Raw genomic sequence first — 72,089 nt, forward strand, 5'->3', positions numbered from 1 at the left:
TCAAAGATAGACTGCCAGTTGTTGCACAGGTGAATCACTTTCAATCTGTTCACATGAATCAACAGAAGGCACCAAGTTAAGTGGGTGTCTAGGAAGGGTTTAGGTATCTAGCAAAGCAATTACGTCTAAAACTATTCAGGCTGCTGGGAAACACACAAAGCCAAGCCCAACCACTCTTAACACTTAACACAACCGACAGCAGGCTGCACACCGCCCAAATCTCAACAATGCCCAGGGAAAGCCCGTCCGGAGACTGAAGATTTAGACGCTGGCTGACACTGGTTCATTCATTCAGTTCACTTACTTTCACTGTCATGGGTTTCTTATTGTTAGTCTGCAGTTCATTGAAATATCAGTTATCATTTTCCCATCATCATCACTGTCAGGTGTAGGCGCATTTTTCAACCTATTAAATGTGACACATAGCATTGCAGTACGTTCCAGGGAACTTTATTTTCATTCCATAGTGTGAATGTTTAAGGTCGATATACAGAACGGTGCATGGATTTTACTCTCAAAGGAAGTGGTGGAACCTAAAGCTAGTGCACCAGGTGCACTGATATTGTCAATATTGTATGTTTGACTGTCAAAGAGGATGGCAATGAGAACAAGCAGGTTTTAAATGTTCACTCTTTGGAACTTGGCATTGGTCAGCCTGGTCTTACTCCCAGGGCATCAAATACTAATCATAACGACAGTATGAGACGCACCAGGCTTTTAAATAACTCCAACGTTGAACCATCCGTATGGGGATTAGACGCAAAGAAACAGGCGTAGTATTTAAAGAAGAGAAGTCCACAGAGGGCAGGCGGGAGGCTAGTGGATGGGGGTAAAACAAACACAGGACTTTTGGTCAGGAGACGAATGTTTGTGTCCCAAGTGAAACCAAAAGATTGTTTTTACTGACGCTGATAGTTGCTGACGATGTGACGCTACGCAGTGACCTTGTATCTTTAGCTTACGATAAGCTTTGTCACGAACCCGACTCAATTATTTTCTGTTGTTCCAACTCAGAACTGGTTCTGGTTACCCAACCCTTGTTGATGTGTTTGTCTACAGTATAAACACTGCACGGCAGTGACATTCCTGGGAGGCACCTATTACTATTATTAGGAATGATTTTAGAGGTCCACCCATTGTGGATTTTTAAAGGCCGACGTAAAAACATAATAACTATATAATAATAACAGAAAAAGACGATAGCCAGTTAATTATCCAATACCCTGCTACCATTCAAGCCCCCCATGAAAAAAATCTATTACAGACTGTACAAACTGGATATAAATCTAACTAAACATTAAACTCACACCAATAAACAAGCCTACCTAAATAAATAGCCAATGTAAATCTCAGTTTTAGTAAAACCAATTTTTTTACATTGTTGTAATATGTTTTCACAATGGGTGAAACTAAGTCAATCAATCAGGTGTCAACGATGACTTATTTTACCTTATGTTGTAACCCAAACCACGATATTTTAAAATTGTGGTTTGGGTAAAAACCAGACTATAAAAGATGAAAGTGATATGTAAAATGTTCCCGTCATTTTTTATTTTTTTCTGTAGAGGTTAGCGATATAGTTACTGAAATGATTCTTATCTTCCAAATTCTGTTCACTTTTCACAACATTTTTTATAGTTATATAAAATTATTTTTTGACTGCAAGTTGAATCTTTTGATGTGCTGGAGATGAAATACCCTGAGGCAGGACTGTGTTTGGTCAATCTCAGCACATATTAGGAGGAAACAGCCACCAGCCAGAGTCAAAGCTGGGGAACTTGCTCCGCAGGTTTCACAGCTCTGCTGGTAAGAATCTGTGACTTGACAGCACACTCACCTCCTGCCAGTCAGTGTAATTTAAAACCATAACTTACAAGCTCCTTTCTACGACTGGTTTTGCTGCTTTGGGCCATGGTTTGAGCAGTGGTGGTGTACAGGTGGTAAAACACGTGGTATCTTTCCTTTTGACAATCTAACATAGTTATCAAATGTGTAAGAGAAAGGCGTTCCATCAGTATGCTCTGCCAGTAGCAATTCCTCGTGCCACACAGCTGACTCGAATGTCAGTAAGCCACCTTCACGCACACACCTAGGTTCTATAGTTTAGTGCATTTAGGATTTCTCTTTTCTTTTCTATTTGCAGTGCACACATTTTGTCAATTTTACACTTCATTTCAGCTTTGGTTGAAGTTACTATGAGGCTACTTTAAACTGGTTATGAAACCATCTCAGTTTAATGGCCATAATATAAGATGAAGTGAGAATGTCAGTTAAAATGGTCAGGAACGTTCATTTACACACACATTTGTTTGTATTCTCACAATTTATAGATAAATTGTAGATTTAATTCGCTGGTAGCCAATAGGGAGCCGTATTGATGGGCCAGCTGGAAGGAAGGGAGGCAAGGGAGAACAAGAATCAGGACTGAGTGGGTATCAGACCCTGCTGCAGTAAAATTACAGATTTTCGAAATGGAATCCGGTGCTCAGAAACAAACAATAAACAAAAAAACGTACCTCGTAGTAGCATTAAGTTTGCTTAGTCGTTCTCATTTCTATTTCTTGAAGTCACCAGTGCTGAGGGTGAAGCTGCAGGTTGCTGCTGCGCCCATTGTAAAAAACATGTTTTTTTGCACCACACATCCGGACAAGTTAGCAAGCTATAAACATTTAACTCAAATTAAGAGTAGCATCGAAATGTCTGGTTGTTGCATGTTCTGTTGTCAGAGTCGATACTCCAACAGAGAACTCGAGTTCTACAGACAGGATCTCCCGACTGTTGGAGAGCAACAGGTGTTTCAGTTAGACGAGTGATCGCGTTAAATGGTGACTTTCGGCATCTATGAATGTCTGTCATATCATTTTTGGCGTTCTGTACGTGATCACGGATACATTTTTAGTTGGAAGCATCTGAGCCTTGGGTGGCCAAACTATGGCACGCAGGCCAAACTACGACCCTCTGACCTTTTTGAAATGGCTCACTGTGAAATTTCACAAATAAACTAGAATATGGCTTTTTCTTATAAATTTGGACTGTCTTAGTTTGAACACTAAATATCGCTGCCTTTTTGAACATTTTGACCTACAGTGATTACTAGTTGATGAAAACATTTACCGTAATCGAATAGGTGAACCACAAAGACAGAAGATAACAAGTCAGTGGCAAAGAATTTAGAAACATTAGGAACATTTTTACTTTTTCACAGGGAAAGTGTCTTTGTTGAATTTGATGATTTGTTGGTGAAAGCTGGCCCACAATCAAAAACGTTTAGCCACCTATGGATCTGATGACTTGTTTGCACATAATTTCTCACCAGTGTTACGTTATGAGATCTATGACGTATGGCATATGAATATTATGCAGTGAAAAAGTGAAAGTGAAGTAATTTGTGTTATTTTCTGTACTGTGGTTTTGTTTTCGTAAGCTTTTCAACTCACTACTAGCTAGCTATAGGACCATTGCTCACATTAATAACTAGCTATTACTTTAGCACTTATTTCATCTATATGCAAACAACAACAGGAAAGTGTCCAATGCCTGTACTTTGGTATCAATCAGGTGTCTGAAAAATTAAATTCAATGATTCACACATTAAATTGTCAAATTTACGATCAAAGAAAAGCACATATTAGTAACTCAGTTGAGACAGAAGCTGTGCAAACAGGAACAAATTCCTTGAACGCTGTTTGACCTGTAATATGGCTGCCAGAGGATGTCTTACATCACCTGCATGTCCTCTATTCTACTCCGTCTAACAACATGTCATTTGTGGATTGGTGGAAATCAGAGACATCTTTGCAACTCCAACTTTCGGCTGGTCCTTATTCCCAAACTGCACCCACCTCAGTTGTTGTAACTAAAGCCACACTGACCTTCTGTACCGCCCATTTTATTTAATGAGAAAGTGAAGGCTTTAGAGACAGAAACTGACTCTCAGACACAGGTTGATGCACGTCCGATACCGATGCTTTTTTTCACGGCCCTCGACTTCTGATACCGACGTTTTGCCATGGCCCATGACTTCTGATACTGACCCTTTTTCACATCCCTCGACATGTGATACCGATGCTTTGTCACACCCCTTGACTTCTGATACCGACGCTTTGTCATTGAGACATTCAGGACTTTCCAGTAACTACAATGTAACTTTTTGTTGGAATTCACATTGTCAACAATGTTGACAATGTGTTTTCAACCGTGCGCTGGGCTACACAGTGTGATAGAAAGTGACGACAAGGGGGTTTGATGAAGCATCAGTATGTGACGAGTTGGGAGCATCTGCACGTGACGCCCTAGGATTGAGAACGTGTTGGAAGTTCTAGCAGTACCCATAAGTCTATATTTAGCCTTAAACCCTCATCCTACAAACATGGACTACAGACCCCAAGAATGAACTGCTGTACAGTAAGAAACAACTAGCATTGCAAAAAAGTAATCAGTTATGTCATTTATGTCATCTGAAGAAAAAAAAGAAACAAAACCAGACAGGGAATCTGTGTCTGTCACGGGCCCTCCTCCGTGACAGTTGTTACGTTTTCAGTATGTGTGATCGATGTGTTTTAGAGTCGTCTGTCTGCCCCCCCCCCCCCTCTCTGCACACCTGTAATCGAGCAAAACTCAACAACTGGGAACTCCTGTGACCTCCTGCGAGAAAAAGTGCAATGAAACGGCACTCAAAGTCAGAGCTCAGGTTAAATCCATAAACCTTGTCTGTGCGCTTTCATTGTTGTGTGTCTGATGTCAAACAACAATGGTAGAGCATGTTGTACATGTTGAACTGTCAACTAAAAGGCAATGTCAAGTACATTTGCCTGTATGTAATTAAAATAATACATACTATCATTTAATAAAACCTGTTCTGCATGTAAATTGATGTCAAAGTGTGTTGCCATGTTATTAGCTGTTTACTGTAAACAGTCTCTGACAGTTACCTTCTCTGCACAAGGACAATTGTGTGTACACTTGCCAAGGAAACATTAGTTTGTCACGGTCAGTTGTGTTTTTTGTTAACTTTTGGCAAATGTAACGCTAATCTCCAGCCAGCCACCAACTCACAATCCCTGCCTGCTTCTCTCGATCAAAGACTTGTTTTCATCTTACCTGCTGATCTTACCCGTTGTTTGTGTTTTTTTATATGTGTATGTGTAATAAAAAGAGTGAGTCACTGGGTGTGTAAAGGAATGGGAAACATTTGATATGATGTGGTATACAAAAGTTATTCTTAGACTATAGGAATGAGCAAGAGAAGGAAAACATGTAGTGTGATGTCATGAGAGGGAGTGTCATCGATGGGAGAGCCATCCCCTCCCAGTGGTTGCAGCAGGGACTACAACCCATCATGGCATGCGGTTAAGTCAGCAGGGCAGCTGGGGCCAAGGGTGCTGCCCAGCTGAAAGAAGGGTGGCTGATTACCCTGGAGGTGCTGGTGTGGAGAACAAAGGAAAAACGTTTGGGAGGAGAAAGGGGAACGGCAGCAGACGAAAAAGAGAGAGTTTTGTTATTTTTGAAAATACAGCATTTTGAGTTAGAAACTATCGCTTGTTGTCCTAATTTGTTTAATTGGTTGACTAAACCAAACAGTACATCGTTATTTCAAGCCCAACCATAGACCCCCTTGTTAAAATGCCCAACTTTATAACTGAAATAAACACGTTAAAGCCTGGTACAGAAAAAAAAGTTTGGTCTCTGTAGCTACTTACCCCGTTCATCTCAAAGTTATGCATAATTGAGGGAGTTGTCACTTTGAGTGACAGGTCGGTCAGGTCACCCCTGCTTCATCACCCGGCCCGCCTTAGCTCCACCTCTTTGGCCATTTTTAAAGTTAGGCTGTGTCGTCACTGCCAAGATTCTTCAAGTTCTTCAGAAACCTACGGGCGACATCATGGAGACTATGTCCATATGTCATACAGTCTATGAAGACAGACATGCAAGCTTGTGTTTACTTGATGGAAAGGTGAAGTGTGAGGACTGAGGCCTACACATACGTACACTGTTTAACTAGATTATGATGCTACAGTGTAGTACATTAGTGCAAAGCAGGTGGATATTACTGTGGTCGTAAATGAATAGCTTCAATATAGTTCAACTTCTTTTGCCATCTTGCTGTAGCTTAGCTTGCTAAATTTCTCAGGGGGGTAACTTCAGTGTGGTGACGCTTTATTTAATATAGAGTAACTGGTAGCTTAGCTTGCTTGTAGCTTAGCTTAGCTGGTTCAGGTTTGTATCACATACAACAATCTGAATGAGTGACAACCACACACACACAGTTATGACAAAATGCTTTGAGCTTTAATTGGTTGAATTTAAGAGGTTACATAGTAGTAAACATACTGATTACACACATTAATGAAATCATCCACTCGAGCCACATGTGCGTTTCACACCTCACCTTCATGCTGTCAGACTTCCTTAGAAGATAAGGAGAAAAAAAAAGCTCACACCCTGCAGTTTGAGTCTCCACAGCGTCGTGGAGAGCAAGCTCACACATTCTCATCCCCAACATCACCATCATCACTGTCAACATCCCACAATCCACAGCAACACAACCTTCATTCTCCTTCGCTCTGTCTGGAATACTTGAAATAGTCAGTCCGGGGTTAAGACCCCCTGCGACAGGCCAACCGGTGAGAGTTCACAACTAGCACCACGGGAGCTTCAATAGTAACTGGCTTGGTGAAAACAGAGTCCATCATTTGCTGCTCTCATGGCGCCTGCAAAATCCTCTCCAAACAGCGATGAGTTTTTTTGGTGGTGCTTTTCAGTTTTATTATTATTTTAAGAACTTGGAACTTCGAAGGAACTGAAAGAGCACATTATTTCTACCTCATTTCAATCAAGTAACACAAGTAGACTTCAAGTATGGAGTAATGCATAACTTACATCCTGGCCAGGTCATCATCATCAAGCCAAGCGAGGGGAGGAGGGGAAATACATCTGAATGCCAGCGAAAACACCAGATACAATGAAGTCAAAATGATAACAAAGAGGTGCTACAATAACGTAATCATACTAAATGTAGAAAACATGACAAAATTAAAATGTTAGTCAACGGCATTTCAGAATAAAAGACTGTGAAAATGAAGGAAAAATATAGTCAGCCTCTCCTCTAGAAAATAGAATTAGTGCATCATTGTTAGATTTTAATATCCACTACATAGAGCATGTAGCAACATATCACCGCATGAAAAAAAAGCACTGAAACACTCAGCCATACATGAAGCTCCGAAATGTATCAAGAACACTTTATCAACACTTGCTACACTTGTTGAGGCAAAGGGGGCTAGCTAGCAGAGATCTGGATGTGCGTACTGGTAGAAGTATTTATTCTATACTGTCCTTGAGTCCAACAGCGACAGAGCTTCCAAAGCGACGTATCTAAACCGTTTTTAGATATATGGCTTTGGTTCCAGAGAAGCAAAGGCAGTGGCGGTAAACGCTGCTCCCTTCCTGTTCAGTTCATTGATAGTTTTGGACCCTTTTGTCCAAAAACATAAAGTTCAAAGGCAAAGCCATAAATCATAATATTAGGTGAATATTACTAGACTAATGTAGCATTCGATTACTTTGATGTTTAATCCAGTATTTTTTTTTAAAATATGGCTTTGATTCCAGAGCAGCAGGTCAGCCCTCTAATCTGACACTGCCCCCTGCTGGTCTGGTAGGTTACCAGCTAAAATGACCCACAGATGATTTTGCTCCAGGTACAGGCAACTAGACGAGGTGAAAAATAAAATAAAATGAGGGGCTGAGAAAAGGGACCAGCTCCTCCAAATCATACCTGGGCAAAATATCTGTGAATGTGGTTTACAAGATTCCTAAACCCTTAAAAACCCGAAGAATAATACCAGTGTCATTTAGAGTTATAGCTTATTTACCATTGTCTGTGTGTAGTTTCCTTCATTGCAGTCATTTAGCAATAACCACCATGTTAAATTAAATTCATTTTTTGTTTTGTGTACACACAAGACAACTGAAGAGGAGGATAAAGAGGAGTAAAGTACCAGTAAAGATTTGGGGAACTAGATCACCACCTCATCTACAACACCTAGCTCAAATTATGTGACAATGTGAAACGTCAGACTCCATCACATCTGAGTCATCCCTCCCACAGAGACACTCCTTGTTTTACTCCTGTGCCGATTCTCATTTCGTCTTTCCTTGCACTATAACAGGTCAGGGAGGTGGCTGTAGACCGAGTCCAGCAGTGTCTGGCTGGCCTCCTGACTCTTGACCCCCGCAATCTCAAACAGCTGGTCCAGCCGGTCTTCGGCGGCCGGGATCTCCTCGATGACGTGCAGCTCCTCCAGGTTCAGGATGTGCAGCATGTCGTCAAAGATGGGCTGCAGGTCGCACGGGTCCAGACGCACCTGCCGAAGCACGGTGTCTTTCTTCTCTGGAGGGGAAACGGAGAGGGTGAACGGTTATTGGGATTAAAGCTATTCTAATCAATATATTCATATTAACAATGAATCATAACACTAGAAAGGGGTTCACTTGTGGTGATAAACCCACGCTCAATTCTGTTGTCTACCTCAGCTCTACAAAGCATTTTAGCATCTTAGAGCTCATTGTTTTGGTTTTACTGTTTTGGTTCAGTCTCACAGCTCTCATTATCTCCGCAAGGAGATTATGTTTTCGGCTGTGTGTGCATGCATGTGTGGGTCTGTCTGTCCTCGCGTAATAGCCTAAAACCCATCAGCCTAACATCATTTGTGCTCATTTATGACTGTATGCTCAAGGACGTTTCGTGATAGCAGTGATTTATACTTTTGAAAGCGGACTGACTTGCATTCATTCATTCAATCAGACTTTACAGCAGTGGTCGTTGCAGACACACAGATCTGTGCTCTACCGCTCTTTTCTAGTTTGTCACTGTTTTCAGATGCAACAGGCAGTTGTTTTCATCAAAAAAGCTCAAATAAACCCACTGTGCACTACCTTCCAAGCACCAAGCAGCAGACAATCATCAACTTACTAGTTGCTGAGCATTGTGGAGAATTTAGCTGCAAAAGAGCCAGATATTAATCTGAAGAGTTAGTTAAAAACTAAAACAGAGGAGAGTGAATTTTTCCTTCAAGTGGGCCAAAATGCAACTTAATGATATGTAACAAATGTGAGCTTTGAAGGCCTGTGTACAAAGTTCATCATGAATGTTAGCAGTTGGCAAGGACTAATAGAAGTCAATAACAAACAATTATAATATTAGTAATACAAACATCGTCCCCGATAAATCCCAGTCACACATCTATCAAATCTATAGGGATCTTTAAAGTAAAACACCCTGGCATATTGAAATTTGTATAAACATCCCATAAATTGTGGCTACAGATTACAGTTTTCTTTTATCACATAATTAAAATACAGCCTTATTGCTAATACAATATGAGACATGAGGAAATGCAAAAAATGGTTTTCATTTAGCAACAACACCCGGAGTGACCACATGAGGGCAGTCAGCATCTGCACGTCCATGTTTGAACCGCTGTCACATTGTTTTCTATGAGTGCAAGACGCCTGAACGAGTGTGAAGATGTAAAGATTCTCACACAGCCCACTGCTAACAAACCACAGTCTCTCCTCTGAGAACAATCATATGTCTCTGCTACCAAAAATGCCTTAAAGAAATGTGGGACATGTGGGAGCGAGCCTCCAAAAACACTACAGGTCACTTGATATGCTAACAGTGTCTGACACCTGAAGCATTTAAAAACACTCTTGTTGCCTGCCAAAATGTCTGCCACAGTTAAGAAATGGAAATGCTAAGCTCCATTAAGCAAGAGGTTGATGTGAAAATAGAAGCAACACTATCAGTCTTCACTCAGAGAAGATGTAACAGAGACACAATGAAACTGTTCCTGTATCATCTTCTCCGTCAGACATGAAACACAGACTTGCCTCAGCATGAAACATTTGAAATCTTAAAATCATTTCTATTGTACTGTGTAGACTGTGGCATAACAAACAAAGCAAGCTGCTCCTGAACACCAGGGGCCCTTTCATGAAGAAGGGCCCTGTGTCACAATCTTCACTATTTCAAGTTGTGTGCTTCTATAGTGCCTATTCATAAATTAGTATGTTTTCACCACACAGCAAAACTGGAGTCAGATAGATAGTATTCTATCATAGAAACACTTTCTTAAAGTGGGAAGAATCTGCTAGCAACACAATCCCACTGACAACTCATCGAATATCGACGCTTGGCCTCACGCTTCAATTCATGGCGCTCTAGATACCCTTTAGCATCACTTTTAGACGTGTCATGGTGTCTTTTCAAATTAAACTTCCGTGATCACAGAAAACGTACCGTTTCCACTCGTTGCATGAATACAACGTCTTTTAAAAGATAAACTTCTAACGTAGGTACTTAGTTTTTAGGTTTACTTACATCGTGGTTCGGGTTGAAATAAGTAAGTGCGTTGCGTAACTGGTGTTAGTAAAGTATGGACGTGACGTAACAAAAGTACGGTAAAATAAGTCAACATTACCTTTTTGGTTTTAAATGAGACACAGTTTGTTTGACCCATCCAACCTCGATGCTCGGACATTCACATCCTTTACACTACGTCAGTTGATCTGACTAGTACTAGTCTAATAGTGAGGCGGTAGGGTGTACATTGGAGTCAGTTTAAAGCCTGATGAGTCTCAAACAAGACTCTCCATTCCTCTTCATTGATGGCGATTTTGATGTAAGGTGGAAGGCACTTCACGAATGATACAATCTCAGTTATAATTGCAGTCATGGTTGATAAAGGTGTACTTTTTAAACTATGCTAACAGTACAGTCATACCAAAAGAGTCGCCCTGGTTTCTGGGCACTGCCACGGTTTCACGGATAACTCTCTCACCTTTGGTAATGAAGGAGCCGTTCCTGCTGAGGGCGGAATCCTTGCTGGAGGTGGAGTCACAGCGGAGCAGGGGCTCCGATTCGTCGGGGAAGAAGCCCTTGGTGCGGTCCAGCGGCGACTGCTCCACACCCATGCCGCTGGCCCCGCTGGCCCCGCTGGCCCCGCTGGCCCCGCTGGCCCCGCTGGCCCCGCTGGCCCCGCTGACCCCGCCGACGCTACCGCCACTGTTGCTGCCGCTGCCAACGCTGCTGGGAGACTCGAGCGGCTTGTGGATGGGACTGAGGCTTTGGCTTACATTCACTGAGGTCATCAGCTGGTTGATGTCAAACTGAAAATAGAAACAGAAACATGGGAGGAGTGGAGAGTGAGGATAGGAGGAGAAAAACATGAGCGTGTGATCAAACACACAGATACACAGACTGGTGTTTCCTGCCCACTGGGCATAATTCCACATCCTTGTCCTGTATCTCTTCATTTCTTCATCGCTCTCATTCTCAACTCCCTTTTCCTCTTTCTTTCTCTCCATCCTCATTCTTTTAATTAATGAGGATGTCGTCATCTTTTAAAAAAAAAGATGCCTCTGTTTTTTCTTTCTTCCTCTTCTAAATGTATCGCCTATCTTTTGCAGTCAGAACTCTCACCCCGAGGTTTATACCAGTTATCAAGATAATTATACACACTATCAGCATTTTAAAACACAAAGCAAAGGCTAAATCAATTCAGATGTAGTCAATCTGAACAGTGGATTTGTCTGCCTGGCCAATAGCAAACTGCGTTACAGCGCTGACCTTTGACTGAACTGACGGAGAAGAAGGAGGATGCTACAGTAGCTTGTTAGCTTTGCCTCACCATCCACTTATGTTGAAGCCATGTGGTCCCAAGTCAATGGATGGTACAAATACATCTTTTGAATAGTCTGTGTGAACTTATTGTTACATTGGTGACCTTGCTGACGAAATGCAAAAAATGGTTTTCTTTTAGCAACAACACCCGGTGTGACCACATGAGAGCAGTCAGAATCTACACGTCCATGTTTGAAGTGCTGTAACATTGTTTTCTATGAGTGCAAGATGCCTGAACGAGTGTGAAGATGTAAAGAAACTGCTGATACTCACGTGTGTGCGAGCGACTCTCCAAAAACACTACAGGTCACTTGATATGCTAACAGTGTCTGAAACCTGAAGCATTTAAAAACACGTGTTGCTTGCCAAAATGTCTGCCACAGTTAAGAAATGGAAATGCTATGCTGGGCAAGTCCCCAGTCAAGACAGGCAAGTCCCAAGTTAAGACAGGCAAGTCCAAAGACAAGTCCCAAATCAAGACAAGCTAATCTCAAGTCAAGTCCCAAGTCAAGTCCCAAGTCAAGTCCCAAGTTAAGTCCCAAGTCAAGTCCCAAGTCAAGTCCCAAGTCCCAAATCAAGACAAGCTAATCTCAAGTCAAGTTCCAAGTCAAGTCAAGTCCAAAGACAAGTCCCAAGTCAAGATAGACATCTCCAGAGGCAGGCCCCAAGTCCCTAAACTTTGAGTTTCGAATTCAAAACAAGTCATAATGCACTCTGTACCAAATGTAATGCCATTTTAATGACGGAATAATAATATATTCAATTTACAAACATCATGAATGCTCTTTTGAATTTTGTATTAATTTGTTAAAGTGCAGACTTTCTTTGTAGTCAAACCTTTCTTTACCCCTTCAATTTAATCACTGTTTCTTTCTTTCTTTCTTTCTTTCTTTCTCCTTCATCATTATTCTTCCTCCCTCATCTTTTCGTCCCCCTCTTTCTTCTCTCCCTTTGTCCCATTTTGAGTTTCCCTCCCTATCGCTTCGTCAGCCTCTCTTTTTCTCTCTCCTTCCTCTATTGTTGCAACCCCTCCTCTCCCCCCGCTCTCTCTCTCTCTCTCTCTCTCTCTCTCTCTCTCTCTCTCTCTCTCTCTCTCTCTCTCTCTCTCTCTCTCTCTTTGGTGTGGTAATGAACCTGTGGTCTGAACCAGTAGCGACTTGTTTGCGGATGAGATCATGAGAGCACGTCTCGGTTCCCTCGGTCTGGCCTAAAGGTTGCAGCAGAGAGGTCATTTCATTCGCTGCAAACACTGGAAATGTAAATATTCTTTCCTCATGATGATAAATCCATCTTCATGCTGTGGAGGATTCAATCTGTTATGATGGATCAACATCAGGCCTGATGAATTAGCTCCAGCGGGACGTGACATAGAAACACCAGTTCTCTTTCTCCGGTGTTTTTTCTTTCTTTATTCCATAATGTCTGGGTCACCGGGCTGCAGCGTGACACAATTTACATGATTCTGATGGAACAAACAAGCTGTGTCCAGCTTACAAAGGCGTGCATACATACATACATAGACACGTACCCAGACCGTGACAAAAGACACGCAGACTTTCACACGTCAGCACATGTAACTGGAACATAATAGCAGGCCAAATTATACAACCTGATATTCAACTTTGTGGCACAGATCTAAATTTATTGCTGGTTCTTTGCAGATTTGGCTCTAAAAGTAGTGAAATTTACTTTAATTTTTCTCAAAATGTACCTATTTGGTTACTTTATTTGGTTGATTATGGGAAAAAATAAGTTTAAAAAAAAAAAATTCTGTCTTTTAGTTTCTAGCCACAGATGATTAGAAAAATGGGAAAGGGTAATAATAATCCCAGGAAACGTTGACTGCGTGTGCTTGCAGCTTTCTAGTGACACATTTCACATTCATCCAGTGTAGAATATTCATCTGCCCTGTGTAACTCCAGTTTCTCTTGAATTTCTAGAAACTATAGCCGAGCTGACCATACTATTGCTACTACTGTTGGATCAGGTGCTGTTGTGCACCTAATGCATTCACCCAACAAGACCAGTTTAACCATAGACTGGCATTGTGGACTGCCATTTTGAAGCCTTGAGTTCGCAATCTTGGAATAATGTCGCCATGTTGTTTTTTCCCCATGTTTGGAGTAGAAACACCGTGTATGACTCTGGTAGCGGCAGCAACCTGTCAATCACAGTAAGCCCCGCCCTAAAGCATACCCTGCTTTATGGTCTGTTTGACTCTAAATGGACCATAATTTACTAAATGAACATCATGCTGTATTGAAGAAGACTTGAAACTAGAGATTGAGACCATAAACTCATGTTTACAATGTTTATTGAGGTAATAAATCAAGAGAGAAGTAGAGTCATTTTCTCATAGACTTCTATACAACCAGAGGAGTTGCCCCCTGGTGGACACACCAGCTACTGGCAGTTTACAGAGCCGTTTGCCAGCAGTCTATCCCGGCTGTATGGGTTGTAGCTTATGTGGTAGTCGGTCAATGACAATTGTGGTGATTCACACACAAAATGTCAGGAGGAGATTGTATACTACTTGGTACTGGGTTATACGGAAACCCTAGATAGAAGGTTTTTTTTTGGTTTGTTGTTTTCCTGAAGCTTTACAATAAGATTTGTGTCGCTCACCAATTGGCGTGCAAATAACACAACAATTTGTAAGTCATTTAGCGTGCAATAACTGCGGCATACATGTCACGTAGTCTATACTGACTGCAATGTAAACACATGAGCGGGAAAATGCTACGCTCAGAGCCAAAGTGAAAAAGACAACATATGGTGGATTAGATAAAGCAAACACAGGACTTTCAACCAGGAGAGCGGTCCCAACGTGTTCCTGAGTTATCTTGAAGTTAGTGATGCCACATTGTTTTTTGCTTATCTTACTTTACATGCATACTTTTAGTCCAACCATGATGTTTTTTCCCAAACTGGTGGTTTTGTTGCCAAAACCCAACTGCGGCAGATTCACGGAAACAACGTGGTGTGCAATGACATGCAAGAAGCCTAAAACGCGTCCTTAAAGTCCTGCTACTTGCACGCCTTCCCATATACATGTGCGATGCAGTCATTACCATACAACAGATCACACCACCAGTGACAAACATTATGAAAAGCTCTGACCCGCTCCCCCCTCTGCCCACCCAGGTAGAGCTCTCTGCATACGTCTGCCACTCAGTCTGAGGGCCTCTCACACCGCAAGGAATCTGGTTTCCTCACGCTGGCAGCCTCGAGCGGCTCCGTGCCGAGCTACCGAGAACGGAGCTGGAGCACTGAGGGGTCACTGCGAGGAAGAACGGCACCGCTGTTCCAGAAAGCTCCCAGGCTGCCGTGTGTGTGTGTGTGTGTGTGTGTGTGTGTGTGTGTGAGAGAGAGAGAGAAAAAAAGATCAGGCTGAGTTGCTGACTGCTCATGTCAGCACAACACAATGCCCTGCTGGGGACAGGGACTTAAACGCACACACACACACACACACACACACACACACACACACACACACACACACACACACACACAAACACGGCATACAGCCCAACACTCATATGTACACACACACACACACACACATACATACAGACTGAGCCAGCCAGCCTCACTGTTGGCAGAGTGCTGCAGAGTGAAGGGCACAGGGGACAGACACACACGCGCGCACACACACACACACACACACACACACACACACACACACACACACACACACTAGAGATGTGTTGATTAATGAGATAAAAAAAAAAGTATCTCACTCAGCTGTAATTATTCTAAACAGATGAGCTATTAACTAAGATGTACTGTAGCTAAGTCAGGAACTTGTCCCAACAGGCACACAGCATCAACCCCACTTTTAGAGAATCTATGATGTCACAGTACATGCAGCCTTTACCACTAATTCATCTATGACATTTTATGTACATCTTCAAACGGATAAACTCACAAATACGTGCAGATAATCTCTCTGAATTACTTTTAAAAGAATCAATGCAGTTTCTGGGAATTTTTGTTTGTCCGTTTCTCCAGAAAGTAATGGATGTGGTTTTGTTTCATCCTCTTATGGGGCTGTTTATGGAAGGGACTGAAAGGCATCTAATAGGAACTGAGTCATAAACACCCAATTATGGAAGAAATTGCACTTGATTGTGCATCATTGTGGCAGGAAGGGATAATGACTCCTGAGTGTTGTATTTTCTTGTGAATTCCCTTCTCAGAGAAAGACTTAGAAAGAGGAGAAGGAGGTTCATCACTTCCTGCTTGTTTGTATCCGTGTGTCCTGTGAATAATCCACTCATTGAAAACCAAACTCACTTCCTAACTCCACTGTCTCGTGTCACTTCACTTGGTCATCGCCATCTTGGTTTTTTGCTGTCATCATCTTGGTTTTTGGACGTCGCCATCTTGGTTTTTGTAGCCCCGCCCTAAAGCATACCCTGCTTTATGGTCTGTTTGACTCTAAATGGACCATAATCTACTAAATGAACATCATGCTGTTTTGAAGAAGACTTGAAACTAGAGATTGAGACCATAAACTCATGTTTACAATGTTTACTGAGGTAATAAATCAAGAGAGAAGTAGAGTCATTTTCTCATAGACTTCTATACAATCACACTTCTTTTTCCCAAACAATGGGGGTCGCCCCCTGCTGGACATTATAACGAATGCAGGTTTAAGGCTTCATTTCTTCGCTTCTCAGACCTGGAGGTTGCTGCCAGGTCACTCCCCACTTCCAGCTGTGCTGAACTTGGGGTTTGACGAGAAACACCAAAAAAAATCACGACTATACATTTTATACATTCTCATAATAATCCAATGCCTTGACTGATGTATTGAAATAATGGTAGTGAGAAGGATCATGAAGGCAGCATTGAGCCATTTGCTTCAACAGCAAATATGATATTTTCTATAGCTGGTCTTGTGGTGGTCTATTATTTCTAATTATTTCTATTATTTTTTTTATTTTTTCTGATATTTTGAAAGACTTACACAAACAATTTTGACTTTATGTTATAATAAACCGAAAAGACTGAACAATTACCATGTTTTCCCTTTGATGATTCATTGTTTTTCACTCCTCCCCCCGGACAGCTCGGTCTGCTGCAGTCTCTAACATGATGCATTCATTAGCCACACTCAGAACACTTATCGAAGTGAAACAGCATGGCTGCTCTTTAATCACTTATTTGTACATACTGATCACACTAGAAAAGCAAGCAGGCAGCTTTTAAACATATATTTATCACATGAATAAAGCGTGTATTGTTTTTACTTGACAAGAAGTAGATTATAATCTAAAATGTCAACTTCCTGTCAACTATTCAGAATTAATTTGGTTGCTTTCCAAGTGTAAAATGAGTCTTCTAGTCACATACACTACGCAAGATAGCAGTGCTATACTGGGTAAACATTTTGCACATACTCAAGGTTTTATTTTTGATCTGTCTGCTTTGCAAATTGACTTCCCTAGCAGATGCCTCATAGTTCCCAGTGAGAGGGGAACAGACGTGAGAGTGAATAGAAAGGGAATCACATCTATCGCTCTGTGGTCTGCAGCAGCAGAGATAAAAATAGAAACATCCATCAACCAGCTGACACTCAGTTGTTCCAATGGGAATACCATCGATACAGTGAATGTTTTTTTTTTTTTTCTACTCTGTGAAATGATGCTACCAAGGATGGAATTAGGTACCAGGTCCAGATCGGTCAGAGCAGTTGTAGCAGTCCCTGAGTACTTGCTGCCATTTCCATATTCCTAATAGGGAAATTCTTGTGGACCATTTCAGAAAAAATAATTTTACGCTAGTAAATCACTTTTCAATCCCCTTTGAATTGTGTCATGATGTACACATATGTGGTTTGTCAATTTAAAAGATAAAGTTGCATGTCAAGAATGTATGAGACTGTGAAAAGACGTAATTAGAAAGACTTCACACCCAAAAGTCGTCTTTCTCTAGCTGAAGTTACTGTGTGTTTCATACTTGGATGAACAAACACCAACAACGGGGTCTTGCTTGTTCTCTCCCTTTGTGACGGTTTGTTTCTCTAAGTTAATATGTCTGTGTTTGGGAACTGGTTCACAGACTACTTCCTGATTGGCTGATCTGGGGAATCAGTATCCTCATTCAGTCATGCCAAAAAACCTCCTGCACAGTCGGTACTGCCATCAGTACTTGTCATTTATTAGATATTTTCAGTTTGCCTTCTGTTAAATTAGGCAAATAAAAAAATAAGAACACACACTACATGGTAAGTGGTCACCTGAACATTACGTCCACATGTACTGTAATAGTTCAATGGGTCATTCCAAAACCATGGGCAGTAATTTACGCTATAACAGACCTCGCTCTTCTGGGAAGGCTTTTCAAATCAGATTTTGGAAGCCGATGTTGGGTGATGAGGCCCGGCTCTCAGTCAGTGTTCTAGCTCATTCCAAAGGTGTTGGATGTCGGTTGAGGTTTAAGGTTTTCAACGACAAACTGGGAAAAACATTTTCTTAATGGAGTTGGCTTGGTGCATGTGGGCATTGTGACAAACACAAACCATTAAAAACAGCCCCAAACCGCACAAGACACACCGTCTTGTGTGAGACACACCGTCTTGTGTGAGACACATGGGGTGTCCACATACTATTGGCCATACTGTGTTTCTGTCCATCTTAAATCGAGTTAATTAAGTATGAATATTGTTCCAACAGCGCTGCTCCAACTTCCTGTGGGCCCTTTTCAACACAGTGAATTCTCCGTAATCACCCTCGCCAAACATTTTCATTTTCTGCTATCTTATCCAAAGAGAGAAAAATATCGCCGGAGATGATCTGCTCATTATTAAGCTGCGATGAAAGGACAAATTACAACGGATGACTAAAGAGCTGAGGCACTGAGACGGCTGGAGTTTTTTCAAAACAAGGCTGTGACTGTGCATCGCTGACCGTGGACAGTGCAGTCAAGGGCACCAAGATATGAATCACTGGAAAGTTAATAGAGAGCAAGAAGTAAGTAAATGGTGGTGAAGGATTCGGTGTATCCCCTTTGTTTATGGCTTTTTGTTTGTGTGTGTGTGTGTGTTCTGAGGAGATTACAGTACGAGGCTGATACCAGACGACCCAGGACTGAGGTTGGACATGTAAGTTGTTTAATCAATAGCAGTCATCCTGCTACACGCATGCACCAGGCTGCATCATGTCAACACGTGTGTGCAGGTTTCAGAGGAAGAAAATTTGTGTTTGTGATTTGTGTTTGTGAAACTAGCTCATCCCCTGTAGAGGCAATTAATAGAGGAGCCAAGTCTAGCTTGTTCAGTTTGTTGAACTGGACAAGAATAAACATTTGTGGTTTGTGTGGTCAACCACTATCACCGATCAACCAAAGTAATCAACCTTTACTTTTAGTTTGGATAATAGCAATAGAATGAGACTAGAGCTAAGGCCAGTTTTATGTGTGTCATTGCAAAGAACTGTGACATACTAACTTCCATATTAACTTCTGCATAAACTGACTTATGGAGAGGTCTTATGTGCGCTATCTTCGTTACCTTGTTGCTAGAAAGAAATTGAAGATTGCTGGATTAAATTGCTTCATATTTTTATTTTATTATCAGTTGCGTGTGTCTCTGTGTGTCTGTGAGTGAATGTGTGCAACTATGTGTCTGTCTACGGCTAATCTCGCATTCAAACTGTATAATATTTTGGGTGGCCAGTTATGTCTGCATGCTCTAGGACCTCTCATGGTTGCGGCGACTCACACTTTCTCAAAACACCTTTGTTATTGCCCGTTTGAAACTGACACTGACTGCTTGCTGACTCCTCACTCACTACTCTTAACGGTAGGGGCCGCTAGTGATAACACATGAGAGGGCAGTCGCTGACCCACGTCTGCTGCTCAGTGCCCAGAGTGTTATGGATGGTGTGTTTGGCTAACTAACAGTACACATGTTCACGAGAAATGTAGTATATCTCAATAAACGGACTAATAACAGAAAGAAACTGATTCAAATGTCCCATTGGGCTGTCCCTTCTGTCCTTAAATAAACAGACATAAAGTCACACCACTTCCTCCTTCACTATCTCACTCATCCCAACACGCATTTTCCATTACTCTGTAGTTTTTGCAGAGAGCGGCTGCAACACTTAGTGTAATCACTGCTTCAACATCAAATCATTCTCCCAAAGTGAGCCGTTGCTTTAAAGTGAGGAATGCAGCTAAACCACAGGGACTGGCTCCAGCGGGACACGCAGCTTTCCTCATAGATTAGATTTCAGTTGGAGGGAGATGCAAAGAACAGCGTGTACTACAGCTTGTGCCAGCAATGTTGACGAAGCTGAAGATGGAAAAGATGTGTACACAGGGAGAGGTCAAAGATATTTCCCTGCCACACTTCTGAATACAACCTGGCTCAAAACAGTCTTGCCCACACATCCATCCGGCCTACCTGTGGGTTGTCCTCCATGACACAGCGGATCTTCTCCACCACGTCGATGCGGCGCTGTCTGTGCAGGGCATTGATCAGCTTGGCCAGGTTGGCGTCGCCATCCCGGATGGTCCAGTGCTGCAGCGCGGCGTACGCCCGCTCGTGATCCGACGAGTAGCCGTTTGAGAAGGCGGCCACCTCCCTCTCAGTGGCATTGGCCAGCGACTGATAGATGTCTATCCACTGGGTGCCCACCTGGGCCGCCACCAGCTTCAGGATATCCACCCCTGAGCAGAGAAAGAAAAGTTAGAGAACGCAAGCTTAAAGGTTGACTACATTTGGGTTCTTTTCCAGGCTTTTCAAATGGAAACGCCCACTCAGCCTTTAGCAAAAGAAATTGCTTAGTTTCCTTGCCGGTACATTGATTATAAGGATGGATATACTGTATATGTAGCATGCGTAAACCTACGTCGGGTCACGTGGGGAAAAGTTTTCAGACGGGCTTGGGAAAATTTTATTTGATGCTAAAACAGACCTACTTCAACCAAAATGTTGGGATTTGAATACATAAGGAACACTGGGAAATTACAGAATGATTAAAAAAACCTCACAAAACCCCCCATTAGAATAATAAACCAGCCCTTTAAGGGTGAAAGAAGAAAGGCTTGTGATCATTTGTTGAACCACTATTCAGTATAAAAAAATGAGACTCAGATGATTGCTGGATTTCCTCTTAATTGAAGAATGTAGCTGTAAGCTGTGCTAACTAACAGGATGCAACAGCAAACAATTGCCTCATTTCTAACTAATGGAGCCCTCATGCTATGCGCCACACAATACACCATTGTTCTCTTTCTGTCAATTATACTGAACTTCTATAAGGTGTGTGAATGAGAGTGTGTCTGGAATTACACTTTCTCAGCTTGTGCAACTAGTGTGTCATCTCTTTAGTCCTGTGGTCTTTAGTGTGTGGCGGAATGCGTGTTTTAGTGCTACAGTTTTGCTGGATTTATTTGACTATATGCATTGTCCGCTAATGACGAAGCATCCCGTCATGCGCGTATTCATGTATCTGCACTCTGCAGTTAGTGTAGTTGTAGCCCTCATAGGTGTTGAGCTTCATGTAACATTTTATTTCACTTGATAAATGTTGCATTGTAGGACAGCACTGAAGGCCCAGGTATAAAATATATGGCCCGCCACTGCAATAAAGTATATCTTATCGCACTTGTACTCATCTTTTTAATAAGTCATACTAAACTTTGCTTTCTGACCAAATGCCTGCTCAACTATTGACATCCCATCAGCCTCAGCTGTGCTTTGCTGCCAATTATAAGCATGTTAGCATTGTCAGCGTGAGCATGTTTAGTTCAAAGCACTGCTGTGCTTAAGTACAGCCTCAGAGAGCTGCTAGCATGTCCGTGGACTCTCATGCACCGTACGGAGCGGCTCGACTCGACGTTAGCAAAAATTGTGGTAAGTAGGCTACCTGGTACTGTTTTTGGTATCACCTGAGTAGAGGTTCCAAGCCAGCTGAGGAGATACTAGAAGGTGGAGTGAAAACACTGCACACCACCGAGTGATTGGGACATCCTACACCAACTTGCCATTTTTCAATAGCCAAGCTACAGTCAATAGCAGCTGCAATTTGTTTTATTCACTCGACCCAAACTTTAAAAAATGGCAGCCCACAAAACCATGGCCTGGTCAAGTAGCACAGTAGGCTTCAGGCATCTACAGGCGTTCCTCTGTTTGATTGCCGATAACAGGATCCGGCGTGAGAACACACTGCGTTTGCGTGTTACGTGTGTCACGTCGAAGATGATGTCACTGCAGTTTCAGGTAGCGTCGCTATGATGATCAGCTAAGAATCCCACCTACAATTAAGGGGGGTACTGTCTGCAGGGGAAAACAAAATCGACGAAATGACCTGGTAACAAAAGCAAGTAGAGTCGTATCGATCCAAACCATGCAGTGGAAATTTGGCATGATGGTGGTCTTGTTTAACGAGATACAATGAAGGTAAATGCCTCTTCAAAGAGAAACACAGGTGAATTCTGTCCAGAAGAGCAAGTCAATCCTCTTCAGGGTTTCCAACTAAGTCATGAGACCAGCAGCACTCGAGGAGCTCAAAGAATCCACTCAGTGCAACAGATCCCCCTCTGAACCAACACCTCAGCTTTCCACACACTGATATGCAACAGACAGCACGTCATTAGTCTTTGATCCCCCTGGATCAGCTGAGGCAGTCTCTTACTTTAGTATGTAGACACACACCTGCTGTGTAGTTGGAAGTAGGAAATACACAGAGTCATTAATCTTGGAGACAGACAAGCTGTTAAGCCAATGCCGGTCTGAAGCTTTTGTGATTACAGCAAACACGTCAAGTTGGGTCGATCACAGCGGAGAATCAATCAAATTTGAAACTTATTAGAATTAGTATCATTAGCATGTTTCTTTTTTGTTGTTGTTTGATTTCATATTTGGTTAATTCAAGCACACACCATGGTTTTCTAAGGAAAAGCAGGGCATTTAGACAGAGCTCACATGGACTCACAGGTGTTTTTTGTTGTGTAACCGGGATTGTTCAGTGCAGGAGCAGTCACAAACAAATACTGGACCTGTCGACACTTGCTGTTAATTATCTGGTGCTCATACCAGTTAAGGATACGTGAAGAAATAATAGAACGTGGGCACCAGGGAAGACTGCATTCGGCACTTGAAAAAATCTGGCAATCTGATACTTATCATGATACAGGGGTTATGTTTAGAGATTTTGGTCATAGTACACAACCATCTAAAAATGGGAAAAATGTTTTACTTTTGTTATGACGGATCTGATCACTGTAACATCCAACATCAAAACACTACTTATCAATGTGCAATGTGAGCAAATTAATTACCATTAATCAGTAAAAAAAAGAATATATATATTATATATATATATATATATATATATATATATATATATAATAAATACAAAATGTAAATGTGAAACGTTGGCTTAAATGATTACAATGAGCTTTTTGCTTTTTTCTCCTGTTGTCATTGTGCTAACGTTAGTCTGCTAACAATATTAGCATAGCTAGCTTATGTTCGCGAACCTTAACAAACTCATAAGGTTAGTACAAGTTATTTGCTGCTTAACGTTACATTACACAACTTTGCAAGTTTACAAGTTGCAGTCACATCAAAATATTAAGGTGTTATTGTTTTCCTTAGTGTTATTGATGGGGGTTATGTAATGGATGTGATACATTGCATTAAATGTATGCTCAGTAGTCTACTTTATTAATTATCAATAAGCGTGATGAAACAATACACTGTTCAATACACTACAGTGGCATGTAAACACTATGTATTGATAATTTAACATACATGATAACCCATGTGATATTTTTATACCATAGGTCCTGGTGATGGAGCCTGGAGTTCTGCATTAAGACGCTATTAGGAGATTTTCTCTTTGTTAACTCAACGTTTTAAAAAAAGAGTTGGTCATTTTTTTAGGAATCTGATTACTGGTGCAAGTTGTCATGGAAATACTGTGCAATTTTAGCAAGTTATTGTTGCAGAATGCGTCGGAAAGGACTTTTCTGTTAATCTTACTGTAAGTGTGTCACAGTAAATTCATGCATCTCAAATACCTTCACACTTGCCATCCACCATCTCTCTCGTGACACACACACATCACCACTTGGCGTTTCTCTTGGAGCTGTGAATACACTCTCCCCTCTCAGACGCTCTGCTCCCCGTTTGGGCACTCTCTGCTCCACTTCCTCGCTGACTGTTGCGTGACTCGACAATAACTTGGCTGGCAATATAAATGCTGACTCGTGTGTTTGTCAAGCAAAAAGATAGCGCCTCGGATGTTTTGTGTGACACAGAAAAAGGTTGTGCGTGTATGCATAAGCCATGGTTTGCTGTTTTGGTTCGGGACCGCAGAGCCTCCGTGTTATTGTTTTATATTCCTCATAAAGTACTGTAGCAAACGTTTTTGAATATTCCGCACAACATGACTGGTTGATGCCTTTATTCGCAGTAGGAAAGCTCAGAGAAATGGTCAATTTGTTGAATTTTTTCTGGTTCTGTAAATTCACTGAAGCCTCCTGCTGCCTTCTACGTGGCGGTTACACTTCCAGAGCATCGGCACAGAATTAATGCCACCACTTTTGATAAGTATCAGGTCGATCCCTGATTAATGTCTACTGGGGCAAAATATGCTAAGTGCATAAATCCAGGATGATTCAGAGAGATTAAATGGATGTAAGCCAGTGGTGGTAATTCATGGCTCGACAGAAACATAAACACATTGCCTGTACATGGACACACAGAGAAGCACACACGAGAGAGAAGTTACTATATGAACATCATGCTGTAATGAAGAAGACTTGAAACTAGAGATTGAGACCATAAACTCATGTTTACAATGTTTACTGAGGTAATAAATCAAGAGCGAAGTAGTGTCATTTTCTCATAGACTTCTATACAACCAGAGGAGTCGCCGCCTGCTGGACACTAGAGAGAATGCATGTTTAAGGCCCTGCCATCACTTTTGAGAACAGGTGGTTGCTTCCCTGCCATTATACAGGTCGTATTACATGACAAGTGGCACTGCATAAGAAGTGGAATCACCCCCGTTACTCTGGCCCAATGACGTTGGCAACCATTTAGACAAGACCCCGACATACCACACACACTACAACTCTACCCTTTACACTCATTCTCCTCTTCTCGACCCTTGATCCCTACTTGAACCCTCATCACTACATGGTGAACTTCAACATTTAACCTAAACCTAATCCTTTTTTTAACCCTCAAACCAAGTCATAATCCTAAACTAACCTGACAACTAACCCTTACCCTGAAAGTAAATTACCCAAAACCAGAGCAATGATCTTTAACTGACCCTTTGTAGGAGTTCAAACTGACTTCATTTGACCTCATTTTGCAAAGTGTCCTCACTCAAAATTGCTTAAAAACTCAAAGATGTTGAAGAACACACACACACACACCCACACAATCCCCTCCTCCAGCTCAAGATTAATGAACTCTCACGAATCGTGGAGGGACCCAGAGGACCTCGCGTGCCGGCCTTCTTGGCCGGGAGCCTGTCGACTTCGCTCGCCATAACACACGGCGACAGAGGAGAAATCCCCCCCACCCCACCCGCTCTGCATGCCTCACTGCCACTGCGAGCTGACCACATTTAAATGACCTATATAAGTCTCGTGATGATTCAGTGCGTCAGCCTGCGGATGTGTTTATGTGTTTGCACAGGGAATTATCCGTGTGTATTCGTGTGCACTCCTCAGCAGAAAAAAAACTGTCAAACAGCTGCTTGTTGCTGGTATTTATGCAAACTGACGTGTTTTATCATAATGTCATATGAAGCAGGGTACCGCTGCCTGGAGGGGACAAACTGCGAGCTACCCTGAAGGTGCGCTACACGATGTGAGTGTCATTTTTGCACACAGCACAGAATGAGACACTGTTTTTCGTTAACATTTGTTGTGTTGGAAAGTAACACCAAAGTCTTGTGTCCTATCCTGATTAGTTGAAAATGACTCATCTTGTTTGGCAGTGCAGGTGATAATGACTTCTGCTGTGACACCACTTGATTTGCGTTTTCCATCTGTCCATTAAAACTAAAGAGTAAAGCGGGTTTTTTTGCAGCACCAAACATAGGCAAGCAGTACTTTTCTTTACTTCTGTGGAAATCTTGAGTAATCTCAAGTTTCTGGTACTAGACATTCAGTCAGCAGATAATAAGAAAGGGAGGTCAGCACTCAAAAAGGTTCTCAGTGGACACTGTATGTATCTTTGTAGATAAGAGGCACAGAATAACAGTTATTCATTTTCTTAAAAGGTAGGGTTGGTAACCTGCTTCGAAAACATTTTGGTCACATTTGTTGAAATTTTCCTTTCATCCTGACAGCAATGAATGAATCGGATAAAAAAGAATAACATCTAGGGGCTCGCTTCTGAAATCGCTTCATTTGATGCAAAAAGGAACACCAAGTTCCATCCAGATGTCCGAGCTCCTCACCCTATCTCTAAGGGTCTCTGTGGCCTAGCCACTCTGCCAAAGAAACACCTTTCAGCTGCTTGTATCCACAACGGCATTATTTGCCTCATTACCATAAGCGCATGACCACAGGTGAAGGTTTGGAATGTACCATAGATTGACTGAGCTTCGCCTTCGCCGCAACAGTTCGTCAAAGCTGTCAGTATTATTGTTGTCTGTCTGTCTGTCAGTCTCTTGTTCCATGTTACCCTCACTCCAAGACCCCAAGAACTCCTTTAGTATAGTGGCTCACTCTGATAATGCCATGGGAAATGAAGTTTCAAACTATTCAGTTGAGCCTTACTGTAAGATAAGAAAGTGTACTTACTGCTTTGACTTATTATAGCCTATTCATTCATTATTTGCTTCCAAGCATGAGAAAAACAAAGAATGTAACCTTTCAGTCAGAAAGGTTTTGGGCAAACTGAGCGGTTTGAAACAATGCAGTTCTAGATTTTGGATCAGTTTGGCAACTTTGCACGCCGGAGCCCCGGCGTCGGCCATCAGACCTCTGGAGCTTGTCCAGAAAGCCGCAGCTCGCCTGGTGTTCAATCGCCCCAAGTTCTCCCACACAACTTCCTTTCTCCGTTCTCTACACTGGCTACCTGTAAGAGCTCGCATCCAGTTTAAGACTCTGGTGCTGGCCTACAGGGCAGTGAAAGGAACAGCTCCTTCCTATCTCCAGGCCATGGTCAAGCCTTACACCCCCGCCCGACCACTTCGCTCTGCTGCCTCGGAGCGATTGGTTGCCCCGTCGCTCAGAGGTCCTGGCGGCCGATCGACCCGGTCACGGCTGTTTTCTGTCCTGGCCCCACAGTGGTGGAATGAACTTCCCACTGACGTCAGGACAGCGGAGTCGCTGCCCATCTTTCGGCGCAGGCTGAAAACCCAGCTCTTCAGGAAGTGCTACCCTGAGCCTTCCACTTAGCACTTATTGTATTCATACTAGCTTGTTGCACTTATTGTATTCGTATTACTTATAGCACTAACTGTTTTTCTTGTTTCTGCACTGTACTTTGGCTCTGAGTTATGCTCTGCTTCATGCTCTTAGATGCTTGTTTGGAAAAGGAAATGTATTTATGACTTCTGGTGACCAGTAGTTCTTTTGATTACCAATGTTGAATGCACTTATTGTAAGTCGCTTTGGATAAAAGCGTCTGCTAAATGACTGTAACGTAAAATGTAATGTAATGCACACCTGAGGCCTCATTACAGAAACTTCCAATGTCTGAAATCCTTCTCTCGGTTTAGGATGTCTGTTGTTACAAAAATATGTTTTCTAACTGCATTTAGGGGGAAAAACGTATCTTAGGATAAGAATTTATTTTTTACATAACCGTACCAACTTACGCATTTCCTAAATTAGGAATCCTGAATGGCATACATCCTGTCCGAAATTCAAAAGAACTGTAAGGTCTGTATGGATATAAATATATATCATAAACACTGAAATATAATGATTGAAAGGCTACTCAAACAGTATAATGACGCTTTAAATTTCCCGGGTCATGTATCGACGCACTACGTCCGGTTTTGGAGAGGCCAACAAGAAGGCATGGGGCTCTGCCGGTGGTCATACAGATCACAAACACACTTGCTTTTGGCTGACCTCCAGACTGAGGTTGCAGATACAGGCAGTCTCGTGTAGGCCTACATTCTAAACATAGATACAGGCATGACAGGTGCCGAGTGAAGAATGGAATCTACAGATGTAGTTAGGATTCCATTAGTTAAGATAAGATCGGACGTCTGAGATAGGATGACAATGACACAGCATTCTGAACACATACAATGTTCTTCCGTTTCTTTATAGCAGCAGCGGTGACTTATGGGTGCTGCAGCATAAGTGTCCAACACATCATATAAATTAAACACGCGAGTGAAAAACTAACGTGAAAAAAAAGTGGTCTCACTCCAGCACCTTCTTATTGCGTGTAACATGATGTAAAGCAGGGTGCCGTGTGCGTCAACATTTCCACAAATACCATTCTGTTTATCACATCACATAGTCCTCTCATGTTTCTTCCACTTTCGGAACACACAACGTTAAAATGGTGAAATGTGTGTGTGTGTGTGTGTGTGTGTGTGTGTGTGTGTTTTGTGGGATCACAACAAGTGTGGTATACCTCCAACCGGGCAACAACCCGCCCCAAACTGTGCTCTTCACAATCAAACCCAGGCTGAACCGAGAGCAGGCTACCTCGGCCCACCCTGGTACTGCACAGCGCAGTATATTCTAACATGTGGCTCCCCGCTAGGCTTGGATGTGGAACTTGGCATTATTAACGGTGTGGATGTTTAACGAGGGAGGATGGTGGGCAGGTAGAATGTTGTTTTCCTTCATGTTTTCCTCCACAGTCTGAATCTGACTTTGGCAATATACAGTATGTTGTTAATAGTACGCCTTGTGAACACACCAAGCGCAACCTGCCTCTATCTGAGGTTCTCTCAAAGGACCAATATGGCTTTTCCATTCACTAAACATTACATTAATTCTCCAAAGAAGACCATAAAGTCTTGGATTGTTGTGCTACCTTCAAGACTGCCACTGGTTTCAATTCAATTTACTGAGGTGTAAAAATCTATTTTTAAAACTTTAAATAAAAGATATTATTTCAAGTAATTGTTGTATCTTTACCTTGTTTAATGAAATTTCGAGGTTAATCTGAAGCAAAAAAGAACCAAATTCCAGTTATGTACACCTTTACTTACTTATTTTTCCAAACAATCTAATGCCTTTTTAGCAGCCGATTCTCAAGTTTCTGATTCCTCCACCAGCAACAACAATGGCTATCGAAACAGTTCCTGCTTGCAATTGAATTACCAAGTTACCAAAAGTAACTCTGACCAAACAAAAGGGCCGATAAAATGTTTATTGTATTGGATTCCAATCTCATACCGAAAGATGTAAAACCACCAGTATGGTCCATTAAAGGTTCATTTTGCTTCGGGCCAATCTGTTTATATATCTGTTCTGTACAGCCACGCTCGAAGGCGCTGCGAAACGCTTGCGGCCATAGCCTCCTCTTGGCTGCGTCTTATTGCCTCTTTGCTCTCACTCCAAATAATGTGATTTGATAATTGGGGATAGGGGAGCACACTTTTGGACAGCCTCTACCTGAAGGCCTTCGCGGTGGCATACTTTGGTTGTACAAACAAGTTAAGACCTTGTTCTCCTCTGCCACAGCTGGCCGATCACTGATTAAAGTGGCTATGATTGTCTGTTGTATCACAAAATAGCTACATAAAAACACCATAAGTGACCAAATGACACAGTTGTTTGAGGACAAAAGAAATGTAGGACAACACGGTATAAAAGCGAGGTCAGCTTACTGTAGCCTCAAGCTAACCTTTATACAACATTCTTGTGATTCCCTTTTATTTCATTGGACTGCTGCGCCCTTGTTCCAGATAAACAAATAGGTTGTTCAGATCCTGTGCAATACAAATCTGGCGCGTGGCCCTGGAAAGCCCCATTCGGCAGTGCGGTGGAGGACTAGCAGTTTTCACTACTTCCTGACCCGGCTCAGAGCAAACGCCAAGTACTGTATGTGTGTGATCTGTGCTTTGACGTTTCCCTTTCTTTTTTTCCTTTATTGCCTGAGAGTTTTAACTGCTCTAGTAAAGGGGCATTACAACCTTCAAGGGGAGCCAGCCACACACCTTGGAAGGATTAAGAAGCTGTTTTGTTTTATGCTCCAGAGAGTAAACAGCGGTGTAAAATGGCTATTTGAGTTGCATGAGCATACATACATCTCCACGTAAATGCATTCACATGGGCGCAGAATAACTCATTCAATTAGGAGAAAAAACATGACATAGAGACACACACACACACACACAAACCGAAATGTACAAAGGTCAGTTTAAAAACGGGTCTTTAAATGCCATGAAGGCATCAGCACTGATTCTTACACAGCAATGGGTTTCAGCTCGACATGTTTCCACAATTATTGACCCATAGTGGCAGCCTGAGGGAACGAATACTATGAGTCATTCCCAGGAAAAATCCTTTGGGTTACACATTTCTCTCAACGACAACAGTACTAAGCATGAGGTAATGTACATGACTATCATTATCTTTGTCTGTTTAATTGAGCTGTGGGTTTGAGCTCATTATTAATTTAAAAAAGACAACTAAGGTTGTGGGCCGTGAAAACCAAAACAATGAGCTGAGAGATGCTAAAACGCTATGTTGAGCTGAGAGGAACTGTGAGTTGAGAGATAATTCTCTGTGGGTTGATCCCTTTCAAATATAGTAATTTTGTCCACTGTTAAGATAAGAATAATCAGTACAGCTTTAAGGGAAAGTAGTTCTTCTGGCATTTGCATTCAACATACAGAAACGTAAGTTATGCATAGAGCACAGTTCATGGGTTGGTGGAAACCTGCACTTTATCTCTTATGGCGTCAAAGAAGTTTCTTCAAAGTTACTTGTCTCTTTTTAGATCCATACCTCTCTTTGTCAGGCATCTCCAGTATACCTGGGCTAACAAGGGCTGCTAGGTAACGACAAGGAAACCCCAGTGTGGTTAGCCAGCAACGGTACAATGCAACATTTCCCACTGTCAAACTCACAACTCCCACTTCCACCATAAACGCACACCAGTGTTGCACCATCTCTCTCACTCTCTGTTAATTTCCTTCTGTCTATATATCTGTCTTTGTCGTCCTGTAAGAGACCCGCTTGACCCACTAATGTGCCTTGCCAACCAAACAACAACCCTGATGCAGCTGAAACCAGATTATTCCAGTTCTCTGTGGCCAGGCACTGAGGGAACAGAGAGAGGGTGGCGGGTGGCTCAGCTTTAACACACACACACACACACACACACACACACACACACACACACACATACAGAGTTTCAAAATGGAGAGTCGAGTGTCTCAGGCAGGAGGTGTCCCCTGGGTTTGGGTCTTTCTCTCTGATTGAAATCAAGAGCTAAGCTGTGGGACAAAATGTACTCTACCTGTTGATGGTCACAGTGTCAACAGATGGGCGCTAAAGAGCTCTAATATAGAAAGAAGTGAAATCCAAAATTTCCAAAACAAGCATCAGACAGAGGCACATAGAAGAGGCAAATAGAGGATGTAAGACAGCAGGAGACAGGAAGAGGTCAAAAATAAAGCTTAGTGAGTGAAACATAAGAGACAGAAACAACAAAACAGGAAGAAAAAATGTGCGGAAATAAAGCTACAAAGAAATGACAAAGGAAGAGAGAAGCAGCTAAGAACAAGGAGTTAAACAAGAGAGGTGAGTGGAGGGAATAGAAACCAAGATGAAATTGGAGGACCGAGAGCAGTGATGTAACCTGGGTAGTTTGAAGTTTAGGGCCACAACACACACGTGTTGGGGTTGGATGGTCGTGAGAGCAGGGTGGTACTACAACAGGGTCACGTCCTTGCTTGTGTAACCACTGGCCTCCATGCCATGTGCAACACAATTGATTGGATCAGAAAGCCACAGTGGCTCGATGGCATCAACTGAAGGTTCTACACGGATCGGGAGCAGAACAAAACGCGTGTCACCACACCCGGATGGGACCGTGTTAGCTGCGGATGTAGACCATGTAGAACCATTAGTCCTGAGACTACAAAACATCATGACAGGGTTCTGCTACGACACGTTCTTTGAGGGCATATGTCTCGATATTTACGGGGATGTCATAATGCTATTGACATTGTCATAAACATGATGTCTGTAGGTGTATGATTTTATAGGAGGCTCGATTGTTGACATTTTAACTTTTTTTGAATGCCGCTGTTTATCCAGTATTTAAAGGTGTAGAGGTAACACATCTTCCCTCGTCAAAAAAGCAGCGCTTGATCAGTGGCCCTAAACTTCAAACTATGACGCTTTAGGTATCACTCTAGCGATAGTTTTGGACTTCGCAGGTGTCTTTTCAAAATAAAAATTTTAGGTTTAGCCAAGAAAACCTCTTGACTAACGACTCATGTCACTAAAAGCAAAGCAATGTGACTAACAACAACAACAACTTACACTTGACAAAATGTAAACGTTTAAGGGACACAGACAGCGATCTCCTGGACGAACGTCCTGTTTTGTTTTTTTTAGTCCCTGTGAGGAATATCCCACTTTTTTACTACGCAGTTCATCTGACAAGCAACTTGGGATGTGGGAATGGAGTTGGAGTTGAGAGACGACGTGTACGACCAGATTGTTGCACAATTGGCCAGTTACCAAGCTAATTCTAAGCTATTGAATAGAAAAATCGTTGTCAGACAATAGACGATTGGTTTCCAAATTGCATTTCGGCCAATGTGTTCCGCCTATTTTGTGCTCTACACAGACCGTTTACTTGTAATCAACCCAATTGGTGCTAATACTACTCGGACTACAAACGGACACCAGAATGCTTCCTGTCCCAAAATCTTGTCCCGTTGCCTACATATTCTGCATTCATAAGCAGATATCTGTTTATTGAGAATAGATCATGTTGGAAGTTTACCTGAACAAACAGGTACTCAAAAGCACATTCACAGTATTTCGAAATAGAGTTTCTCATTTACATCTTGAATTCTTGACTCTGGTGTTCCAGGTGGTAGTATCAAATAAGATGCTGCAATGGATCCGACTGGACTACACTGAGATGAATGAGCTGATAGCAACACATTCATCCCAGTGTCCACATCAATTTTCACAGTTTGTCCTATTTTTATATAAGATAGAACTATATTTTAAAGGTGTTTATGTATGATTTTGTCGTAAAACATCTCACATATCTCAATAGCTACCATCTTTATGAGACTTCTACCAACCTGGTATCACTCCCAACTCATCATGTACCGACAGTTGGTCAGTACCCTTGGGAGACTAATGTCGATGCACTGGGCTTTCAACAAACTCCAATGTAAACCTACCTGCATCATTATTAGACTTAGTTTTGGTCCAGCTAAACCAGAACCCCCAACAATATTGGCCATTGCACTTCATAGGCTAAATCGCAATCAGACAATTAGTCAATGGATTCCAAGTTGAGCCAAATCTAACTTATTGTCCTAAAGTGTGGAAGGGAAAGTATAGAAACCTCTATATAGTGGATTAGCACAGCTTTATATGTCACTCCATTGAAAAAACAACATTTGAATCTGTTCTGTTCTAGAGGCTTGTGGTGGTCTAAGACACTTTATGTTCATTTTCCCTTTTCACTTGTCACCCGTTTGTATGCTATAGCAGCCTCATACACTCTTTTAATGGAATTACTCTTGTTGAAATCAAAGAAACAGCAGCCTTACCCTGTCCGTTGGAGTAGTAGATCCACTTCTCTTTGACCTGCGATGGAGGCACAGCTGCTTTCTTCTGAATTGCCTTCTCTATGATGCTGCTAGGGTCCTGCACAGGGCCCTTCTTCAGCACGCGAGAGCTCCGCTTCACGCTGCATATTACAATCACCACCAGCACCAGCAGGAGCAGCAGCACTATCATCCAGGGGAGGTGCTCGTTGATGTCAAAGTGATCATGGGTGCTTGGCCTTGGGGACCCTCTGCGAGTGGGCCTGTAGTAGCTGGAGACCCCATTTCCACCACCTCCACTCCCCTGGCCGGCCACCTTGCTGGTACCAACTCTGACTACCTCTGCACCCTCCAGACCCTCCACCGCACTCTTGTTGGGGCCTGGCACAGGGTCAGAATTGGGTTGCACGTGTTGGTGCTCGAGGTCCATGTGTTGCTTGGGAGCTGGGAGATATGGAATCCGTGGGGGATCGCGATTTGGTGGGGTGGGAGTGCCAGACCGGCTGAGGAGTAGCCCCTCTGCACGGTGGTCTTCCCCACCCGGTTTTCCCCTCAGTTGAATGGCTGCTGACTGGCTGTAGGTGCCTGTGATGAGAGACAGGGGGATCGATGACGACAACAAAGATAGAGCAAGTAAGAGAGATGAGAGAGAACAGAGAGAGCCAAGAGACAAGATAGTGGAGAGATGAGAGACAAGAAAGGGAGGGTGAAGAAATGAAACTCACTCACATCAGAGATTTGCTTTACCCAGACAATGAAAACAGAAGGTATCACGCAAGGGAAACCTAACACTTTAATCCACACAAGCAATCTGGCACTTAAACAAAAGGAAGAATACCCCCCCCCACCCCACCCGTGATCTCGGTCATCTGCTTCCTCTGCTGACACCCTCCATCCTTGGAGTGTATACCAAACTGAAGCCCAATATTTTTGATGTTTACTGCTTGATAGTGGTGAATGAAAAGGCAAATAAACCTAAATGATGGATGGAGTACAAATAGGTGGGTGTCACTCTATAGATAGGCATTAGTGACTTTAAAATGTTGGACCAAATGCATCCTTACTGCTCCAGAAGGATTTGACAGCTGTCCAGGCAAGAGATGACATGCACAAAGAATTGAGTTGCATACAGAACAGATGACAGATGGAACATGTTCACTAAAAGTTAGTTGGTTGTCAATAGCCAGGTTTCTATCCAAATGTACAGCAGGTTTTAACCAAATTTCAAAAAATTGCCAAAAGAAAATGTTAATTATTATGAGTTTTCCATCCACTACTGTTTTGCAAATATTAGGAGTTGGTTCTTCAAGATAAACAGCTGGTGGTATTCTCCAGTCAGGTGCAATTTAACCATTGCAGAAGAAGATGGCACAGCAAGACATAAAAAGAGCTCCAGTCAAACATTAGAAAACCATGTAAAAAACATGATGGAAATACGATACTTTTGGTTTGTTTCATGTATTTATTTGAGTGAAAATTTTGGTGCATTCCCTAAACAAAGTACAATCCACCTGTACTCCTTCCCCCACACTTCGGCACAACTGTGCTCCACATTGTAATCTCACAGCAGATGAGCTCTGAATTTGCTCACCCCACAGTCTGCCCCTTGATTAAGCTTAAGCGAGGACAATTGTAACCACATTTAGGCTTCCAGTGCAGGAATAACTTGAAAAAAACATAAAAAGGAGAAAGGATTGGGATAGGCTAACTATTCGCAGCCGAACAAATCTGTTGATATGGGTACAAGTACAATTAGGATTGTCCCAACAACAGTGTTTTTCAGACATGGGAACAAACTATAATAGTCAGTCAATATTAGTGCGTCATTAACTGCTGTAGATTATTGTTGTGGCCGCCATCACCTCCCTGCTGCTCGCTCTGTGCCCATGTACTGCTGCTAATGGTAGGTGTTGTAAAATGGCATTAAATCCTGAATGCGCTGCTGACTGTTTTTAGGGTTGGATGGCTGGTAATCCCGCTCATCTTTTTATCAGCAGACAGGTACACAGAAGCGGGTCTAATCCCCAAATTAGGGCTGATGTTTTAATACACTAATGACATTGTTGGTCTGGACGGCGTTATCAGCTGTAACCGCCATATGGGTGCAGTGGAGAGCGGTGACCATGAGCCTGCCAGTGGGACACGCTCACACGCACTTCCAGGGATGTCACGAGAACTGATTCTTCGGTACCAAGTCGAAGATTCTGAAAAGGTGACGGTACCCTGAACCGGGGCTCAGGACTCGAGACTACTAGTGTACCTTCGTCCCCAGGAGGACAGCAAAGTTTACCTGATAATTCTACATAGTGAACAATAAATCTGTGTTGAAATTGGGAGGACAGCTAGTAAAGCTATCGTGATGTGCTCAAATGTATTCTTGTGAAATAATTTTTTGTGAGAAACTTTAACAAATAGCTGTTTGCTGCTATATTAATGCTCTGAATATCATATATAGAGAGAGGCTTTGACACATGGCCTTTAGTTTTTAAAATGTTTCAACAGATTTACATTTTTCTTTTTTTAAATCTGCTCTTCATTAAAAGTGTCAACATACTTTTTATAAATTTGTTTTGAAAATTCCATTCACTTGTTGTATGTCTATGCTGAAACCAAAACCATAGTTTCTTCACCTTCTGCCATGATAAATGTACATTTACTGACAAGGCGCTGTGTCCACTCCAATTGTGGTCATTGTTTTCCAGGTACTGGTACCTGCTAGTCTTGAACCCAGTTGAAATATATTTAAACATTCACAGCAAATTCTCTGCTGGACATCTGGGGTTGCTAGGAGATTTGTGATGTAACTCCAAAGCCCTTTTACATCAAGTGAATTATAATAAGTGAAATATGGTGTTACAGCTTGTCTTTTATCACTGTTGTTATTCTTGTGCAAAGCGGTTCAAGACATTTATTCTAGGCCATAACTCTTTTCCTGGGCATTTTCCACCCTCTTCACAGACAGTAGAAGACAGGTGAAAAAAAAAACAGTCATAAGTGGGCAACACCCACCGCAACATCCACCGCCCCCAGCCCACCCTCACTTTCCCTCTGACAGCACAGAAGGGGTCAAATTAACTGGCTGAGAAGCCATCGATCCTATGCCAGCAAAACTGTAGTGACAGTGTTATAGGTAGGGGGGGGTCTATGTAGGGAGAAGGGGTTTACTGGCTATAGATAGTTGATTCTGAGAAATGACTGAGACAAGACTGATGTAAGAGGGATGGCGAGGGAGGGAGGAGGACAGAGAACAAGAAAAACAAAAGGGAAAGGGGAAAGTAAGGAGGGAGGGAGTAGGAAAAAAGGAGGGTGAATGAGGAAGAAATAGTAACATTCCGGAGGTAGGGAGCTGCCACCAGTTTGTTTCCATGCCTACAGATGTCTTTCATTTTAGGATTCCCACAGTGTCCAACAGGCAAATTCAGCAATAATGCGTAATGCCACTCTTTTAAACTAAGCTAGGCTAATAAGTGGTATTTTCTCATCTACACTCACATCAAGAAAGTTTGTTAGCCTGTTTCTCAAAGTGTTTAACCATGAATGCCAATTAAATTAAGGAGGAAAGTACATGCATACTTCGGCTCTTGCTAGCCTAAATCAGCCCATCTCAACAAGGTATAGCCTAAGTAGACATCACGTCACTTTTTGACGAGCTATCTTAAAAGCCATATCAAACGCAGTCATAAACAGATAGTTTTTGCATTCAATCAGTGTCTCTCACCTTTATGTGCAGGTCCAGTCATGGATGATGATGGAGTGGATGAAGAAGTCATGGGTTCCTGTACAAGCACAGCCTGTGCAGGCCCCAGTAGGGTGGTAGTGGAGACAAGCGAAGAGGAAGAGGGGGCTGCAGAAGGGGCTCCACAGACATTATCTGTCTCTTTAGTCCCTGGTGTGAGCAGCACCTGCCCCTGAGCTTGGCAGTCCGTGTGGGTCTGGCACTTCACCACACTCGACTCCACATCTGAGAAAGTCCCCTTGGTGCACGGCTTACAGAGCACGTCCTCTATTTCACTTCCCCGCCTTTTCACCCTGGTCCCTGGTGGGCACAGTGAGTGGGACTTACACTCTGTGCCGCCATCCCCCAACAAAAAGCTGTTGGGGGGACATGTGCAGACTCGGTCCTGGATGGGCGTGCAGATGGCTTTCTCGACGAAGCCTCCAGGACATGGAGCTCTACAGGGATGGCATTTCTGCATCCCGTTCTCGCCTCGTGTGAAGGTGCCTTCAGGGCAGCGGCTGCACTCCCTCACGGCCGTTGGGGTGCAGTGGACCGACACGTAAGTGCCTGCCGGGCACTTGTCACAGACCAGCTGGGTGCCCGAGTCGGGGTCGGTGTGCTGATAGTGGCGGGGTGAGAGGATGGATTGGTCAGCTGGGCTGGTTGTGGTCAAAGCCCGAGCTGAGATGTGCATCACTGCACAAAAGAACTGAGAGGAAAAGAAAACGTGGAAGTTAAAGTGAAATAAAAAAATCTCTATGCAATGTGACTGAAGCCCCATTAGAGCTGGGTATAATTTTACGATACCAGCAACTTAAAGTGATACCAATACTAATAGATTACTTCATTTGATACCTTTTTTTCTACTTCATTCGATACCTATCATGTGAATGGATGTATTCAGTTGCATAAAATGCCACCACCACATTTACTTCACCATGCCACAGCGTCACACTATACTGCATCTTGTTGTTGTAACTGCCGGCAGGCCAATCACATGTCGCATTGAAACGGGGGAATGCTTGCAGTGATTGGCTGCAAGCTAAACTATACAGATACACTGGTGTAGGTACTGAGGCAGGTATTGTTTGACTGAAGAGGTTTCAGTAGTACTTGGTACTGGGTTATTATAGTACAAGTATAGTATATAGTATAATACCGCTACCTAGCCCAGAGCCCCATGTGCCACAATACCTACAATACCCTAGGTGAATGCAAGTCCAAAATGTGCTGTTTAGTTAAGTTGCCCGCCGTTTCTCCAAATGATTCCTCTAAATGGTTCTTCCCTCTGGGAGCATGAATGCTTAGAGCCGTGGTAATGTACCAAAATGCCAAAATAAAACCAAACTCACAAAGGTTTAGTCCTCTAGGGAACATGAGGATCCACAGCCAATATCAAGGAAAGGTGTCTGTCAGTTATCTTGTGTAAAATGTTAAAATTCTAGCAAAATTGGGAGCAAGTGCATGTAAATCCCATTATGGTCACAATCCTCCAAGCCATAATCCATAATAGACCAAAAGCAGAGATCACAGTTTATTGCCAAAGGGTAGAGCTTGAAGAACAATCGAGAGCAGACCAACATTAGTAGTAATAACAAGCTGACCACAAATTCTTAAGATACAGCATCTAGTTCTTGAGCAAAGGGGCTGGACAGATGGCTGGACTGATTGGACAGACAGATGGACGGAACAAGCGACAGAAGGACCAAGAGCACCCCATCCCAACCTAACTGAGACTCCTCACTCTTGTTTGCCCAAATACATTTTTGTTGATGTTGGATTTGTACACTGATCGGATCACGAATTAGCCAGGCTGGCAGAGATGAGTGTGTTTTGGGTTACATGGATTCTGGAAAGTCCAATTTCCGGTGCTGCCATTTAGGTTCCCAATGTATGAGTCTGCTTTGATGAAATTTGTAGGAAAATACCCATTTAATCCAGCCTCATTTCATGACTCATCCTGTCCCCCTCTTCATTTGAGTTGCTAACAGTGCACATTCACTTTACAACCACAACTGAGACTTTTAACAGACATACAGTATGAGTCTGGCGTGTGTGTGTGTGTGTGTGTGTGTGTGTGTGTGTGTGTGTGTGTGTGTGTGTGTGTGTGTGTGTGTGTGTGTGTATTTCTGGCTCCCCTCTCACCTCTGCTGGGAAGCTGACAGCTCACTGGGTTTAGGGGAATAATCCACACATGTCTCAAATTTACACACACACACACACACACACACACACACACACACACACACACACACACACACACACACACACACACACAAAGTGACTGAGTCATGTCAGAGCAATAACTTAAGGCAGCCTCCTCTCCAATAATGCTGGAGGGCTGACAGTGCTTTGCTGATCTGAGTCTGTAGCTAATGTCAAGATCTGACTACACTGTATCAACCCAATGATAGCCCGACCCAACAGACGTGTGGTGACGAGAAGGAAAATGAGCGTTGGGAGGGATCACTTCTCATTCTATGCTGTGTATTGTGTCGTAGTGAAAGACCATTGTTTTTTTGCCTTCTGACCATAGACTGTATATAAGAAGTGGACGTAGTCAGCGTGACTTCACCCATTGGTTTTGAGGCCTACTATTTTGAAGCCTTGAGTTTGGAATTTTGACCATCAGCATCTTGGTATTTAGCTGTCGCCATCTTGATTTTTGGTCACTGCCATCTTGGTTTCTTGCAACCAGAAGTGACATGAGAGGGTGGAGCTAAGTAAAACGCTGAAAAGAGACTTTTTCGGCAAGTTCAAAGACGGAAACACGGATAACCACCACACTGGACAACGATGTGGTAGCGAGCGAAGTGAAAATTCGGAACCAAGCACCTCGTGGGAATTGATACGATTTTATTTTTACCAATTCCATTATCGATTCCTCTTATCAATCCAATTTTTTATCGATTGATTGCTGACACATTGTTGTGTAGAAAAGAGTACATACAGGCCAGTCACCAGACTAACTTCCTTTTACTTTGTTATTATCATCTATAGTGTTCAACTGCATAACAACACAATTCAAATCATTAGGAGATGTATGATTGTATTTTATTTAAATATTCTTGGTATTAGTTTTAATGATGCATTTGAAGCTGTTCAGAGCTAGTGTTAGGAAGTTAAACAGGTCAAAATTATAATCTAATATCTATTGTATATTGCTGTAAAAACATCCTTAAGCGACTGGATTTATTCAAGTTTCTCCCAAAAAACTAAATTACTAATTTTTACTGAATAGAGCTTAAACACAACATAATGTAACTCAATGCAACTTCCGATATCGTTGGCTGTTAGCTCTGTTATTTAGCCAAGCAGGACTGTGCTGCCCACTAGCCGTTAACAGCTAACGTTAACTAGCTCTCCTCCTGCAGATTTCAACATGGATGACTTGTTCACAATGTAGCATTACCAATAAAAATGATCGATTTCCATCCCTACCAACGTACTTCAAGGCCTAACGTGTACTCTGCCATGTCTCGCAGCCAAGTCACACCGACAATTTACGACTCCACGATTGCTTGATCCGACACAGAAGTGGAAGAGGAGGACACACAGCGACAGTTGGTATGAGAGAAGCACAAACGAGGATGGAGACGGGTGGATCTGTGTGCAAAAATGTGTGTCTACGCATGTTCTTCCCTTCCCCGAGTGTGTGTACTCAGACAAATGTGAATGAAGATTAGCAGCCCTTCTGTGCAGAAGCAACAGTTCTGTTGGGTTTGAAGTGATGCACTGAGGGGAGCATTTAGCTCATGAATGTTGGTCATCCATGAGCACTGAACAAAAGCATTTATTTTGGGTCATACCAGTAAAGCACCACTGCATCATGTTTCCTTCAGAAGAGGAGAGGTTAGGAGGCCCATAAACTGGCCCCACGTACAAATCATGAATTGTGTTTTTTTAATTGGACACCGTGATTTGAACGCAATCCATCGCAGAGAAAATTGAGACATCAAGGAGGATAACGGAATACAAAGAGACTTTTCCCACAAACTTCACTTCACTAAACAATCAAAAGAAGACAAACTTGTTTTATAATTAGTGCTAATAAGAATAAAGCAGTCCATTCTTTCGCCGCTCCGTTGCCCTTTCACCGCACACCACCCATTCGGCTCTTTGTGCTCGTTCCCAGAACCCTCATCCATAAACATCAGAGCAGCATGCTCTCGACATGCTGCTCATAACTCTGCACGTCGATGTGAATGAATGCATTGATCCTACTGACGCAACATCGACGTGACGCTGGTAGAGAGCGCACGCAGCAGTGAATGGGAACATTCTGCTTGTTTACGGGACAATGGGCGGTCCCCTCTCCGTCTGTTCTTTTTGCTGATTTGTAGAGTTTTATTCCTGAAATAGCATGAGCATACATCACTCACTTTTTAACGTGAGGTTGTGGAAGAGAAGACCTGCTAGTATTAAACAGGAACTTCACAGGACCCTCGTGCTTTTCCAGCCTGAACCCGTGGTGCAGATTTTGGTTTTGTGTGGGGAAATATACCAGGCATTTCCCAAAAGTCAACAAAAGGAGCTTAATAAGTCATTTTATAGGTAAACATGCTCATTCTAAAGCCTGAAACATACTTCTGCATCTGCAAGTTCATGAACAAATGGTACTGTACAGTAGACTTACATTATGCACACTAAAACTGAAGCAGCAAATTTATTTTATTATTTACACACATGCTTTTCCTGCTGTGAGATATCAGATGTCCCACCTATCAGGTGGGACTGTGAAAGAAAAACAAAGGAGGAAAGACAAAGGAGGAAAAACAGAGGAAGAAAAACAGAGGAGCGCAAACGGCGCGGTTGGTCAAACATCAGGTTCAAGGAAAAGATTGGGAAAAGATTTTGTGAAATGTGTGTATTTGCTGTCTTGCCAAGAGTTAGATGAGAAGATTGATACCACTTACATGTATGTATCCTACAAATAAAGCAGGTGGTTAGCTTAGCTTAGCATTACAACTGGAAGCAAGGGGAAACAGCTAGCCTGGCTATGTTTAATGGTAAAAAAATGTATCTTCTCATAAACACCTCTAAAACTCACTAATTATTATCTCTGCCAGGAGATTATGTATATGGTGTATGCTCACGTATGTCTGCCTGTCTGTCTGTCTGTCTGTCTGTCAACAGCTTATCTCACATACTGCTGGGCCAAACTGCATAATATCATGATCATTCATGACTTTATGGTCAAGCAACTCTCATGGTTGCAGTAAATGCCACTTTTCTCAAACATATTTTATAGACCAGTGATTCTCAAAGTGGGGTCCATGGCACGCTGTCAGGGGCCCCGCAAAATAATTTGCTTTAAATTATAAAATGGTGTTGTGCCATTAAAAAGTGTATATCTACACCGATAAAGCAAACATGGTGTCCATTACTCCCACACCACATTGGCTTTGGACCAGTGGTCTGATATGTGCAACAGTAAGTTCATTATTTCTAAGTTGAATTACTTGAAAATGAGTGCAACGCTGAGCCCCAGCCGCTAGCCTGCGCCCACAGATGCAGTGGGAGAATACAGTAAGTGTTTTGGATGGTGTGTTTGGCTGATGCTACAAGAGTACATCGGCGTCACTCAGCTGCTGCTACGTGGGCAGACAGCTTGATGAGTTTAATTTTGGTTTTGGGCAAGATAATATGAAATGTCTTACACAAGGACTTTGAGCCGATTGCTTGCATACATTGCCGCTTGTTTTTGAGTTTGAATGAAGTGTGTTTTACGACGTCTCAAAGCCCATTGGTGTCTTGACATATTGTGGATTGCATTCATTCAATCACACAATACCGCTGTGGTGGTTCCAGACACACCTGGATTCTATTTTGTTTGACCTAAGACGATCCAGCACCGTCTGCAGCTACGATGGGTAATTACTACGACGGCTGCCATTCAGCGCGTCAGAGGGGGAGTGCAGAAAGCTAACGTGCAGCAAACCAGAGGCTCATATTGTGAGACGGTGAGCGTGTCTGGTCATTCGCTGTAAGCACCACTCCCTCCCAATCAGACACAGGTATGCAACCACTCTTTTGTCACTGCAGCCATTAGGAAAATAAAATGCCAACAAAGACACAAAAAAGATGGAAGATGGAAACAAAGTGCAGCGCTGGCACTGTCAGTACACAACGGCCTACACACACACACACACACACACACACACACACACACACACACACATACAGGACAGACAGGCTCTCTACACAGCCACCTCTGCAGCTCAGCAAACCATGAATCAATTTCAGTCTCAGTGCTGCCAGCCTTCCTCTTATTATGCCAACTTTGTCTCTGTGTCTTGCCGCACTGCCTATAAACAACATCATCTGCCCGGTGCACAGGCCGACCAGCCAATCAGACGGCCAGACGCAAGGCGATGGGACAAGAACTGGGCTATCCCTCTTTCCTCCCACGCCGGTGTGTCCAGCACTGCGGTCCCTGTCACTGCTAATGCTGCTGATGTCATTTTCCATCCCATTTGTTGTGAGAGCGGCAGAAAAGTCTGGATGTCTCCGCCTCTGTTGCATTGATTTTTGACCATTATTTCCTTTTTCCACGTTATGGAAGTGCATTAACCAATTGCTGCAGTGCCCCTTAACATCTTCAGACCCACCTGCCCGCCAGCAGGCTTGGGGTTAAATTATGATAAACAATTTTGAATGATGGTTAAAGATTTTATAGTCACCAAAAAGTGCAAATGTGTTTTGACTCACTTCTGTGTCACAGTAAAACAAACAGAAGCATTTCGATGACTATAAAAAGTTTTATAATATATTATTGATTATTATTTAACCCTAAACCCTAACCCCCCCAGCAGAACGCTGAATAAGAAGTTTTTCGTGTAACAATTAACTTTCATGAACTGAAAAACACTGTGAAAGGGTTAAAGTTCAAAGACGAAAACACGGACAACTCCTAGACCAAACAATGCTGTGGTAGTGACCTGTCAATCACAGTAAGCCCCGCCCTAAAGCATACTCTGATTTATGGTCTGTTTGACTCTACATGGACCATAATTTACTAAATGAACATCATGCTGTATTGAAGAAGACTTGAAACTATAGATTGAGACCATAAACTCATGTTTATAATGTTTACTGAGGAAATAAATTAAGAGAGAAGTAGAGTCATTTTCTCATAGACTTCTATACAACCAGAGGAGTCGCCCCCTGGTGGACACTAGAGAGAATGCAGCTTTAACACATGACGCTTTGGCTTTAATTTTTCAGAACCGGAGGATACCGCCTGGAACAAACCAATGACAAAATCTTTCATTTGAAATGAACTCGTCATTTTTACAACATTAGCGAGGATCTATGTCTGAATAGGATTTTGCTGCATGCCGGGAGGCTCGGGGGACTTTTCCTTTGATGCCTCTGTGACTCACTGACGGAGTAAAGGCCAGAGTGAAGGGAGAGATCCCAGGGTGGAGCCGTCAGCCAGGCAGCCCTTGTTTACATCACACAAGCAACACTGTGGCACCGCTGCACCACTGCAGAGCAGTGATCCTGTTAAGCACACACACCCACAATACACACACACACACGCAGGCACTCAGAAACAAACACCTCAACCCCCCCGACTTTGTGTAGAAAGCTCTGTAATTCTACCCCCCAGGCTGCAGCCACAGGCCATCCGGAGACACACCCAGGACCCAGTTTGCTCGTGGGCATCGGAGCAGGAGCACGACTTGATAGGTCAAATCTTTTTTTAGGTGACAGGCGGCCTAAAGCTGAACCCCTTTTTTCCACTTCCCTGTTTTTGTATGTGAGCAGTCAGACAGACGTCGGCACTTTCGGCATGTGATGGGCAACGGCTGCACGCCTAATTTCATCAGACAGTTGTTGTTATGACCGATGTTAGAGTTATGGAGGAGTGAATTTCCAAACACCAAGGCATTTATGATGACATATCATATTACAATTACGGTGAACAGCCAATGTCTCATGGCAGCGGAATTGGTGTGGATTGTGCAAAAGCATCTGCGACGTCACCCAGAAGTTTCTGCACATGAATCATTTGTATGCTTTTTTAAAGCTTTCCACCATGTGGTGGTTGCCATCCTAGCTCGGCTCTGACCATACTCCACTCAATATTTCCTGAAATTTGAATATTGACGTTCAAGTACTAAAGTAGTAGAGTCTTACTTATGAAATTAAAACCTCTCAAGGTCCCATTTTTTGTGTGGATAAGTTTGCTGACTTTGTATTCACAGAGGGAAGTAGAGGGTTTTCCCATTGATTTCACACAGGAGACGGGTGTACTGTATGAAACCATGACATCATTGACTTATTTTACCTAGCTGTTAAATAACTCATTAGCCACGTACGTGAGTCACGAAACAAAACATACTCATTTTATCTCAATCTTTTCCTAAACCTAACCGAGTGCTTTTGTTGCGTAAGAAAACAAAGAAAGTAAGTCAACATTGGAAGGTTATTTCTGTAAAGACACTATGCATGTAACGAGTGGAAACATGTTTTAAAACATGTCTTAAAAAAACTAACCCAGATGATCAGGGTTATCTCAGTAACAAATGTATAATATATCATTTTAACCTAAAGCTGGGGTTGGGGACTTTGTGGGAGACAAAAGACAGTACCAAGTTGCATTCTGGAAGTTTTAGGATCAAATGTTTTTGGAGTTTGATCCACATTAGGGACTAAAAGTCAGCATATCTCAGCCTCTGCTGCTTTCTTTTTGACAATTCTTATTTTTAATCCGTCTCTTGCAGGTCTCCCAAATTTGTGGAAGTGCCACACTAAATCACTGGAGCAGCCCTTTAATGTAGTTATTTGTGCCTTAGCATCCAGCCAGGGGAGTTGCTGGTTGGGTCCAGTCAGGGCTGGTTGATTCCCTGTTGAATAAAACCGCATTTCCCATAAAACCCCTCTTCTTTCACAGCAAATGCTGCTTTTTTTCTCGTTTGTTTAAAGTGTTCACTTTGACCTCTCTAAAGAGGGTCCCGGGAGGGTTTTAAGTTTGAACGCTTTTGTTATCAAAACTGCTGAATCATGATTTTTTTTCTTTCTACTATCTGCTGCTGTGAGACACTCTGACACCTCCATTTTGTACTAAATAACGACGTGGTACTGGAATGATTTTAGAATAGTATACGCAGCATTATTAACCGCTGCCTAACATTTACAGGAACTGAGCCTTATCATGACCACAGCACAAAGGACAACTTAGCCCACCCACCTGAAATTTGATATGAGCAACAGGCAGAAGCACCTGTCTTTACATTTCTAAACGGCGTGAGCGGTTAACTGCACGTGGACGGAGGGGCCGCCGCACCCCAAAGGAAGAGCCGCGTGTCCCGCGAGGCACGGCGTTGACCGTCCGCTGCACACAAACCCCGTGACGAGGCTTAGTGACTCGTGCTTAGAGGAAAACACGCTTTACCACAGAGCAGGAAGTAAGTGGACTGAGGCACCGAGCAGGAGATTCAAACAGCTCAATATTGTGGTTCTTTCACAAATTGTTGCAGGTTTTTCGCCCGGGACGACTCGACTCACTATACACGACAGAAAACAATCAAGCTACTGTTTAGTCTGGTGTGTGCGTGTGTGTGTGTGTGTGTGTGTGTGTGTGTGTGTGTGTGTGTTGGAACACGTGTTACATAATGAGGTGTGTGCATACAAACATTTGAGTTTGGGTGGGATGTTTGTGTATCTGTGTGTGGCTGAAGACATTAACTGTAATTACTATCCACTTAAAGGAACACACACACACACACACACACACACACACACACACACACACGCAGCACCTGTTGCTGCTGTGTTGTCCTGGGGCCCATTTCAGCTCACAGAGAGACATCGCAATAATATATAATAATAATAGATTATTTAAGCATGGAAAATATATTTTGAGTCTGTTGCTGGTGACTTGGAAATGAGCTGTGAAAGTAGAACTCGCAAAACGTCGGCCTCTGCAGTCTTGGTTTCGCGGTTCGGGCGGATTCTCTGAGTCGTGCATTTCTTAAAGCGATAGGAGCGCCGGTCGGATGGTAGTTTGTTTAAAGGGTTAATATAAAATGTTTAGTGTTTTTTTTTTCGCCACTTAAAATGTATTAACCAGGGAGACAGACGTGGACGAAACAGGGCAACGATTTACGGGATGTCACTGAAGTTGTGTTTACGTCTTATAACCAAAACTGGTTGCTTTGGAGAGCCAGCTTTTCAACTTTAATTTTATTTTATAGCATTGCCACAAATACACTAGTGAGCTGGGAAAACAAGCGTGGCTTATTCACAGCAGAGATTTTGACTTACTGCCGACATTACAGACAGCGCTGTTGTCAATGGAACTGAGCCGTCCATCGAGTGTCCATCATGAAAATTTGACAGGTACGCAGTTTACCTTTGAAATGGAAGCTGGATCGCATGACACTCGGAAATCCATCTCGTCAGGTTTGGAGTGATGCTTTTGTGTCCGGCGAGCCAGAGCACGGACCCAATCAGCATCCTGTTTAGAAGCTACTGGTAGCTATGGGCGTGGCTAAGGTATGTGTGACACCACGCGGAGAGGAGGAAGAGCTTAGCGTAGCTACTGCTTTAGCATCGGTTCTATCAGAACTGGGGAGTATTTCTTTATTGAAAAAAATAGGAGCAAAGAACGACACTGAAGGCTTTTCTCCGTGGAAAATATGTTATCACTCCTCTGCAGACTGGCTTAGGCAACAGTTTAAATGGCAGATGGTTCATCCAATCACCTGCCACATATTTTTTTTTCAAGTGCTTGGCCATTTTTCAACAGTTTCCAATGACGGCTTCTCAAATGGTTTCTGTGTAACACACCACTTGGCTGTTCAGGTTAGGACAGTTCCTGCTCGTTACATGCATAGTGTCCTTTCAAAATAAACTTCCAACATATGATTACTTAGATTTTAGATTTACTTGGTTAGGTTTAGGCCTCAAAAGTACTGGGTTAGGTTGAGGAAAAGATGGTGGTTTAGGAAAAGTAGGTGTGTTATGTAAAATAAGTACGCTTCTTATGTAACTTATGTGCGTGGCGTTAGTTAAGTACGTAGCTTACGTAACAAGTACGGTACAATAAGTAAATGTTGACTTTTTTGTTTGATGAAACCTTCCACCCTAACCTCCTCCCTACGTGGCTTTCCTCGCTCTTTATACTGCGTCAGATGCTCTGAGAGTCCAATAATTAAACAGATGGGTTTATGTTTGAGTTAGTTGAAAGCCTGGAACGACTCATGAAGACGCTAAAGGGTGCCTCTGTGCCGAGTGTCGGTCTTTGACGAGCTGGGGGTGAGACCAGGTTGAGACCTGAGGCTATATTTTCCCCATTATTTTATCTATAACTGACCATTATCTTGGCAGCCTAAACGCAGCGTGTTGGCTACTCTCTGTCTCGTTTATTTTGGGTGGAGTAGCAGAACAGTCGCAGAAATAGTCTAAAATATAGTTACAGTTATACTACACTGGGTGTTTTTGTTTTGGCAGACATGTTCACATAATAGACATTCACATTTTAAGTGTTTTTTTAAATAAATCAAATCCCTAGAAGCTGGTGAAACGAATGTGCGGCCATAAACAACCCTTGCTGTTAAATTAAAAGTTGAAATAATCCCCATGTAGTCAAGCCTCTTTGATTATGTCCCATCGTTATCCCATTATCCTGCCTTGATACCAAAACACTGTCAAACTGTCAAAAAAAAGAAGTGAATTTGACGTCTGCGTGACAGTGAGGAGACGAAGGCAAAGTCTGAGGGTGAGGAGAGCTCAAGCAGCTTACAGATCCAACTACATTCAACACGTCTGGCATAACAAAGGGACACCTCCACCGTGTGAATGAGGGAATCCTGTCTAATTACTGGCACAAAGGCATCCACCCATCACCCAATCATAAATTAAACTGATGGTGATAGTAAAACGTCCTTTTCCACTGGAAAAAAAGTGGGGGAGAACCTCGCTTTTTTTTATTACAGTTTCAATGTATTTGCTTAATAAACCCACGTGACTGTATTAAATGTACTTCCTTTCTCTCTGCTTGCTCCAAATCAAACAGCGTCTTTGTTGAGACGGGGCCAGAGGACTGACATTTCCAGTTGTTTGCCCGACACAGAGCATTTACAGGGTGAACAATGGGCCGCTGACTTTCTCCATCCTTCCAACTGGAGACCCTTTTGTGTCGCTCACCCACAGAGGGAATGAATGAATGACAGACACACTGCTGGGGTGTTTTAAACCTGAAAGATGTCTCTCTTGGAGTTTATTTAACAGGCAAAGTTGATTTGAAGTTCAGTCTGGGACCAAAAAAAACAAAACAAAAAACAGGCACTGTCCCTTTAAATGGAGAACCTGCTGGTGGAGTCCTTAGAAATAAAGAATAAAAAAAAAAACCAGGGAGGTTGGGTGTACTTACCACTGCGGACACACACAGGGCAGACATCGTCCTGGTGTGCTAAATACAGATGAGGGTCGAGCAAACGTCTTTGTCCAAGTTGCCTGCTGGAGAAACACTTCTCATCCCTAGATGTTCCTCCTCCTCCTGATCATCATCATCATCCTCCGCGGCTTGCTGGAGGAGAGGAGCTCTAGTGCAGCGACAGTCTCAACTGCAGGGTTTTATAGTCCGTGTCTCCAGGTGGACCGTTTTCAGGTAGTACGGGACCAGGGCTTGGCTCAGAAGGAACGCTGTGTTGGTGATTCCCATTGCGATGATGGATGAGGGCCACGCTGGGGGGGAATCGCCGCCTCGCCTCGCCCCGTCCAGGTTCGTCAGTGTGCAGTGCGGCTCGCTCGCTCTCTCTCTCTCTCTCTCTCTCTCTCTCTCTCTCGCTCTCTCTCGCTCTCTCTCGCTCTCTCTCTCTCTTCGGCGCTGCGTAGCGCCACACATTGCTGCTGCGTAGCGCCACACAGCGCTGCTGCTATGACGTAAGCAAAGAGGGGCGGGCGTTAGCGACGCGCCCCGGCCAATCGCAGCTTCGTAAGAGCCGTACACGTGTGTGGTTGAACCCCGTCGTATATCGGGACGGGGGAGCGTTGTTCTTGCTGGTGAACCCGGGTTCAGGCCCAGGACATCATGTTCTTGGTGTGCTGTGAGACATAACAGTATGATTTTTTTTTTTTTGTAACTGTAAGCTTAACAAGATATTTATTTTACTTTTTATTTTATTTTTCTTACATTTGTTAGCCTCCATGGCATGTTTTTATTTGTTGTGGTGTACACTTGTTGTGTATTTATTTTAATAAAGTTGTAAAACAAACAAAAATGAATACTGATAATTCCACATCTTTCAGTCAGAATCAAGTCTATTATAGACACATCCTCACACCGATGCGGCAAAACAACACAGCTTGGTCTGCTGCATTATGAGGGTGATACAGTTTCACGTATCAATGTATGCTTGTTACATGCGGAGTGTCTTTTCAAAATAAACTTCCTTCTCCACAGGAAGTTAGGTTTAGACAATAAAACTACATAGTTAGGTTTAGTGACTAATGACTCGCGTGATTAGCTAGTGACAAACAAGTCGTGACCAGCGACACTAACGGCTCACATGACTGACGACTCACTAGACAAATTGTCAACATTGTTCTGTGGTCTCCTGGAAGAAAGTCGAGCGAGGGGCAAAAAAGTCACTCGACTATAGCGACTCTCGTGAGTCATGTGACTAACTACACTAGTGAGTCATATGACTAGCGACTCGCGTGACAAAATGTCAGCATTACTTTTAATTTTGCATGGGAACAGCAGTCTCCTGGACGAAAGTCAAGCGAGGGACAAACGAGTCACGTGACTAACGCCACTAATGAGTCACATGACTAACGACACTAATGAGTTTATTGACTTACGACTCAGGTGACAAAATGTCAACTTTACTTTTAGTTTCTCACGGGAACCGCGGTCTCCTGGACGAAAGTCGAGCTGGAGACAAACGACTCACGTGACTAGCGATGCACGATGCTTCAAAAACGAACACAAATTTTTCGGGACTCATTAGTGACTCAACAAGTCTGTGCTTGTGCGTTATTTGGAGCATTGGGAGTTTTATCTCATGGATAAAATTACATCTTCCATTCAAAGCTTAGGCTACTAATTCCTCTCACGTTTTTTTGTGGGGTGGGGGTTCAGGGTTTTTCTTGGAAAGGGCCTAGCATTCAAGAGAGTAGTGGACCTCAGGCCCCAACATGACGAGGCCCTTAAAATAGCCTTTAATTAAAAGATTGTTTTATCTTCATTTCAGTTATAACATTTAAGAATATCATCGGTTTACTGTAGTGTTTTGGTCAGTTGTATTATTGTATGTATAAACATTACTGACACTGGTACACCTTCATCAGCCATTCACTTTGAGAGCGATAGCAGGTTTTTATACTGGAGCTGCATTTGGGCCAGCACTTGCTGGATTCACCTTAATTCTGGAAGTAGAACATGATTCCAGAAAAGTCTTATTTGGTTTACTTTTATTATGAAATACAGTAATACAGTATTCCATTCTCCCTTAATGTCCCCTTCCCTTGCTTCTAAGGTTGCCCCTGTGAATGCAGATAATGGCTTTTTGAGCTCGGATGTGGAGGCTACCCCATCACACTCCCCTGAAGTGTGATACAGCCGGGTTTTCCATTACGAAGCCATTACAGTAACCTTGTCATCCAGTTTCCCCCACAGCATTAGGCCATTCTCTGTGTATTTGGATTTTTTTTTTATAGAAAGTGCAGAGTCATGCTCAACGTAAGAATAATTTAACAACCTTTTTGATGTGCCCTGAATTGTGCCCATTGACCTACTGTAATGTTACCTGAGGTACTGTAGTCATTTTGATAGTGGAAATGAAAAGACAAATTGCCCTCAGCCAATGGAAAGATGAACAACCACCTACGTGTGCTAGACGGACAAATCAAAGCTACTTTGAGGAAGTTTCATTTTGTGTCGATTTTGGCAGACAAAAGCCATGGTGTTTTACCGCAGCAGGGGTCTGACAGTCTGCCTCGCTCAGTCCTGGTTCTAGTTCTCCCTGTGCCTCCCGCAGGCCTGGGTTTCCATCAGCGTGGTGTCGGCTCCCAGCGAGGACCGGAGGAACAGTGAGGCGAAGCTCTGCTCCTGGCAGAAGCGTCTCCTCCTCTAGGCCAGGAGCTGAGCCTTGCTCCTCCCGCCAGGGCTTCAACTGCAGGTCGAAAGCTTCAGCAAAGCCCGGGTCTGGGGACTGGTTGCTGCCGGAGCCCCCGCTGGAGTCTGAGCTGAACGAGTTTCTTGTGAACCTGCATGATTTCTACTTTACAAGTGTTTCCACGGGGCTATTCTTTCGTCACGATTGTTATTGTCCCGTATGTGTCAATGGATCACATAGTCATCGGTTCGGAGCGGTCAAAACGTCCCCCGTCTAGTTACCGCCCCCGCTGTCGAGACATCCACACACACAATGCGTGCAGTGTTTTGGTCCCGTCAGGCAGGACCCTACAGCCTCAAGGCGTCGCACTCATAGCCTCAGACGTCGCTGCAAATAGCAGCAGCCCAAAAAAAGAGCAGAGCGCCATCTGCCCCAGCACGTGGAGGGGAAGTGAGGGATGGAGGGGAAGAGAGGGAAGAGATAAAGGGATGAAATGTGCCACTTTGCTTTTGCCGGTTGGGGGGGGGGGGGGGGGGGGTAGAAGTGGGTCAGTGACTCAGCAGGATGACAGCAGAGGAAAGGGGAAACAAAAGAGGAAATAAGAGTGAGGGCAATCCTTCTGGATATTAGTGCACATGTGTCCTACTGACGCCTACTGATCCCTATGGGGCCAACACATGTCCTCAGACTGCAGTTACTACGTGAAGTTGCCTTCCATAGGAAAAGAGTGTTTGGTCTATGTGTTGAGGAAAAAAGAAACAAAGAAAAAGTGCGCACTTTTGTCTTTAATCCAACATGCTCAAAGAGCTTCACACACACACAAACACACACACACACACAAACACACACAAGCTCAAATCCTCTAAGCATGCACGCAACCATCAAACAGCACTTACAAACAGCAGCCCACCCGACAAGCAACAGTCAAACATTTTAATCGCTGCTGTGGTCATTTTTTTTCTAACAAAATAGAACAGTTCTTGACAAAAGACATCAAAAAACAATGCACATGATCGAAAAAAATAGCAATAATAATAGTATTAATAATTTAGCAAGTAGTGAATACATATCTAAATATATATACACCTAAACATATATTCATATTTACGTACATACATACATACATACATGTACATTTATATATATAATGAAATTAAACTAGAATAGAATTAAATAAAATGAATGAATAATAGAGAGAAACAGACTTTTTCAACAGGATTAGTTACAGAGGAGCATAGCAATGGTAGTCCTTATAGTACATCAACAACTCATCTAATTGTTTAAAGCCCCATACGTACAATGAAACACAGGTCCACCTTTGTATAAAAGTGTCCATTTTCAGTTGTAGACTTGCAGTCATTTTTCCTTTGTATGAACCTGTTTCAGTCTCTGCAACCACTGGGAATTCTATATTGCCTACTAGTGCCATAGCTCTACAAATTGAAGATATGGACAAAAATAAAAAGTGCTTGGTGGATCAAGTTCAGAGTGTGTTTTATCCGTTGTAATTCTTTTTAAAGGTTAATTCCGGTTTATTACCACTTGGTTTTTGTATTTTTAGGCGACATTGGTAAAAAGAAGTCATGCGAGGGATAAGGCATTCGGTCAGAGGACCATGTCGGTTGTTAACAATCCCCCAGGTTACTTGAACTCAGAATGTAAACGGTGGAATCATAACCCAAAATTGAACCTATTGGACTGTACTATGCGTTGATTTGCATACATTTCCACAACAGAAATGTGAACTTTGTTTAAAGCCAGGTTCTTGTTTCCTTTTGTTGACATGTCAGAGTCAAAGATTTTTGTTAAGGGAATTTTGGATATCTCTTTGTATCACTCCATAAATTAGAAAATACTGTCAACAGCCATAAAAACAAATCTATGTTCATCATGTTTGTATGGATAAAATGTTGCATAAATCAGGTTACAAAAGATATATGAACAAGCTCCTCTGTTTGGTGTATGTAAGCGCTACTGAAGTGGAGATTTATGGCTTTTTAAAGATATGTTTTGTAAGTTTATATACATTTTGAAGACACTACAGGTGAATAGGGTAAAAGATAAATTAATAAATAGATATCATGATATTTCCCTAGTTGATTACTCACAGTAGGACAATCATTTTTTTTATTACACATTTTCTGAAATGTTACGTTTAAATATACGGATGAGGCATTATGTAATGGTAACTTTAGGTGAATTTATGAGAAATCTACAGATGCAAATAGACAAAAGGAGTGAAATAAAAGTAGTCTTTCCACTAGTCTGAAAGAAGACCTGTTATGGAAGCAAAATAGCCCAACATCTCTAAATTGACCAGAGCATGAACAACAATGTTTTTACCCTAAGGTGTCTCTCCACTGATTAAATGGCAGCCCAATTAACTTTTAATCCTTTTTTTTGACACATTCCTACACACAAATTTCCCCTCCTCAATGATGGATGTTCAGAGTCATGTGTGAGCAGGTTTCAGAGCAGTGCTTCCTTTGTGACGTATTCGCATCGGCAGCGAGTCTCTGTTGGGGGTTGTGCTGGAAACCTGCAGATTAGTTGTTGCCCTGAGAAAGATGGACGCTCCACCACATATATGTAAAGTTACAAGCTTGTTGATGCCGTAGGTGTTTTGGGCAATTCATACGTATGTTGTACGACATATGTATGGGGTACAACTACAAGTTGGACCCCATTTTCTATGTTGTGGCAAAACCAATCAATTCTGGATCCACAGCTTTTGGGTGTGAAGTCGTGTCAAAGGCTCCCTCATTCTGGAGTTTGGAGGCTTCAGCAGCAGCTGTCGAGAGGAGTCTCCTGGTGACGGACCAGACTCCAACCCAAGTGTCCGTCACACGAGAGCCTAAAGGGGAAACACTCACGCTAGCATCCGCAAGTGGCAGATTTCAGAGTTAACCCGACTGCGCCATCACGTTTGGAAAAACTGATTTTAAAGTTTTATAATTGAAACCAAATCCACATGACGACTTCACTTTCCTCTGAGCTCATACGAGTCCGATACGTGAGCACGTATAGCACGCAACAAACTGGTGTTTTACCAGGAAAGCTCTTCTGGATCACGGGAAGTAAATTCACTCAAGTGGTCTTTTTTTATGAAATTTCTTTTGAATGACAAGTTGTGTTTATTGTTTAATTTGTCACATTCGTGATGATTTGACAGATTAGTTAGTCATTCAACACAGCTTTTCTCCATAGAAGCAAGTCATTCTGGAGTGTCAGGAGTCATTGTTGGGACAAAAGGAACAGATGCTTCTTTAGTCCCTCTACATTAACAACAGGAGTGTATTATTATCTGAATCTCAATCACTGTTGTGCTCTTCAAGTTTTATTGTTTCGTAATAAATCTTTAAATTGAATAATCTTTCATTAAAGACATAGTTTGTTTTCAGTCACATATTAATAACGTCACTGTTGGACATATTTAATAATAATAACACAATTATATATACAGTATATATATAAAAGTAACAATTTGCAACGTTCAAAGTCATATAATGTGACATTTTACAACCGTATTATCTGCCCAGAATAATATGTTGTTGTTTTTTTGCTGTTACAGTCCGCTTAATGCACATTTTTTTGGAATGCCCTGCAGGACTGAATTATTATTTTTGTTATGATTCTTTCATGTTTTTCTTGTTAGGCAAATGGACTACAACTGCATTTGGTTGTGCGTAACATAATAAAGTAAATGATCCTTGACTGCTGGATGCAACACCAGGAGGTATATTAAATCACAACAATAACTATTTGCACTACAATATTATATTTTTTGTTTGACTGGAACCAATCAAAACCTACTCTCTTGAATACACTCATTTAGCGTGGGCCCTTTAAATGTGTGGAAGCAGCTGAGGGAGACAACTTGTTGCTGAAGCACAAGGTTAGCCTGATCTCTGCTGGACAAACTTGGTGATAACAACTTACAGCGCTGCACAAAACCAATTGTTTTGCCTCTTCATGTTGGGAAAACAGTGGCCGTCTTTGTCTGGATCTACAATTACCACGATATTTATGTATTATTTTGAGCTATTTTACTTCCATAACACGTCTTCTTTCAGACTGATGGAAAGACAACTTATATTTTACTTTGTTGTCTATGTGCGTCTGTAGATTTCTCCTACATTTACCACAAGTTACCATTAGATGATGCATCATTTGCAGATAATGCATCATTTGCATGTTTAAATATAACTTGTAATAGAACAAAACAATCATCTTAATGTAGGTAATTAACTGGGGTTGATATATTAGTTATTTGTTTTACCCTATTCACCTGTAGTGTCTTCAAAATGTATGTTGTTTTACAAACCTATAGAGGGGTTTGTTCATATATCATTTATAGCTTGATATATGAAACATTGTATTACAAAAAACATGGTGAAAATTGATCTTTTTATGGCTGTTGACAATATTTTCGTATTTATGGAGATACAAAGAAATATCCAAACTTCCCACTCTAATATGTCAACAAAATAAATACAAGAACTTTTATCCTGGCTTTGTCCAATGTTCTGATTTCTTTTCTGCAAATGTATGCAAATTAGCACATAGAAGAGAATGCCTAATTTGCATATTCAAACTGAAACCTCTACTAGTGAAATAGACAGGGAATCCTTTAGGATGTACATTATAATGAACATCTATCAGGAGAGGGGCCTCACTAAAATCTGCCAAAGACTGAAGTCTTGGCAAAAAAAGAAAATCAGGGTTGTTGAATAGATCAAGTTACTTTGACTCTGCTGCCACCTCCTGGTTTAATAGTAGCACACATTCAACAATGGCTTCCAATTGAAAAAAAGGAGTCACACAAATCAGTCCAACTCATTTCATCACTTCAGAAAGAGTCATAGCTATGCAACAAGAGGCAGCTCAACACCTGTAATCCTGTTTAGATTCAAGAGTTAAATGAGCTCTTTAAACACGGCTGCAGCTGAATGGGGGAAAAAAAAAACACTTCCAGTGTCTCTGGAGAGAAAGGAAGAGGCTGGTAGATTAAATATGTATTTCTGTCACTTTCTGAACTCTGACAGGCCTCAGAGGTTCTCTAGGTTCACCATCGTTTTACCTTCTGTGAGTTTAAATAATAAAAACAAAAGCCACCTTATTTATTTATAATTGTTTATTTGGAAAACAAGCTCAAATATGAAAAAGATTAACAGACAAACAATTTACAAATGTATATCTATCCATCCATCCATCCATCCATCCATCCATCCATCATCCATCCATCCATCCATCCATCCATCTATCCATCTATCCATCCGTCCATCATACATCCATTCATCCATCCATCATCCATCCATCCATCATCCATCCATCATCCATCTATCCATCCATCCATCTATCTATCTCCCATCCATCCATCCATCTCCCATCCATCCATCCATCCATCCATCCATCCATCCATCATCCATCCATCCATCCATCCATCCATCCATCCATCCATCCATCTATCCATCCATCCATCATACATCTATTCATCCATCATCCATCCATCCATCATCCATCCATCTATCCATCTATTCATCTATCTCCCATCCATCCATCCATCCATCTATCTATCTCCCATCCATCCATCCATTCATCCATCCATCCATCCAGCCATCCATCCATCCATCCATCCATCCATCTATCCATCCGTCCATCATACATCTATTCATCCATCATCCATCCATCCATCATCCATCCATCCATCCATCTATCCATCTATCCATCTATCTATCTATCTCCCATCCATCCATCCATCCATCTATCTATCTATCTCCCATCCATCCATCCATCCATTCATCCATCCATCCATCCATCCATCCATCCATCCATCCATCCTTTTATCCAGCCAGCCATCTTTGTATCCATATGAATTTATAGACATACAGTACCATATGATACAATTGCAGTTTCAATTTGCTAGATTACACAGTGAAGCCAAGTTACATTGAGCAACAGACAGGTCTGGAGGGATTTATAGTTAATATGTTTTGCTGCAGCAATAATACATACACATAAACGTCTTTTCATTCATTGTAGCAGTGCCTGCTCCTTGCATTTCCATGTGATTTTGTTGTTTGTTTGTTCAGACAGTCACAGGGTAGCTAAGTGCACATACATTTTACATTAACAGTACCGAACATGTAGGACCCTGAAGAACAGCCAAGAACGGGCATACTAATAATTACTTATTTATTTTTTATTTGTTTAACAAATCATAAGTTAATTATGTTGTCAACATAATTAACACAAAAAAGGCAATGAGCTTTGTTACTTTTGTTACCATTAACATTTAAAAAAATAATAATAATTGCAAACGTGGACTTTCTCAGCCTCTGTAAATTTGTCTTTAACACCTTATTTTGAAAAACAGACGTAGTTCCACGTGTATCCTTCCGCTGACTTCACCAAGTCGGGTCGTTTGAATGCATTTCACCATCGACTGATTGGACACAGATATTTCAAGTAACAAGAGAAACCTTTTGTTTTCTAGCGATATAGGGTTCATTATTGTGGGACTATTAAAGGATTATCATATCTCTTATCTCGTTGTTACCTCAAGATCACAATGTGTGTGTTGTGGTGGATGGGTCAAACAAACACAAGACTTTCATCATGGAGACTGTTCGTGTAGTGCAAAACTAAAGTAAACGTTGCTATTTTGTCATGTCAGTCGTGACTCCTTTGTTACTCCTTAATAAGAGTTAATAAGCTTAATAAGCTACTCTCAGGACTTGTTTGTCACTTGAAATAAGGACATGATCAACCTAAAATAAAAAAGCATTGCAAACATTGCCGCTCTGGGTCTCCGTACAGCTGAGCCATTTAAGGAATCCTACAGCTCATATGTCTTTGGAGGTAATTTGTTACTAATTATGTAAAAAATAGGGATTACTGCTCTGCTACTTAGACCCAAATAAATAACCAGTTGCTATTGTGTTATGTCTGCAGTCATTTGGAATTAATAATTGTCTCTCCCTACAATTAAAGATGAACAACAGAGAGCTGTTTAGCAGACTTCAAGACAATGATTTTAGAATTGCAGACAAATAACATTACGCATTACCAAACAATAAAGTTTCCACTATATGATAAATAAATAATGAATGAACATCTCTGCAATAGAGGGAATTCACATTTTCTTTACAATTATCACTGAACTACAAAGTTGTTCTTGGAAATGTTATGGATTTGTAAATTGACGTCCTCAAACGTGTTGAATTTCACATCTGTCTCTACACTAATTTCACTTTTTTTTCATGTTCAAGTGACATGCCGTGGGTCAGCTTAGCAATTACAGTAACTGGAAGAAATTAAATAGAAGATTGAACACTGTCTCTGATTTCCCCAGACGTAGTATCTATTTAGTTCTTTACAGAAAAACAAAAAAAATAGTGTACTTGATGCCAACTTGATAACAAAATTCTTCTCATCCACTCTCATCCGCTCCACTTGTCATGCCATCTTTAACGATCTAAGCGTGTAACCCTTGTGTTGTCTTAGGGGTGACCGCCACTATGTTTAACAGCATAGGAAACCCCCTTAATGATATTTTTTTCAACTTGAAATTCAATGACTTTTCCTAGAATGACCCCAACATGAGAAAAAGTTAAACATTGCCTTTGTTCATATTTCCATAATAGCTGTACACCAACAGGGTACAAATCTTGTCTTAGGGGTCATTTTCATACTACAGAAACCATAAAAACACACCACGCACACACACACACACACACACACACACACACACACACACACACACACACACACACACACACACACACACACACACAATAAATTGAGATTACGTGCTACTGATTGAACTCAGGGAAAACAAAAACTTTCTCGCTAATGTGCAGCATCTCCGCACAACATGTCATAAGGATGACCTCAGGGCCCACAAGACATGCAGTTGCCCAGGATATCGTCTCCACACTCAGCATGTTCATCACACCAGCCATAGATTGACCTGCGTGCCTACATCAGGCTGCTAATCTTAGCAGGTGTGTATAGGTCTCGAGGCAAGGCTGCATTTGTGATGCAGTGAGTGGAAGGGTGATTGTCCGTGCAACAATGCCACTGAAAGTCTGTCATACTTTCTCAAGGACGATAATAATAATCATGAGTCAAGACCTGCAAGGCGTGTGACAGACAAACTTGCGGCCATAAGAGAGGTCTGGGAGAAGTGGATTCCACTGATTAAACACAGTCGTTCTGCACTGTGAAGAGGAAACACCTAGATATTCACAACGTTTGTGATGAATGACAGGTTGTTTCTTCATGCAAAATAGATTTGGGGTTTAAAATGCAATCACGCTGCTTTATTTTAGGGGTTTAGTGAAGGCGGGTCATTTTTGACCCTGAGGGCAACTAGTGTATACAGAAAGTTAAGACAACACAATCAATGTTAATCGAGACATTCTAAAGGCATGCTTCTGGTGAATAAATGCAGACCCGTGGACAACAAATGGGCAGCCATGACAGAAATCCCAGATGTAAATGAGGACTGTTGTGGTCCCCATAAACCACTTGGACTTCCACTGCATGGCATTCACACTGGCCAACAATGAACCATGTTCTGTGTATGTATGTGTGTGTGTGTGTGTGTGTGTTTGTGTGTGGTACTCGCGCGGTCAAACACGTTTGCTTCAAAGTTGTGTTTACGCTGCTTTGTGAAACTGTTGACACTTTGCTTAAATGGATCCTGGCAGGGTGAATTTGCCCTCAACTACTTCCTTTTTTCACAGTTCATTCTCTGGTGTCGGCGAGAGATAAGCTGGGTAATTTGTAGCGGGGGCCCCCATGCCTTTACCGCGCAGCAATGACTTGCTTTTTTTCTGGCAATCCAGGGATGTCAAAAAAAATATTTTTTAGGATTCTTCAGACAGGCTCAGGTTTCTTTTATGAGCAGTTTTACCTCTTTGCTTCTTTCCCAGCAATCAGTAGTTTGGGACGTGGTGTGAATGTTTAGAATAGCATGCTGAGGATACCATGGTGCCCGATAATGCCGGGCCCTCTATGACCATGCCAGAAGTCATTGGAGAAATTCTGCATCAGGATCACCCCCCCCCCCACACTGTCATATGGAGCCACTGAGATATTGAGTAACTGACTGGAATAGCAGCTTTGATTCTCACCCAGACCAACAAACCTCACTACAATGTTTGAACATGAACTCTGTCTTCTGATTCTTGTTCAAATATATATATATTTAAATTAACTGACTTGAATCGTGTTTTACATTCTCCTTAAGCAACTATCAGTATCGGTCCATATGAGTGGTAACGGTATTATTTGTAACTTGCTTTCACGGCTGAGTTGGTTTCCCATCCCCGTCAAATCCTGAAACCCTGATGGGTTGTGGTCCAGTATATAGAAAAAATACACACACACACACACACACACACGTCACAATAGCTGGCAATAGCTCGAGTGAGTGACTAAAGTTTCTCTCGCGCTTACACGTACAGTAGTTACTGTACTTGCTGAGTGGGCCAATAATTCAAGGAGGGGGGTAAACCAACATTCCATTAAACATTCCTCTCGCGGGGACTCTGTCCGAGGCGGAAACATCGCGAAGTTTCCTGCTATTTTGTATTTTGGTGGCAGCAGCCAGCAGCAGCAGCAGCAACCCGTGGAGACAAGTCCAAGAAAGGTGGAGACTCCTTGGTTAACTTCCTGCACAATAATCTTGAAGCACCACCAAGAGAGGAGAACCGGGGTCGCTGCTGCTGCCGCCGCCGTCGCTGGGGCTTGGACGAATGGATATACGGCTCGGTTTACTTCTGTTTCTGTCTTTTCGGCTGTTGTGAATCGGCAAAAGAAAAGCCCACTTTGCGGTTGATTACATCTACCTGGCTAGTAGCTAGCTAGCAGCGAGGCTGCTGCTGCTGGATAAGAGACTCCCAGCGTTTGATAGCGAGGCGGTGCGAAGGACGGGAATGGGTGAGTTTTTCCATGATGTGGCGCTTGCGTTTTAATATGTTCACCGCCGCCTTCTTTTCGACTCGACGCACGAAGCGAGTCGAACACACGCAAGGCGTTAAAACCGAATGCCGGTGACATTAAATCGCGCTGTCGTTTTTTTGCCAGCAGGGTAGTTAAAAGTTAGCAAGCCAGTTAGCTAGCTGCTTAGCCTAGCCAGCTAGCTGTCCGCTTAACAGGATAACGCCACCTCCATCCTCGAATGCACGTCTAGCTAATGTGGAGCCGCCTCGAAGCTGATGTCAACATGACACCACTTTATGCCCTACACGCTGCCGTGACGTTAGTTGTTCTAAATTTACAGTTTGTTCTCGTCTGGCTGGGCAAAGTTAGGACTCCTTGCGGTTAAAGTGTTGGAAGAACTCAACATATAGGAAACTTAAAGGCATTAAGTTAGCTTCTTCTCATATGTTAGCTCCCCCTTTTGACGTTTGGAATAGGTACACGTTACTGTGCACACTGTGTGTCGTGACTTACATTCTATCCAGTGACGGACTTACTGTAAATTCCCACTACTCAAATGCGTGTGTGTGTGCGCGCGCGTGTGTGTGTGTGTTGTCTCCACGTAACACAGGACCAGGGGTCGGGTTGTCAGGTGTGGACCCAGGACCCCCATCCTTTAACCATTACAGCAGCTTGTTAGGTCTTTTATCAATCGCTTTGGCTCTTTTTTTAATGAAGCCGTTTTAAACATTTTCTGTTCTGTAAGCGCAATCACTGTTTCATGGGACATCACAACTCTTTTGCATGCAGGCAACAAAAGTAGTAACTCATCCAAAACATTTTCATTCAAGCTTTAAACCCTATTGGTCAATGCCACTGAAATATAAAGTGCTCCCTGAGAGCCGTGCTGGTCAATATGTTTGGATGTTTTTTGTGTTTTTCCCCATAGCAGTCAAGCCTGGAAATGTTTCCCATATACAAATCTCTGTTTTTGTTTTACTCATTTGTTGACACTGACTACTTACTGTACTATACACGTTTGTCCAGCTGAGTGCTATTGGTATCGCACTGCGCTTTTTAGATTCTGATTTCAACAGTGCATACAATACATTTATTTGTGTGGCAATACATCTACTGTACCAGAAAATTCACCTGTTATCTGTCATTTAAAGTTATATACAGTGAGTACAATATTTGCCACAAAATGACATCCATGCAAAAAACAACAACAACAACCCTTGCAACAATGAAAAAACCTGTTAATTCAGTAAAAAAAACAAACTGTACCTCCTCACTATACGTTAACACCATCATAGATATCGATGGGATATACTCATGTGTTTGACAGATTGTGATGACCGAGTGGTTTGTTCTGCGAGTGTTGGCTCAAAGGATGAAAGAAGGTTAAGAAGTTGTAAAGTGATGCACCAGGAGTGGATGGTGCTCGTCGTCTAGTGGTCGGTGTGATTGAATGTAGAGGAATTCATCTGATCTGTGAACTGCCTGCATTTGTACTGTATTACGAAACCCGCCCACTGCGTCTCGCTAGATGCGCCTGTGGTTTGTGAGGTAGTGAGCGGTAGGACTATGTTGTAGAACAGGTTATGAGCCCGGCCTTGCTTAGCCCTCAGATGTGGTGCTTTTCACACTTCCACACAAGATGGCTCTGCGTGAACTCTGTTGCTTACACTGAGTAGTAAACACCGCAGTGATCCACCGCTGTCAGGATGTAGCAGACACGTGAAGCTAACGCTGCATTTAATTAGTAACGAGAGTAACAAAAACACTGCAGGAGGAAAGCAGACAAAGAATGTGATCCCACAAATAGTTCAGATCTCTCTCTCTCTTGGATTCATTAGAATATCTGATCACTACGTATCAGAATCCAGCAAAACAGGCTTCTTAACTCGTGTCCATTTATAGAACACTACGTTCACATGTAATGCGTTGTCCTCCTCTTTGGTATGCCTTCCCTCGGGCGGCTCATCTCCAAGGATATCTTAGCTGTGTTTGAACATGTCCGAGCTCTGTGTGTGTGTGTGTGTGTGTGTGTGTGTGTGTGTGTGTGTGTGTGTGTGTGTGTGTGTGTGTGTGTGTGTGTGTGTGTGTGTGTGTGTGTGTGTGTGTGAGAGAGAGCCCCTCACATTCTGTGTTAGTGTTCTCTGAACCTAGCTCAAGCCGCATGCCTCCTGCTACTAGTGGATCGACTAAAATCCACCAGTGCAGATACCTTGACTGTGGCGGCCCGCGATAGTCAGTTTTGTGCCACCAAAGTTTCATATGAACCAAAACTATTTTTGCCCTTTGGTATGGCTAGCCCTCGCCGGGCGCATGTCCTGTTCTGCAGCGGATTCTCGATGTCATAGTCATTTTGACGGAAAGGGTTGTCAGAATTCTGCCATAACCTCGTCACTTTAACATTTTTATTCGAATGAAACAGGCTAAATATGTATTGAAAGGCGGACTCTGTGATTCTAATCTAATGCACTTTTTTTGGTCAAATCCAGTGAACATCTGGTCACGGTCCGCTAGCTGTCCGTTCAGTGTGAGCAATGACAAAAGATCTGGTGTTCAGGTTTAGTTTGTATTTTGGAAATTGTTATATTTCCCGATCCTGCAAGCACTCGTTTCTCAGTCGCTCCAAAGGCCTGCAGTCCGTCGTCATTTAAAACGTTCTGTAAGTGACGTCTGCACCCAAACGTTAAAAAGAGCCGATAACGTCTGAGCTCATCATTACCCCGGTCTTCAGTGATTTAGCACCAGTTCCCGTTTAATCTCAGGTTCCGGTACCCATCCCTACTTGTTACATTCCACCACTGCTAGAGCACAAACTTCCTCATAGATCTAGCCTCTAGCTTTGGACTCAAAGTGTACCAGATTACCGCATTTCACTTTAAAATGATTCCGGGGGAAGCGTGCCTTCGGACTTCAGTCCACCCACCACAGTCTTGCAAAATCCGTGTCATAAACGGATCCAAACATTTTAATTGAGTTTTGTCTGGTCTTCTTCCCTCCAGCCAGCAGCTGTTCTTCAACCAAGTGTTGTATTTTTTTGGGCCATTTTCCCACCTTTTTAGTTGTTTTTTTTTTAGCAGGGATGACATGCAACAAATGTCCCCCTGCAAGACCAGAACAACTTCTTAATCCCACCAACACGCCCCAGTTACTCTAGTCAACCTCACTGCAGGATCCCGGAGCACCACTGAAACAAAGACTGGACTTATGCCAGAATGTCTGATTGAATATTAACCTCACTGGCCTCAACCAATATTTACCAGCGAGTGGTTTCTGTTGATTTCCCACCGAGGTTTCTATTCAACCAATGAAGGTCAGTTAACTTGGTCTGGTTGATCCAGTGCTCAAAGATGCAATGCGTCACATTATCAACAGAACGTGAAGAGGTTCCAGTGTTGACGTTTCGTCAAAGACCTATATGTATTTTGTGGCCTACTATCATTTTTAAATCGCAGGAGGCGCAATATTTGTCAAAGGCAAAATGTGCGTTAACATACTGTTTAATTCAAATTCAATGAAAATGAGAATAATGAAAAGTTATTGTATCACATAACAATTTCAATATTATAACAACGGAAAATTAGATGTTTTTTCAAAATCGGCCAGCTTTAGTTAAGACGTATTTATCGTTATGTAAGTTTGGATGTATTCACGAGAGAAAACAACGCTCAGCTGTTCTTAAACTGAATCCTACACAATCTTTTGTCCCGTCTCATCGGAACCAATACCTGCTTCAGGTACAAACTGTGTAGCCGGACACTTCAGTGGCTCCACAATGAGTGGGTACGTCAGGCAGATGTTAGCATCGTAACACCTGCCTCCTTTTCACTTGAACTTTTACCAAATGTCAGAACCCAAATGTGTTCCGTTCATTGTAATGTAAGTAAGGAGAAAGCACCAAACCCTCATATTTGAGACGCCACTGAACTCTTCAACGTTCAGCAGCTTTTGCTTGGAAAAAATGACGTAGTTTATGACGATTGAATCATTTCCTAATTTACTCATCTGTCCGTTGCTTCTTGAGTAATCGTTTGAGGTCAGTGGTCTTTTCACCTTCCTCTCAATAAAAGTCAAAAGATAGTGTGTGTGTCTTTGTGTGTGTGTGTGTGTGTGTGTGTGTGTGTGTGTGTGTGTGTGTGTGTGTGTGTGTGTGTGTGTGTGTGTGTGTGTGTGTCAGGGCGTTTGTAGAATGCACACATGTTGAGTTATTCTCCTCACACTCTGTGCCGAGGGTAAACGCTGGTGAACTGGAGGGTTGTCTTGTCATTGACAGTAAGCGGCTCACTCGCTGACGCTCTGCCCTCCGTATCGGCTCCCTCTCAGATCGCGGGGGAAGGAATGCGGTTATGAGTTTCCTCCTCGCTGATTGTGTGAGCGAGTAAGTGAGAGAAGAGAAGCACAGAGAGCGCACAGATCTTTTTTGACTTGGCAGTCGGCTTGCCTGCGTGGCCTCGGGTATTCCCCCTCTCCCCCCCCCCGTTACATCCCCCTGTCTGTCACTGGCTTTACATAAGAGCCATGTTGTTACAAACTCCTTACCTGGAAGCGGCGTGTGAGGAAAGGAAAACAGTAACCTGGAAGTCCCGTTCCTTCTCCGGCACACTGATGGGGAGCGACGTCCAAAATGCGGCGTGCGCTCTCAGTTAAGTACACTCGAGAGTGGAGATGACGCATAGAACATGATGAAGTATGCATCAAGAAGTCTTGGAAATATGTCTAGTGAAGACTGAGATTCTCACTCTGTTAGTTTAACCCTTCGGCCACTGGGCGAGAGGCGGGGGGGAGAGAGATCTGATAAGAAGAAGACGGTTTAAAACAAGAGCTGGCATGACGGAGGTATGCTGAGGAGACATTCTCTGTGAAGAGAATACACTAAGAAACTTCACTTTGACTGACCGCATTAAACCCATTCTAGACAGACAATGGTGTGCTGAGAGAACGAGTCCTGAAACCTGGAAATGAGTCGGCATTTTAGCACATCCGGTTCCGTCCTTTAGAAGTCCCTGTGTTGTTGTTTTTTAATGGGTTTTTGTTTAGGTGCCTGAAATAAGGTCGGTGGTTAACGCTAGCTAAACATATGTTAATGTTTTGCTCTACGACAGTAAATGCCCATCCTGTGAATTTTGAAACTTTGACATGTCTTAAAAAAGGCGCTTGCTAACAAGTGGCTATATGACTGTATTAATAGCATCGATAGAAAGCTTTCCTTGAGCCATTCATTCATTTGTCAGCTTCTCTCGCATACTGCAGAGGAAACGGTGCATTCAAGGACACAAAGAGAGGGAGTTTCAGCCCAAAGAGCAGTGGAATTACTCCTTTTTAGCTTTTGATCACCCCCCCAGCTTCTGGCTGTAAAAGCTCCAATGAGACAGTGTATTCCTGACGTACCATACTTCTTCCATTACATAAGCATTCTCAATGCCTGATAACCAATGATCATATATATTATCTGACAAAGCATATTACTGAGGTCTTCTGCTAAATTGGTCGTCATTTTTCACTCAGTCGGACTCGTGATTCGATGAATCAGCAGTTGCGAAATTGTATGAAGAGCGTCGTTAATGCAGATGAGCATCATCATTATCTTTTTGTCGTTATTTGACGTGAATGCGTCATGGATGTTTGGCGTGCACACGGCGCAAAAAGACAATTCTTTGGTTTTAAGCCAAACCAGAACATAAACAAGTCGGGACTAAAGGAAACGCCACAAAATAGAAAATATTTCTAAGATGTCGGTGAACTCCCAAGGACACCCAGCACCTCCTGCTATCTCGTCTCGCTCTCGCGCCGGCTTCTGACTCTCGCTCTGCTCCCATCATCTGCTCGACAGCACACCATTTAGTGGATGCACTTTTGACCACTGCTCTCAGCTTTTTGACCTATTTCTGCATTTGTGTTGGAACAAAGAACAAATCTTGCAGCGTGTTTGTGGCTGCTGCTGGGGCCCCATGATGTTGTTTTGGATCTTATGTTGTTTAATAATGTGTTCAGGAATCGACTGGAATCAAAGAAGAACGCGATATAAATCAACGTCACATCAGTGACTCTTTCAGAGTGCTCATCATGTGCGACCCCAGGAATGGGAGGAGAGCTTCACATTGTACCGTTTGTACAGTCTGACATGAATGACGAGCAGACCCGCTGACCCACATCCACCTGATGCATTAACAAGGTTGCCAGGGAGACACGTGTGCAAGCCAGTTAGCTTCCTGCTCTACCAAAGAAAGCTGTTGGCTTTAAACGCATTAAAGCCTGTAAACATGTTCTAGCAGAAACTCAAATGTGTGAAACTCAAAGTGAGCATGTGTCCCCTTTAACATCTTATGTGCATTCAAAAACGCATGCAATGTATTTACTTTGGCTGGTAAAGCTAAATATTTAGCCAGTATGAACATTGTAGCTGTTCCTGGGCCAGTGGCCAGCACCGAATGAACAAAGTAACATCAGTGAAAACCCTCAGAGTAAAACCTGATTGAAGGCCCGCATGGCCCTTTTATTCCTCATGAAAAGTCTCAGTTGTACCTCCTAATTCAATCAAACTATTTGTGCCAAACCCCCCCCCCCCCAACACACACACACACACACACACACACACACACACACACACACACAGTTTGCTGGCTGCGTTTAATGTACTTCTAAAGGCATTTCCTTCGAGGAACAAACCAAGAAGACTTTGTCCACAGCCCCACTGCTGGTGTTTCACAGGCCCACACCCGTCACTCACTGCTCTCATTCAGCAGGAGCAGCCAGGAGGCTGTGAGAGAAATGCCTGAGCACCAGACCATCAGACTTCATCTGTGTGTGTTGCTTGTCCTCACATAAATAAAAAGAGGAGACATTTTGCGATCACTGCAGGTTGTGGGTGGAGGTAAACGAGCCACGAGTAGTGTGGTGGCCTCTCACTTATACATTAGAACTGTAATGTATGTTAAGGATTTCACTTATTAAGTGATTTTGTCAAGAAGTCTGTTCATAAGATCCTGCAGAACCTGCTGCATATTGAAAATATGGGCAAGCTCAATCTAATGCCATTATACATAATGGTTATAATGTACAAATGTTAAAGGTTTGAAATTAAGAGCATTCATATACAATGTACATATAATCTCTATTGTGCCCCACTTGCTAGCTAATTGAATCTAGCACCTTTTAAGCTTTTCAATGAAGTTTTAATCTAGTTTTGGACAAAAAGCATCTTGTCAGTGTTTTTATTTTTTCATAAGCAACGTAGTAGTACCTTCATATGTCAATGGCTGTGCCCATACACCTGATTGGAATGCTGATAGGGCAGTTTTTGCTCCTTTACAATATAGTACAAATGAGAACAAAAACAAATCTTGAAACAGCTTCATCATTTTGTGTTGCTCTTTCCTCCACTGGAGAACACAAACGCTATATTATCAGCGTCTTACACAATGTATAAGCAAGTGTACAGCAGTGTGTTTAGAGGAGACTTGAGTGACGCAGAGTGGACCGGCCCGGCGCTCCTCAGACAGGGTGTGTTTGTGCGGTTGCAGAGAGTCCCTCTGCTCCACATCCAGTCGTCATCAGCTCAGCGGAGCGTGACTCCTGTCCGTCAGCGTCGCCTCTTGTTCTGTTTACTACGGCGGACCGTTTATCTCTTCCTGTGGTTCCACGGACAGATGGGCCCAAATTACTATCCGGGGGGGGGGGGGGGCTCGGCCCAGTCGTTTATTTGTGTACGTCTCAACTTGTGCTGTGTGATTCATGTGTCTAGACAGTGCGCTGCTTAGGGCTGACTGCTTCGTAAGCTCGGCCTTGCTCACAGAACCTGCTGGACAGAATCTGGACCCATTACTGACGGAGTGTTTGTCTTTTTGTATGTGGCTTTACGAGCGCAGCAGCATGCTACTTCACTAGTCCACAGGGTTCAAGGACCTTTATTGTCATTATGCAACATGGGGATGCACAACCAAATTCAGTTGTAGTCCATTTGTGACTCAAGACATGAAAAACAGAACATTCCTGTAGAGCATTTTTAGAATTTGCATCATAAGCAACAACAATTCTCTGGACAGACAACATGGCCGACATCTTCACACTAAACATACAACATGAGGAAAACATTGACCATCAACTGTGACTGTGTTTGAGCACCAAGCATCATGACTTAAACACAGAGTCCTCCTCTTCTGGTCCACCAGAGTCCTGCTCTCTGTCCTGCTGTCCACCCATCAAGTGCAGCTTGATCCTAGACCACTATGGATCCAGGTCTCTGTGAAGATGCGGGCTCAACAGTCACCGACCTCCTGCTGCTTTCACCCATCTTATTTTCCTGTGACTGAACGTCAGACAGCCAGCAGCATGCTGGGTAGTGGAGTAGCCTCAGGTCCTAGCGGGGTGAGCTTATCTTCCGGCTCTCCTCCCATGGCCAGTTTGGTGGCATTTGGTCCGGTTGGTCGTCATGATGTTACCAAGAGGGAGCAAGTAGAGGATGAACAGAAGAGGACCAAGCACCAAACCCTGGGGGACGCCTTGAGACAGAGGAGCAGTGGAGGAGGTGCGGTTGTTGATGCTGATGAACTGTTGTCTGTTTGTGAGATATGATTTAATCCAGGAGAGAGCAGTTCCGGTGATGTTGAGGGATGATTCGAGGCGGGAGAGAAGGATGTAGTGGTTGATGGTGTCAAAAGCTGCAGTGAGGTCGAGGAGGATGAGAATGTTGAGGTGACCAGAGTCTGAGTAGAGGAGGAGGTCATTGGTGACTTTGAGGAGGGCTGTTTCAGTGCTGTGCTGTTAACGGAAACCAGATTGAAACGGCTCAAACAGCTCGGTGTAATGATGTGACGCCAAAGGGACATTATGTAGGAAGAATCTGTGATTGGTATCTGCCCCCCCCCCCCCCCCCCCCCCCCCCCCGCTGCTCTTATCCTCTTTTGGCATTTGATGTAGTGGAGAAAGCTGCTCTGAGATCATTGGTCGGGGCCTATTTCCCCATTGGATGTCAGCCCGGGCTGCTGTAGCGTAGAGGCCAACGTCGGTGAAGTCAGAGGGGAGAGCCGACGGAGGAACGGCCAAGTTCAACAGCAGTTAATCTTGTGCTGCTGGACCAATGTAGCTGTGGTGCGGAATGACTCTGCCCAGGTGTGCCATTTTGTGCGTGTGTGTGTGTGTGTGTGTGTGTGTGCGCGTGCACCCTTCTCGTATTTGTTTTGGCTGTGCTCTGTGTGAAATCGGCTGTGCCAGTGGAGCGTCTCCGCCGTGAGTCATGTGTTTTTAAAGGGCCATACCGCAAGGTGAAATACCTGACTACCAGTTAGTCCTCTGCAGCCCTGCTGTTATTTTTAGAGGCTGCTCAACCTGCTGCTCTGGAAGCAGTCGGGAGGCCGGCCAGAAAGTCCCCCGCCTCCCTCTTTCACTCGCTGTTTGTGTGATCGCAAACGTATTCGAGCAGGTCGGAATATCACGCGCAGTGTGTTCACGGATACTCGAGTAGCTGTTTGCATGGATTACAAAGACCTCCGCCGGACTCGAGGATGAACTAATCAGAATCTGGTGGTCACTGTGACCTCACGTTCGTCCGGATATTTTTTTTCACTCGAGGTAAAACGGAATATAATTGGGTGGTCAACGGTCACTGTGACTTCACTAAACATGTTTTTGGCCACAGCTCAAGAACCTAATTATGTATGCTAATTATGACAATTCAGACAAATGTTTAATATTGTAACTATTGCAGGCTATTTTAATTACTGAACTGCCCTGGAGGTTTCTATACAAACCAGAATTACAAAAGTGGTTGCCACTATTATGTTTTATCGCTCTGGAATTAATACGAGTTAAGATGTCACTTTGATATTATAGTTAATAACTGTGTCTTATTGTTTCTCTTCTTTCTCTTCTCGCCCCCTCAAACCCTCTCTTTCCCAAAATTTCCTTTTCATGTCACTCTTACCCTTATGCTCTTCCTGCTCCCCCCCTCCCTCCGT

The 72,089-nt window shown here is 42.8% G+C and overlaps 2 protein-coding genes across 5 annotated transcripts in view; one reads left to right on the forward strand and one right to left on the reverse strand.

Moving 5' to 3' along the window:
* Positions 1 to 6,266: 6,266 nt before the first annotated feature.
* Positions 6,267 to 49,999, reverse strand: tnfrsf21 (tumor necrosis factor receptor superfamily, member 21). Its single transcript, XM_068708743.1, has 6 exons — positions 49,503 to 49,999; positions 37,118 to 37,826; positions 33,403 to 33,984; positions 20,100 to 20,365; positions 10,845 to 11,172; positions 6,267 to 8,392 (listed from the first exon to the last, which is right to left on the reverse strand). Exons 1-6 carry the CDS (start codon positions 49,527 to 49,529, stop codon positions 8,163 to 8,165), a joined length of 2,142 nt encoding a protein of 713 aa, XP_068564844.1. The 5' UTR covers positions 49,530 to 49,999; the 3' UTR covers positions 6,267 to 8,162.
* An 11,788-nt stretch (positions 50,000 to 61,787) lies between these two features.
* cd2ap (CD2-associated protein) overlaps positions 61,788 to 72,089 on the forward strand; it is a 54,322-nt gene continuing 44,020 nt past the window's right edge. For 2 of the 4 annotated variants that reach the window (XR_011102781.1, XM_068708744.1), the window contains exon 1: positions 61,789 to 62,139. Coding sequence is in view for 2 of the 4 variants with exons in the window: in XM_068708744.1 (XP_068564845.1) it covers positions 62,136 to 62,139 (4 nt within the window). In the remaining 2 variants the exon portion in view is untranslated. Of the gene's footprint in view, positions 62,140 to 71,664; positions 71,704 to 72,089 lie in introns of those variants that run through there. The other 2 variants (XM_068708745.1, XM_068708746.1) reach the window with 2 other exon arrangements.

Source organism: Cebidichthys violaceus, unplaced genomic scaffold, assembly GCF_023349555.1.
Source record: "Cebidichthys violaceus isolate CVI_PGR_0920_01 unplaced genomic scaffold, fCebVio1.0.p SCAF_14, whole genome shotgun sequence".
In the NCBI taxonomy this organism is placed as follows: Eukaryota; Metazoa; Chordata; class Actinopteri; order Perciformes; family Stichaeidae; genus Cebidichthys; species Cebidichthys violaceus.

What these genes read in the sequence shown, in the direction of transcription:
- tnfrsf21 (XM_068708743.1), bottom strand. Translation starts at nt 49,529, where the DNA reads ATGTCTGCCCTGTGTGTGTCCGCAGTG. An exon ending in CCCTGTGTGTGTCCGCAGTG is followed by an intron (nt 37,827 to 49,502) that starts GTAAGTACACCC and finishes TTTTCCTCTCAG; the next exon opens with TTCTTTTGTGCAGTGATGCA. An exon ending in TCATGGAGGACAACCCACAG is followed by an intron (nt 11,173 to 20,099) that starts GTAGGCCGGATG and finishes TTCTATTTTCAG; the next exon opens with TTTGACATCAACCAGCTGAT.